This window comes from Carassius gibelio, chromosome B16 (assembly GCF_023724105.1).
Source record: "Carassius gibelio isolate Cgi1373 ecotype wild population from Czech Republic chromosome B16, carGib1.2-hapl.c, whole genome shotgun sequence".
NCBI lineage: Eukaryota > Metazoa > Chordata > Actinopteri > Cypriniformes > Cyprinidae > Carassius > Carassius gibelio.
The window spans coordinates 13,869,694-13,940,490 of record NC_068411.1 but is presented as its reverse complement, the minus strand read 5'-3'; the positions used below and the strand labels follow the sequence as shown (position 1 = coordinate 13,940,490).

Below are 70,797 nucleotides of genomic sequence, written 5' to 3'. Positions count from 1 at the left end.
CACTACAAACATGACCTTTAAGTATAACATTATTGCAAAACAAATGATTGAAATCGCAATGAAAACATGAAACAGTTTTGCACTGGCAGATACAAACTCTCACTGGATAATGCAACAAACTTGCAGGTAAAACAGCTATAATGAACATGAAAAAGCACCGCGTCTATAAACACAGTAATGCAACTACAAATTAAGCTACTAACTAATTGTTACTAATGTCTGCATTCTGAGCTCTACTCTAACTGTGGCGAATAGGATTGCCTCACCATACAGTACATACCGGAGTAGTGAAGTCTTTCATTGTGCAGCGTGTAATAGCAGAGGCATGACAACTGCAAAATATCAAGCTACTAAATTAGTATTTAAATCAAAGTTGTTGTCATTTTGTTATGAGACAAAACGACAAAAATTGTGCTCAGCATGTGCTCGCTGTTTATCAACGACAGGAAGTGTCCTGTTCTGCGTTTAGCGGGTACAGAGTGTGTTGTACCCTCTAGCGGAAGAGAGAGGAACAGCACCAGTCCTGTAACTGTCTCCTGTGGTGCAGCACGCTGTCATTTTCCTCATTAGAGTGTCTCTTATTTTCAGTTAACTTTTAAGGTGGTCAATCAAAATGTACAAATACAAACATATGTTTTATGTGGAAGACTCAGGACCATTAAAATGTTCATGCAATCAACTCAGAATTAGTCAAGACAATTACTTTACGTTTAATCTTCAAGAACGAATAAACTTTAGTTCTATATTCAAAACTTAAAATGACAAATGGGGTTAAATAGAAAAAGTACATTCATATGACTTAATTGGGCTGCTGTGTTTTACAGTGTGGTTAGATTCAGATGGTAGATTAAATATCATATATGTTGGGTGTCCATAATCACCATGTTTAGAATAACATAAGTCATATCATATGATAAAATATCAATTGTTTTTACTAGCCTCTTTACTCAATTATTAGGGTAAAGGATCTCTTTCAATCTTTTCAGAATCTTTACTTTTTAAAATGATTTTGTTTCCGTATTTTAAAATAGTTTTATATTCCAATTTGTATGAACATTTTAATCACAGCATATTTATTGAAGAAAAATTCTTTGATTTTATAAAAATATGCAGAACATAGTAAAAAAATAATTTTTTTTCACACAAAATCTGTTGCTCCATAAATGTTTAATGGAAATGTCTATTTTTTCTGCAATCATAAACTTTGTAGTTAAAAGCAAAAAAAATTCTTATGGTGTGCCTTAAGATAATAATAATATATAGGCTACATTGTACCCTATATATTATTTATCATGTGGGAAATACTGAGTGGATCTTTAAGAATCAAGAATACCAATAATGCAAATTTTTATTAATTTATTTGCATTTTTATGCCTTTATTTTGGAAGGGACAGTAAGTGGAAAGGAAGTGAACCGGGAGAGAGAGGAGGTACAGGACTCGAACTCGGGGTGACCAGAGTACAATGGCATTACATGTCGGTGTGCTGCCCACCAGGCTCTCGGCACTGATCAACATAAACATCCCAAGGTATCATCTTTATTATTCACTCCAAATTGTTTCTCATTTATTTTTCAAATTCTTGAAAGTATATGCATTTTATTAGTGTAATAACTATGTAGGCCTAACTCATCATCATGTTTATGGTCAACAACAATAATAATAATAATGATAATCTTAAAAAACAAGGAACTGGAGTGTAGTCAACAATAGGACTTCCAATGTTAAACAATATTGTAAAAAATTGTGATGTTTGACCTAAAATACATACGAAACATAAAAGGTTTTTATAACTTAAATTATAAAGCAATTTATAAAGAGTAATGGAGGGATGACTTTTTTTTTTTTTACAGATCAATAACCTGGAAAATAGCATAACCTTGGTTCCCGACGAAGCCAGCAGGAATTTTCCCTTTTCTTTTTTTTCTTTTTTCTTTTTTTATTATGCAAGTAAAGAATGTGACAATGATTACAAGTGCCAAGTACAAAAACACTTGGACAAACAAAAATATAAACTGATAGCTAACATTTAAAGATAATTCTGATAACTCTTCACACTAAAAAATCCTGGGTTATTTTTTCTACCCAAGTGCTGGGTTGAGCCATTTGGGTAAATTTTTTGGGTTAATTTCTCAGTCTTGGGTAGTTTTTGGGTAGTTCTATGTAACCCAACCGCTGGGTTATTTTCTGGGTCGTTTTCACTGAGAGCTGAATCAATGCACCCCCTCCCCCACTCGGACGCAATAACCCAGCTCATTGGGTCAAATCAACTCCGCGCAGGATCAGCGCAGCGCGGGCTGACTGAATTCGAGGTGGAGGTGGATGCCACACACACGCTGTAATATTTGGAGAAATAAGGTTCGTATCAATATATTTATACATTTGACATGTATTTTTAAACATATTTACACACATAACATAATAATGAGCGAACGAGCGATAAAAAGGCAAAGAAATGTGCGACAACAGTCATGTTTACATGATATTAAATGCACCGCCAGATCGCTCGTTTTGGTTTGCTGGTAATGCCTGCTGGATAGTAAATATGTTTTCTTCTGTTTTTATGTTTTAAACGACCCTTTTGTCAAAGTCTTACGTTTCTTCTTAACTGTTAAATGACATAATTTACTTCAAAGTCCATTAAGTCAATTAATTTCAATGCCACGAGATCAATGTGATGTAAACGTGCACTCCTTGCCTTGCCCATCCCCCATCTTACTGCATGCAGTGCTAAGTCAAAACAACCCAATTTTTGGGTCATCTGTCGCGGGCATATTTTGGATCGTTACAGGAGAAATTATTTTAAAAACAAACTGACTTCAGCCTTTTTTTCTGGTGAAATAAAGGTTTGTATCGGTCTTTTTATCATTGAATCGTTACCGATTGGCAAAAATGTCCCATTCTGATTTTAAAATATCACTTAACGTTACATGATAGATCATAAAGCATCCTACATTTGCGAGCACCAGAGATAAAAAAAAGTTTTTAACCTATTTTTTTTTCTGTCTGATGCGTCTCGTTTTTTTTTTTCACAATAAAAATAAATTTCTAATCATTTATTCATTTAATAAATGTATTATTATTTGAAATCCAGGTAAGTGTCAATTAATCTTGGACTAAAATATATAGTTTTTTTCCCACAGACCCGCTCTTGACTGTCCGTGGTGGCAAATCCACAGCCTTTCGCTGGAGGTGACACTTTTATCTCATCTAATTTGAGTGATTGCCATACATTGATCATAATAAAATTACCATAAACCATAAAAACATCTGTTACTATTATTAAAAAGATCCGGTAACGTTATTGTGGTTATACCCGTTTAGTTAAAGGGTTAACCTTACTTCACCCAATAATCAAAATTATGTCATTAATAAGTCACCCTCATGTTGTTCCAAACCCGTGAGACCATGAAACTGTCTTCCGAAGATGAACGGAGGTCTTACTGGTTTGGAACGACTTGTGAGCAAATTATGAGCAAAGTGAAATGTTAAGCAGTATAATTCAGGAATCAGTTTGCATGGAGTTTAGAAACATCCAGGATTTACTAGTTAAAGTGTTGAAAAGCTCTGAAGAGTATTTCTGTTTTTATGGAAACTAATCCTTTTACATGTAAAAATGTTCATAAGCCTCTATTTGATTAACAGCATTGTTATTTCTTTGTCCAGTAGAATCAACCGTATCTGAAGAGAGAGCTGAGGAAATTAAACAATGGCTGAGAAACAACACACAGCCCATCAGCCAGGTGGAACAGTACATCTGAAAAATATGTTTGAGGTCCTCCATGAGTTTCCTCGGCTAACTACCTCAAGCATGGTATGTTAACATAATGTCTTTGTCATATGGTAACATGAGTTATATTAAGTCTTTTTTGAGAAGTTTTTTTTTGTAATTTTTGCTTTTAGATTGCACAGGACTTTCACATTTTACATCAAGATGAAGCCCCAAAACTGTTTGAAAAATGGCTGGTATACTGACAGGATCTTGCTTTTTGCGAAGCGAGAAGCAAAGCTTTCATGTACAGCTGAAGAAATGACAGAAGGTTAAAATGTTTCTACAATATTTTGATATTATGGGCCAGATTTACTAATAGCTTGCACCATAGTACTGTCAGGATTACTAAAGAAATGCAGTGATGAAAAATTGGGCACATTTTTTTTGCAACTAACATTACTGCATATTTGTGGTAGTTTATATATTTTAACCCATTTTTGTGCTTGGCAATAATGCTGCTAGAAAATGCAGCATTTTCTCCTCTCATCTCATTTATTTAGAATGCCAGACAAAGATGTTATAACATTGCTTTTAATTTCTGCTGCTCTTGGTAGGATATGTTGGTCATTATGTGTCTGTGTTTTTTTTTTATTTGCATATTGTCAGTGGATCAACAGCACAACTTTACACTTCAGTCTACACTTTTATGGGATTTTGGACTCACGCTAATTTGACCTGTTTAGTAAATCTGGCCTTATATTCTCAATGACAACTCGCTACTGTTTTTACTAGTGTTGATGAATGTAATATTATTTTCCTACAGATGCAAAGGGAAATCTTGCACTAAAGCTGTTACCTGTTTTGCTTCTACCTCCACCCTACAAAATTGGCAGAAAAACAGTCCGACCCAGCATTGATGAAAGCAAAAAAGCTTTCATTGACATTCAGCCTGTTAGTACGACTTTACAGAAATTTACTTCAATCATTTAATGACTTCACCAGGTTGAATACACTACCATTCAAAAGTTTGGGATCGATATAATTTTTAAAATGTTTTTAAATTAAGTCTCTTCTGCTTACAAAGGCATTTATTTGATCCAAATACAGCAAAAATAGTAATGTTGTGAAATATTGTTACAATAAATTAATATTTGCTATTTGAATATATTAAAAACATTTTTTTTGGTGATCAAAGCTGAATGTCCAACATCGTTATTCCAGTCTTATATATAGTAACATGTTGACAAGATATGCTCCATAAGAACTTTGTAATTTAATTTATAATGTATCTTGGATAAATAAGTCTGAGCTCACAATTTTTTTTTCTGTAGATAATTTTTTTTTTTTTTTCAGTTTCACACTCTAGCAAGTTAAGGTCTTTTGCTTTTGTAGGGCAGAATATTAAATGTAGAAATTAAAAGTGTTAAATTAAAGTAAAATTTGCATCCCTGTCAGTGGCTCTGTCAAAGTGGGCCAGATCAAGCTGTAATAATTTTCAGGTATTTTGCCTCATCCAAAGCTCTGGCTATACAAGACCTATTGTTTCTAAAGACTGCTTGATTGAATAAACAGTTTCGAATGAATCCCCAACCCACCACCCATACCCACACCCCTGACACTCCCATTCTGTTTCACCTTTATTCATTTGCATTATCTGTCCTTTAGGTTGGAACAAATATGGTGGAGTACCTCCAGCAGGCTGAAGCATCAAGACCTTACCCTTATGTCCTGTAACTTGAAAATGGACACATTGCGTCGCGGGCATTTGTCATCCTCGCAGGAGAAGCTTTGGAACAAAGCACTATTGTTTAAGGGGAAGTCGTGGCCTAATGGTTAGAGAGTTGGACTCGCAATTTAAGGGTTGTGTGTTCGAGTCTCGGGCCGGCAGGTATTGTAGGTGGGGGCAGTGCATGTACTGTTCTCTCTCCACCTTCAATACCACGACTTAGGTGCCCTTGAGCAAGGCATCGAACCCCCAACTGCTCCCCGGGCGCCGCAGCATAAATGATGAACACTGCTCCGGGTGTGTGTTCACTGTGTTTGTGTGTGTGTGTGTGTGTGTGTGTTCACTGCTCTGTGTGTGTGCATTTCGGATGTGTTAAATGCAGAGCACAAATTCTGGGTATGGGTCACCATACTTGGCTGAATGTCACATCACTTTCACTTCACTTCATTGGGACAGTAAATGTATGTTTCAAATCGTTTTATGTTTTTGATGTAAACTAACCGAAACATTGTTTCTATATTAGGGAGTTTATTCATAATATTTTTGAGTTGGAGGGAAGTGAATCCCCAACAGTGAAATTTTTGCACTGGGCACTACATTCTTGCAAGTAGATTATAAGAGGTTCTTTGAACAAACAGTGGTTCAAGAACACGAGGTAGCATTTTAGTTTAAGTTTTATTTGCACATGAGATTTTTGTTCTGTTTTTTTTTTGTATAAACAACTGTTTTATTGCTTGAGGAAGAGTATTACTTTATGCGTACTGATGATTATCAATTACATTTTTATGTAGAAATCTTTTACTGCCAATACGTTGTATTTCATAGATTTATTTTTGTGTTCATTTTGTAGACTTAAAACAACAGGTCCATAATGTACACTTAAAACAAATGTGCTTTGTAACAAACAGTTCTTGAGGTAAAGTATTTTAGTTTTAATTTCATGTGCATATGGATTATTTAAAAATAAGTATTTATTTGTATATTTAAAAAAAAACTTGAGGTTTTTTGGAGTTCATGAATTTCATGAGCATATGGATTAAAAATATGAATTATTTTTTAAATGTATTACTAAACCTTGTGGTTCTTTGGAGTTTATGAATTCAAATGTTTTTTTTTTTTCTAAACATTTACAGTTTAGAAAAGTTACAGAGGCAAACCATAAAAAGAAATTGTTTTAAATACTGTTTATAACTGGAATTTTATTTTTTTAGTTTTGTATGATCTCTTGAATTTTTGGTTGAGGTAAAGTGTAATTACAAAGTGTAATATGCTGAAAGAAAAATAAAGATAATACAATGTTGTCCTGTTTGTTTATTATGTGGTATATTTAATGTTAAAAGGAATAAAAATTCCTTTGAAAATATAACCCATTTATGAAATCAAATTAACCCATTATTTTTGTAAAAATAACCAATTTTTGGGTAGAAAAAACAACCCATTTGCTGGGTTAAAATTAATAACCCAACTTCTTGGGTTAGTTTAACCCCATATGGGTTCTGTCCTATATTTACCCAGCAGTTGTGTTAAAAACAACCCAATTTGGGTTGTTTTTAACCCAGTGTTTTTTAGAGTGTTGTATATGTATTCTTGTTAGTATGTCTGTGTGTGTGTGTGTGCATGTCCGTCATTGTATAGGTGTGTGGGAGGAAGCACACAAATAATTGAGTATCTAATAGATTTATTAATGATATAACAAGTATACAAAAAAAAAAAAAATTAATTAGGGGTTTACTAGTGGAGACAACAAGTATTGTTAGCAAAAATGATGATAAAGATAACTATAACAACAACAACAACAACAACAATAATAATAATAATAATAATAAAAATAAGGATTTCTCTGTAAATGGGAAAGGGTGGAGGACGGTAAAGGACACAAGTAATAATATTGATATGAATAATTATGGTAATAAATTATAAATTAATAAATATTAAATAGATTATTAAGGTTGTCCCTGATTCCTTAGTGGCTACAACATACCATATCTTAATCCCATGCCCATCTCAAGCCATAGTGGGATTGCCTGGGAGAGTTGCTGTAGTACACTATTAATTAAATTAATAAAGTCATTATTTTTATTTTCTTTGTATTTTCTTATTTACTTTCTCGTCACTTCATAACATTACGGTTGAACCACTGATGGCAGATGGACTATTCTGAAGACATCTTTTATACTTTTCGGGACTTTGTCAGTGTATTTTACTTGGCAGTGAACAGGACAGTCTCAAGCCTCCCGTTTTTCATCCAAAATATATTCAGTTGTGTTCCGAAGATGAACAAAGCTTTTATGGATTTGGAACGACATGGGGGTAAGTGATTCATTACAAAATTTTCACTTTGGGGTGGAGTATCCCTTTAAGTTTCAGACAGCTCTTGCAGTCTTTATTTAATATCTTCAAGCTGAAAAGTTGGAGTCAGAATTGTCATGCAATAAATGCAACAAGGCTTTAAAAGGGGACTGGATATTTGATGAGATATCTAGTTCGGCGTGATGACATTTAATGTCCCTGACAACCTCTGTAGTCCCTTTTCGCCACTTGTTAGCAACTACTTTTGCAAGACACATAAAAGCTAAAAAAGAAAAAATCATGAGTAGGGTGTTACTAATGCACTTTGTGTTGTAGAATAAAATGTGAAAATATCTTGAGCTTGTGTTAACCACAGACCTTATTTCAGGAATTTAACCAAAAACCTATTAAAATAAAAAATTACCTTGGGGATAATTTAAAATTATGTCAGTTTGTAGCTGGGTTACACTATTAATGATCAATTACTTTTCTCTTGAGTGTGTTATAACAGTGTACGGTTTGACTTTAAGAACCACACTGGCAACACCTCGCAGGTCAGGCAGAGGCTCCTCTTTACTGGCAGGTAGGAACTTAAAGTCTCGCAGCAGATAGGCTGTGAAAAGAAACATCTCCATTCTGGCTATTGCCTCCCCCAGACACAGTCGGGCCCCTCCTCCAAAAGGAATCAGGGCACGAAGGGAACCGCCCCCACCTTCCAAAAAGCGTTCTGCAATAAATGGATAAATTTATTATATTAGATTCACTGTCACAGTTAAAGAGCACTACATTATGTACTATGCAAATATGCTAATTATAAAAAGATGGAAAATTTGTGGTTTTGTACCTGGTTTGAAGCTGTATGGATCATCCCAGACCTCTGGATCATGGTGGGCACCATACAGATTAGGAATGATTATTGTATTCTTGGGGATGAAATGGCCTGCAATGCTGAACAGAGGACGGTATGAATTTCTTACTGGAATCTAATTTACAAATTAATGCAGGACAGTTGTTTGAATCTTTGTTAAAAGTCTGCGTGGTCCAGAAGTTGCTGGCAACTTTATTTCAGTGTAGGGACATATTTCCAGCATTAGGATATGATGCCTTCAAAGAAGAGGCTCTTCCAAAAAGTAGGTGTCTTGATTATGCCCTCATAAATGACTTTTTTTGGCAAAATTTTAAGGTATCATTGCATGTTTGTACCAAAAGCAATCTCAGAATGCACAAAGTTCAGCTCAAATGTAAGAAAACTTAAACTTTCACACATTTGGGTCTCTTATGCCACAATACTCAATTTTAATAACAAAAAAATGTGACAATGCAAAATAAATGAAAGAATTTGTTTAATAGGATTTGATTTTGAGTGTGCAGTTTGATAGGTCTAAAATGCATGAATTTTTTACCAAACAAAGCCTCACAGTCAATTTCTTTAGTCAACTTCACCACACAGTGATCGGTCAAGAACAGTTCAGAGTCAGATCTCAGAAAAATCTTCTGTAATGCAAGCAGTTGAAATTAATCATGAATAATCACAGCACTGTGATTTCACTGACGCTCACCTGCTGTTTCGTATGGCTCTGTGAGGTACGGCGAGAGGAGCTACAGGTCGAAGTCTTAACATCTCGTTGATTAGAGCGCACAGATACGGCAGTCTGTCTCGGTCACTGTACTGAGGGTACCGCACATCCAGCACACCACACAGCTCCTCATACACTTTATTCTGAACCTGGATGACACGAGAATGGAAACATGGTTTGCCTTTACTGAATGTTTCTTTATACACTTGTTGATCTGTGGCCTACTTCATGAAGCCAGTTTCAGTGGCTACCCAAGTAAACATAAGTTTAGCTTGAGCAAACTGTTTTTTTTTGGGGGGTGTTGGGTTCAAAAAGATGGACTGTTTTTTTTTATTGTCACAAAAGGCTCATTTAGGATGCGAAAAATCTGCACAGAACCGATCACCGGTAATCACAGTCAGATGCATGCCGGTTAGAAAAGGATCCGAGTTACATCTGACTTGCTCTGATGTCATGCAGAAGTGTGGCAAAAAACTTGCAACGGCAAGAGTTTTTATTTTAATATTTATTTTCATATAAAGCAACGGAATATTACTTATATCATGTTAATTAGTAACACAACATATGAGTGAGACTAATGTGATATTTGCATTTAATCTCGTATAGGTTTCTGTTCCAATTTGAGAGGTCAGAACTGTTTGTCTTGACTGCACTTATTTTACTTCTCCCCTCACTGCAGCCACCTACTCTTGCCTACTTCTCAAACAAGCCTAGACTCTGGATCAAACCCCAAGTTGAGTTTATAGCAGGGTTCCTCAAATCGAACTTTTAGTAATTTAGCTGACGCTTTTATCCAAAGCGACTTACAAAGTCGAAGCAATCAGACCAACGAGAGAGCAATAATAAACACAAGTGCTGCGAAAAGGCTCAGTTAGTTAAGCACAGTGCACATTGCAGGTTTATTTTTTTTTTATAAATTATACCAAAACAAATATAATAATTTAGTGCTAGTATTAGTTGGTCATGTGATGCAGTTGTGCTGTATGCTCTGTTAGGAAGGTTCTAATCTTCCTAATGTTTTATAAGGCCGACCTGCAGGACTGGGCCGTTGTAGCAATATGGTCTGTGAAGCTAAACTGATCATCCATCACAACTCCATGGTTCAGAGCTGTATAGAGAGGTTGTGATGTAGTGCTGTTGTCTGAGACCACAAGCAGTTCGATCTAAGCAAGGTTGATTTGAAGGGGATGATCCTCCATCCAGCCAGAAATGTCTGTCAGACATGCGTTAATGCGAACAGCTACTGTTGGATTGTCTGGTTGAAACGAGAAGTAGAGCTAAGTGTCATCAGCATAGCAATAATAGAAAAAGCCATGCTTCTTAATGACAGATCCTAAAGATGACATTTAAATGGAGAAGAGAAGTGGTCCAAGCACTGTGCCTTGAGGAACCCCAGTAACAAGAAATTGTGATTTAGAAAACTCACCCTTCCAAGACACACTGAAGGACCTACCTGAGAGGTAAGACTTGAACTAGAGCCCTGCACGGACCTCAAATCTAGGCCCGAGCCCGGTCCTGGCCCGAGATGCTCAGGCCCGAGCCCGGCCTGAAGTCACCGATTAGTACCAGAGGAGTACCGTCCTCAGGGAAGTGTGAGAGTAACACTTCCAACTCATCTAAGAAGTTACCCAGTTGACCTGGGGGGGTGGGGAAGATAAATAACTACAAAATGGATTGTAACAGAGTGGGTAATAGTAATTGCGTGTGATTTCAAATTAAGTGTTGCCAGTAAGAGATGGTAGACAATTAAATTTCCCTCCACCCCTCCCAACCGAGTGGGAGGTGTGAGAAAAAGTGAAATAGTTGAAAGGGCTGCAGGAGTGGCAGTGTCCTAAGGTTTGATTCAAGTCATGAGGTTGAGACTTGAATGAGTAGCAATAGATGAAAGAAAGTCTGCTTTATTTACAGCAGCCAGGCCATTCCAGAGACCCAATTGGAATAAAAAGTTAAGTAGTAGAGGACACAGGGACAGTACAAAGATTATTAGGAATACGTTGCCTCCAATGTACAGTGTGTGATTTACGAGTGATGGTAGCAATAGTAGAGATTTAAAAGCATATTGAGTACCACTGACTAGAACAAGTAGATGAGAACAAGTTATACAGAAGGCAATACTCAAGTGCCTTGTTGGTGTCCTTGCTCAGTGGAGTCATGCAAGGTAGAGATGATGGTCTTTACACTCGTCGGTCTTCACATGAGAGCTGCCACGGTGTACTGAGCAAATAAATACTCCCCTGATTCCATGTAATTGGAATCAGGGGAAAACATCAGGCCCCACCTTACTATTTACTAAACGGAAACCGCAAAGACATGCGAAAGGCACGAGAACAAATGCGAATTGAGCACACATTTACCACAGTAAACACAGTAAGCAAAACAGTGTGTCCTAGCAATGACAACTGCACTAAATCTAATGATAAAGATACAAAATACTTACAAACTGCTGTCCACTTCTGCTGCTCGACTGCTTCTTCTAACAAGTACTTGGACACAAGGTAAATAAGTATTATACATGGCTTTGGCAACGCCTTACTACTTATTAAACCAAAACTGCAAAGTCACGCAATGCACACGAGAACAAACGCAACTAATCAAACATACCTGTGCAAGCTCATCAAGGGCTTCAAGATCCCTAGAAAACCACAAGTAAGGGAGTATGATCAGGGTTTAAGCTAAACTCCTGCTGTGCAGTGGTCTCAAGGACTGTAGTTGAGGAACACTGGTTTATAGTCAGTGTTTTGAAACCCTTGAACCTTGGGCCTGTACAATGAAGCTGGATTAGCTGGCTACCCCAAAATGGAGTACCTAGAACTAAAATGATTCCTAATTCCTCCGGTGTGAAGATGCTAAAAAGCAGGTACTTCTGCCAGTAGTTCTAGGAACTATGAAAAGGTACTTTCCTTTGCGGAAGCCTCTCATGACTAGGATTGAGCACCCCTACTTGAAGGAAGACACTTATTACAGAAAAATGTACCTCAGGTCTGTGTAAAAGGAAGGCCACAGTCCAGTTGAGCAAGGCAGCAGTAGTTTCTGTCCCTCCAATCAGCAGATCCACTGTGGTCATGTGCACATGAGTGTCTGTCAGAGTCTGTGTAGAGGAGACAACAATATTTGCATTTATTTATAGGTTAATGACATTGGATCATTTATAATGATACGTACTAAGTTTCTAGAAAAAACATTATGAAGAGAGAATTAATTTTATTATATAAATTTTTAGTTAGAGAAACCCTAGTCTGAGATGTCCATCAGAGCCACAGCTCTGAGTTTAGTTGCAAGGCTCTTTAGTGGCAGGATTGGCAACCCTTGCGTTGTTCAAATAGATACGTTTCATTGCTCCTCACCATCTGACTGGCTCCACCTTGTGGTGGCTCCAAGCTCTGCAGAAGTGAGGAAGTCACTGTGCCACCTTTTTTATGGTCACTTTTCTGCATCACATTACACAATGATACTTGATTAGATGTATTTCTGCAAATTTAGTTATCTATGTTTGTTCATTGCATAATTTGACCATTCATTCTTACCTTGAAATCCTCAATGTGTTTCCCGATCAGCTCATCCCGTCTGGCTACCTCCTTCATGAGGCGAGAGAATGGAGGGTTGGGTAATTTCTATGAGGAAAACAATCTTTAAAAAGGCTGCAAATGAAAGGGTTGCTGGGTCAAATGAATTTTAAAACCCAGCTACTTTGGGGCTTAAATCAAATGTGTTACCCTGAGTAGAGGGAAGGAGTCCAGCGCTGAGATCCAGGGTGAACCCCAGAGAGACACAATCTCATTCAGACAGTCCTGCAGCTTCTGCAGATCTTCTGAACTCTTATCATACTGTCACAAGGCACATTTTGCATAGTTTAACAAGTGAGACTGTAAGATTAAGAGAACATGCAAGTATATTGTGGAGAATAATGTTTAAACATAATTTACACTTTTGCCAAGGGTTAGTGTTGTGATGACATTACTCGCAGCCACAGTGAAATCTTCAGATAAATCCACTGCTTTTCCATTGTAGTCCCGCAACACCTGTTTCCAAAGCACAAGGGATCAAAGTTCATCCCAACGAAACCATACATTCTTCACCCACCCACACACACACACACACACACATGCACACACACACACAAAAAAGCCTTTGGCCCCCCACAACCCCTTCATTATTTTCTAAAACATAATCATTATTTTTACTGATTTAGATAGCTAAGTAAATATTGGTATGTGTGTGTGTGTGTGTGTGTGTGTGTGTGTGTCTCAGAGGGTGCTTGTCATTTCCTAAACTGTGCATTCACATTTTCTCGCTCCTCTGACCTTGAGCCTGTGACAATCAGTGTCCATCATGATGTCAGTGGATGTATCAGTGTATGTGTCTGTCCTATACCTGGCAGAGATGGTGTGCTTGCTTTTCTATGACAGAGTGCAGGGAATCCATTGTGCAGCGGTGCAGAGCACTATGGGCCACACGCCTGTGAGCCTTCCATTCCTCACTGAAATCACCCAGAGAAATGGATCGCCCTCCGCTTGATACTATATCACCTAAGATTGAGGTTCAAGTAGGAACACATATAAGATATCATATACAGACTGTGTTATGAAAAGATAAAGATGATGAGCTAGGTGATAGAACTAAATTACCGGTATAAGAATGAGGCCTCCCAGCAAAGTCTGACCATTTTTTAATCAGAGCCTCGCGGATGATCTCACTATTATTTAAAATCACCATGGCTGCAAAAAACAATAAAATACATGAACAGATTTTAATGATGTAATGGAGACTCACACTACACAAATATCTAAAATTAAAACTTTGTTATATTGGCATCATCTAAAAAAAAATATAAATGTATTTTTTTTGCTGCTTTATGCACTGTTATTTGTCTTTAATCGGCCTGATATATGCTACATTTTAAATTTAAAGAGCAAGACATTTATGAACCACAGAATTGTTCCTGGAAAAGCAAAAATGACAAGCAAATATTGTTGCCCTGAGACCACAGTTTTCAATTTTCAATTCCAATTATAGCTTCATTATAATAGACTGTTGTTTGAATGTATGTGTGGTTTTGTGTTGATTTTTTTAACCCAGCAGCTATAGAAAAAATATTGATTCAAAACCATATAGCTATCATATAAGCCTTGTGACAGCTTGTCCTGATCTCCTCTATTTAGTGAAGTTTATGTAATTCTGCATTTACATAATATGACCTCATATCACCAGTTGCAATGAGTTTTGCTATCATGGAAATGAAATCAAAAGAATAATTACTTGTGCTGCCACAGTTGAGCCGATAGATATTTCCATATCGAAGTGCCAGTGAAGTCAGGTGGATGGGTAGATGTTCTTGGGCAAGATCCAGCATGTTGCCCAGCAAAGGGAGAGAGGGAGGACCAGAAAGAGAGGGAGAAAGACTGCCAAAAAAGCGCTTAGAGAGGGAATGCAGGAGTTTGGGTACAGCCGCTAAGTTAGTGAAAAGAAACATGCATGTTAAACCGGACCAGAGCTCTCGAAGATCACAATCACTTTCTTCACTTTTCTAGTATTCAGGTTATCAATGGACATATTTTTCAATTGCTCAAACCTCCTACCTTCTGGTTGCTTGCTTTCTTTGGCATCTCCATCACTTTGGCTGTCAGCCTGTCTGCAGAGCTTGACCACAAGCATCCACAAAATGAAAAGTAACAGCACCACACTCACCGCTGAGATACACATGCTGTTGATTCTTTACTGAAATATTTCTGAATGCTTTTCCTTTACTCTGCCCCCCTTTTATTATCTTCCTTCTCCAACCCTGCTCCAGTCCACATGATTGAGTGCTGTTTCTTGATTTATCCTCTCTTCAAGGATAGGTAAATATTATCCTGACCTTGATCTCAATGTTACTCTCAAACAGGGACAGAATGGGAGTGAAAAATGGCCTTGGATTTTCTCCCAAATAGGCCCACCACAACTAAAACAGTCGCGTCTATCTCACAATTTTACAGCAATCTTGTTGCATTTATGGCAAATAACATCACAAAATGCGTGGTGACCCTGCTGACAAAAACAATAGAAACCAACACAGAAATTCTAAAGATTTCCACTACAAATACCATTAACTTTTATCCATTAAATAATGGTATCCTGTAGTGTATTTTGGGACACATTACATTATGATTTTTTGGTTTTAACAAAAGCCACCAACAGAAGGCGTCCAGTTTCCATTAAAACCAATACAGTTTTCATTAATACCAATAAAACCATAACAAATTATGTGATGGTTTTTTTTTTTTAAGTTGGGGATTGAAATACATGTATTACTGTATTAACTAAAATACTTTAAATCTATATAAAGAGAGCAGAATGCAAAATGTATAATTTGACAGTGATAAACATAAACCTAAAATCTAGAAACCTGAAACAACAGAATTTGAGTATTCAGAATTCAGAATTTGAGTATTCACATCTGTTTGTGTGTCATTTAATCAGACTTATCACCTTATAGGTGATTTCATTTACCCTGTTTTCTAACTCAATAGGCCTCTCTCTCAAATGTAACCCATTGTAGAATCACTGCTGTCTCTCTCTTTATAAATTAATGGAATATTTGTGTCAGACAATGTGGAGTAATAAATAGCAGTGAACGTTTGGACTAGGGGGGTGTCCAGGGATTTTGATATAGTATTTCAGAAGGGAAACTTTTTTTGTCAGTTCACAGCGATATCGCCCCAACAAATAAACATCTCAATTGCATTGTCTGTAAATCTGCAACAAACAAATGTACTGAGGTCCAATTTTGTTTTATTAGTGACCTACAGAACATTCTCAAAACATCCCCAAATTTAAGAACTCTTATAATTAAGACTTTCTGTATCATTTAAGAGTTTACATGGCCTTAAATTTAAAAGATTTAACTGAAGACATTTTAAAGACCCATGGAAACCCTAAGAACACAGCTCAGTGCAAACATTTCTTTCATGCATTTGGCAAAAAGCTTTTGTTGACAAATTTGTGCAACTCTGGTGTAAGTGTTGCCAACTTCTTTCAATGGAAAGTAGCTAAAACCAGTCTGAAAAGTCACTTAACGTCGGTAGATGAAGTCATGCACTAATTAGCATATACATGCCTTGTCGTCAAACATTTGTTTGCCTCTCTGTGCTCACATACTGTATTTTAATTTAGCCAAATATTCAATAAAACTGTTTCATTTATGTAATTTACTGTTTCTGTTGTCGGTCAATGAGATAAATATGAAATAGTGACCGAAATGTGTCCCTTTGAGACCTCAACCAGCTCTCCCAAGATGTTAATCTGCACAGAAATCCTGATTTTAAATCGAGCTGTCATCTGATGATATCAAATAACATATGACTTAAGCAAAAACAATTCATGTGGCATGTTTTTGGCTATATTTGCATGTAAAATTAGAGAAGCAACATCATATATCGCTCACTGAACAGAGCAGAGAGAGTTAAGCCATATACTGGAGTTTCGGTTTCTTATAAGGAAAAATAGATTGGATTAGCGCCCCCTTTTGTCAGCTGTCAACGTCACTTTATATGAGTCCGTAGGCCGGTTGCCGTTGGATGGACTTCTCCAGAACTTCCAGATGGCCAGTCCACCCCTGCTCTCACAGCAAGAAGAATGAACCACTAACATTATGATTTGATAAATGATATAACAGGATACCAAATCCCCATTGGCTTTATAACCAACAAGGTTTGTATTTAGTCGAAAAAAGGAAGTGGACTCTAACACTAAGTTACTGTGCATGCTATTGTACAACCTTTACTGCCGAGCTCCATGATGATATAATGCCACAAGTGTTGGATGGAAAGGCCCCATTCATTGCAAATAAAGCAGTGATTCAGCATAAGCTCAGGAATATAGTGAAATACAGTTGCCACCCTGAAAAACCAATCAAAGAAGTATAGTGTCAGGTATGGCGGAATCCTGTCTGTAGCCAAACCACAATCTAAGCCTTCAGCTCTGCACAGGAATGGAGCAACTGTTAATCCAGTCTGCTTCAACTGCTGTTTTAGCCGAACCTAGATATTTGTAAAAGGATTTGCCTGTAAAACAAAGTCACGCTGTAATAATTCACCAATAGAATCATTCGATTCAGTATGTTAACATAAATTTGTCTACTGTCACAAGCAAATACTTTCTTAAAGTTATTTGGTTTTAATTCTACGTTTAAAGATTTATAAATAATTTTATATTATTTACATGTAGCCTATTGACACATAACAGCAAACAAATTTAGAAAATATTATGACAATGGTATAAATATGTAAAGAAATATTAAAAATAATACATAAAATCTCACTTCTGAGCCCAGGACTGGTTAGTACTTTGTTTTATTGGTTTTGTCTACATGTTTACAACATCAAAATAAATCAATTTCATAGAGAGGAAACCAATTTAGATCAAGACAGTGCATATTATTCCAGTAGAGGAAATGTTAATATCAATGATGGACCTCCATTAACACAAGTACATCGAAACATGCATAAAGGCTACATAACATAACAAAAATATATATAAAAAAACTTGCGTACAAAAGTCTTTGTGATTGGTTGGAGGTTGTTTGCATATTTATTTTGCAAAGCTTGTTTTGTATTTTATGTTAACCTATATACAATATTGAAGTAGCAGTGTGTAAAAGTTTGTACAGTGTATTTGCACTATTGTGCACTATTCACTCTGTAGATTTAACCTTGGGTTGTTGGGGTTGTCGGGATCATTTGACTGCTATAGGAGGGTCGAAGCTTCATCTCAGTAAATGGGAGGGATGCGTCTTTGCCCTTCCAGTCTATCCACACCACACCCTAAGAGACAACAACAAAATACTCAGAAATCGGGTGATGGTTTAAGCCCTACTGGTGCTTCTATAATGGCTATAGTTTGATGCTCTTAACATTGTATTTTATTTGAGCTACAGAAACGCTGATGTTTACTGATGCAATACCTTATTGTCTGAGTAGGAGGCATAGAGGCCATTGAGGTTAGCCTTGTAGCAATTTTTATACCACCAGCCTCCCAAGTAGGCCTTAGCACAGTGGATGCTAAGAGTGTTTGGATCTCTGTCTTTGGTGGAAAATGGACGGCGGTTGTGATATTTCATGGAATCACCTGCAAACAAACAAAATATAGCTAGTGTCAGGTTGTCTTTCTTAATACAAAAACAGCTTTTTTTTCTTACAAAGTAATATATTTTCTCTTACCAGCGGTGCCAAAGTATCCAGACAGCTCAATTTCATAGTGGTTAGTCTCTGAGCTAATGCTGAAGTTGGCATAATGAGCAAAGGCTGTGTCATTTCCTGAACGCAGGTCAATCCTCAGGCTCATTGGTGTACGACTGGTGAGAGTGTGAAGGATGTCATTTCCTGTTGAGAGAGGGTGCAAAAATGTAATTAAAAGTCCCTGAAACTGTTAAACTGATACTCCCTAGGTGGGAACCTGGGAAATTGAAAATATATTCAATATATATATATTTTTGGGTTGCTCAAAAAAGAAAACAATGACTTTGAAAAATCTCACCCAGCCAGAATTCTCCACTTAGGGAACCAAAGCCTTTACTGTAGTCTCTCCAGGTCCTGAAGAAATCAGTAGATCCATCCATTCTCCTCTGGAATACCTGCAATTGTAAAATAGCAAAATCTTACTCAAATTCAAAAACCATATACTTTTTAAAATATATGATTTTTAATTACAGTGTTTTGTGACACACTATCGTGACACAAAATAAAAAATGATGATCCAAGCATTAAATATGTCATGCTTCAACAACAGTTTCATGGGGAAAGCTGTGGGTGTACTATAGGTATCAAACCAGGCTTTTGTTTCTTACTGTCCAGCCTCCTCCATCAGTCTCCATGTCACAGTAGACCCAGACTGGCTCTTCATCCTTCCCTTCAGGGTAAATCTCGGCCTCCCCTGACTCCTTCATCCCGTTGAGCTGTACCTCTGAGCAGTCTGCGGGGTATGGGTGTGGGAGCTGGGCTACAGAGCAAGAATAAAGAAAATCAAATCTATGAAAAATAGAACACAACCAGGGGTGAAACTGAGTTAGTTATGAAACCGAACATTACGCACCAGTGGTAAATTCAGCAAAGACAAAACTGATGTACTGTCCATCTCTTTCTCCATCTATTTTCACAGTATAGTTTGAAAAGGCTGCCAGTCCACTCAGCTCATAACGTGTCACAGATGGATTTAGAATCACCTCCTGTTAATTCAAAGCAGAGGGTCAGTGGAAATTGTGGGAAGGTTGTTAAATTTGTCTCGGGTGCTATTGAGTTATGGATATAATCACCTTGACTTCCTCGCTCAGTTGGTATGTGAGCCTATAACTTTTGAAAGCCACACGGGGTGCCCTCCATGAAATCACAGCTGAGTGAAATGTCACCTCATCGGGAGTCACAACCTGAAGTTTCACTCCTGGAAAACATACAGGCATGAAAAAGAGGATAAAAGCAAGATATGGCCGATTCTACATATTTTTGTATGTTATTAGGCCTATATTGGCTGATACCGACTTTTAATATTGACCTTTTAGTTATTATCAGTCTCAACATTATAATCTTTTAAAATGAGCGACATAAAATGACTATAGTGGTTTTGTGTCATTTAGTCAACTTGAGGTAAATAAACAGAATTGTGACCATTCACACACCACTTCCTGTTGTGAAGGTTGTGGAGACTGGGCTACTCTGGAGCCGGTTGACTTGACTTTTGATTTTCACCATGTATAAAGAAGATCTGTGGAGTCCTCTGAGTTGATGCTCCACAGTACTGCCAGATAATGTCACTGTGATAGTCACATTAGGAGCTAGAAAGCAGAAAAAAAAAAAATAATAATAAAAAACATGAATAAGCAATGATAGTTTAGTGTAAAACCAGCAATCTATAAGCCTGACTGCACTTACATTTTGTAGTTCCATAAGTGAGTATGTAGCTGTCCACTTTAGCTTGTGAAGGTTTCCATACCAGCAGAGCTTTAGTGTCTGTGATGTTCACCACCTTTAGTTCAGTAGGAGAATCTGGCACTAGGATTTATAGAAATGTGAAAGAGACATCAGTGACCCCAAAACATCTGCATCAACCATAACATCAAGTAAAAAGAAAGAAAAAACAATAAGCATTCTTCACACCTGTTGTGACAGAGGCTGTGACAGGCTCGCTTTCGACTGTCTCCAGAACTGAGCTCACAGTAATATCATAGGTGGAGCCAGCAGAGAGCTTAGACAGGAGAACATGGGACAGCTGGGAGTCAACAGACATGGAGCCACTTTCACCTGCAGTACAAAAAGGTAGTAAAATCATCAAAATCATCATGTGAGGGTGCACACAGTTGCATTTAATTGTCATAGCAGAAAAGTAGGATAACTCAAAATACATGTACAGTACCAGTTACAATGTTGGTGTAAGTGACTTTAAATTCTGCTACTATGCTTTTAGGTTTTGTCCATGATACTGAGAAGGAAGTCTCTGTTATATTGCTGAACATCAAGTCAGTGGGTGGTTCAGGGCCTGGGGAAAAAATGTCAAAAATTCATAAAGCACAGTCAAAAAGAAAATCTCAAATTTGGTGCAGTTTAAACTGAAGTCAGTGACATAAAAAAATATCACCACAAATGTAGGTTTTAGAGTTCCGAGACATTCATATTCCTGCGTAAATATGCCATATCATTCAAGTAATCAATTGGTGCATTCACTCTTAAAATGATTTAATGGTGAATTTTGAATATCCCCATTCACCACCAATACAGTACACATCATTAATTTTAACAGTGGAAATTCTATGTTAAGTTGACAGCCAAAGAAAATCTAAGGCTGGTTTGTGCTCCTGATGTCACTGAACTCATGGCTTGTATTTATGACTAAAATAGGGTAAGTGGGTCTTGCCAACATCAATATTTAAAATGCACAAGGTACTGTATTACATTCATTCATTAGAGATTTAAGCATACTTAAGTGCTGCCAGCACACCGCAGGAGGGTAAATGCTCTTCGTTGGTGTTTATTGCAGTGAACCAAAGCAGGAAATATGGGAAACCTACCTGTGGATAATGTAAGGCGGTGAATTTTGGATCGTACACCAGGACCAGAGCCAAACAAGGAAACCGAGTACCATGTTTGAGGTTGAAGGCCTTTGAAATGATACGACCGTGCTATACCAGCAAGAACTTGGGAGAACTTTTTCACAGTTTTATCTTCAGGTTTGCTACTTTGGACTTTAGTTGATGTTCTGTTTAAACTGGGCCTTTGGACATCTGTTACATTTACAGCCTCTGCTCCATCCAGAATTTTCTCAGAATCATCATTTCCTCCTCTGATTTGCCTTCTTGATATAGTGAAGTTCTTGAACATGTCTCGATGAGCTTCCCAAGACATGATGAAACCGGTAGAAGTGATATTATGAACCTCAACTGATCCAATGACTGATAATCTGCTGATAGTTTTGTTAAAATGCTTTTTATAAATTTTGGATTCAAAACTTGTCCCATTTTCATGCTTATCAGATGACTTCTCTGCTTGGAGAATCGTTACATTACTGTGCAATAGATTCTTTTCTTTTCCAATAGATGTAACATTAATAGTCTTGCTTTCTTTTGCTTGATCACCTACAGTTCTAATAGTGACCTTTGTCTTGGGCACAGTTGGATTAGATAATTCTTTGGTGCCTTTAAACACATTCTCTGAAACTTTAGAGGTTCCATTAACTTTCTTTCCAGATCTCGGAGTCTCGTTCTGATAGACAGGCTCATCTTTAAGATTATTTTTCTTGGATGTGTCAGTGAGATCAGTTTGTGATTGTTTTTCTAATTCTAGTTTTATGGTTGTTGTTTTGCCTTCTTTTGCTTCCTCTTGACGTCTTATACCTTGATGGTTTAGCAGATCTTGTCCAGAAGTCTTAACAACCTTGTCTCCCTTTGTGGTATTGGACTGGGCTTTACCTGGAGACACGGTTGGACTTGGCTTCACTATTGGCTTGGCTGTGGTTTCTGTCTTTTTCATGAATATGGTCTTGTCTGGCTTTGTCTTCGCATGTTTTGTATTGGGTTTGGCAGTGGGGATCTTCATAGCCACTGTTTCAACAGTAACTGTGATCTTCTTGTCAACAGCTGGGGAAATAATTGAGAGAGAGAGACTTAAATACATTCTTAATTGAATAGTTCAGCCCAAAATGAAATGCAGCACAAACTTTTTAGCAAAATGTTCCTGCTGCTCTTTTTTTCTCACAATGAAAATGGTTTGGGACCATGTTCTGATAAAGTGATTTCTGAGAAAAAAATGTTGATATTTGAAACTGACACATCCAATACACCCTTGCCTTTATTGCTCTGTCCCCAAATTCGCAAACATGCTGTCCAACACAGGCAACAACTAACAGCTGTTAACAGAAAGCTTGCACAAGTATGGATTAATCAGTCTTATTACTATAACTAAAATTACAAATGCTTTTCTTGGTTCTGTGAAACATCACAAAACCAAAGTTACTCAGGTGTATGACTAACTTCATGCTCAGGTTTCTTCAGCGCTGGAAATATTTCCCAATATTAATTATTATAACCCCCATTTTTTCAGGTCTATTTCTCTGAGCAGAGTTCTGTGGTGCTCAGTCTGATCAGTAAAATCAACTTAGTTCCTCTTCAGGAACTCGAGCTGCGTCAATGCGCTTTGGGGAATGCGCCCAGCGTGCGCGACTCTGAATATCGTGTGAAATCCGACCAATGGAAGAGCGTGACGTCACCGGCAGGGTGACGTAAGCGACCAGGAAGCTATAAAAGCACGTGCCACGCAGCTGGCGTCAGCTTCGCGTCTTTCAGCAAGCGCTCTGTGTGTGAATGTCAAACTGTTTGTCTGTGAGTCTTATTTACTGTTGTCTGTCCAGCTTAAGAGCTGCTAGACATGCCAAAGAGCAAGGCGAAAGTCAAACACACTGACACTGGCGATTCCAAATCGTGTTATAGGCTGTGTGTTCCTCCCTGCCCGAGATATATAACGGGTGGGGATACACACAGCCTTTGCGTGGTTTGCCTGGGTTCGAAGCACGCTGAGTCGGCTCTCGAGGGGCCGACTGCCCGCACTGTGAGCGTATGTCGGTGCGGCTGCTTCGTTCCCGGAGGGCCCTCTTCGAGGAGGGGGCCTTCGCCAGCGTTCCCCGCGGTGCTGGTCCCGCTTCTGCTGAGGCAGAATGGCGGCTGCACTCGTGGGGTTCGCAAGTGGATCTGGTGTAGGGAATGAAGACGGGCCAGTCCCTATCTCCTTCCACTTCTGCCAGATCCGGCACCCAATCCCTAGAGTCGGAAGCACGCACAGCGGTTCCTTCCACTCAGGGAGAGGGGTCGACGCTCCGCCTCTCTTCCTCCGAGGAGGTTGACGTGGAGTCGCTCGACAGGGATTTGCCACCCCACTCGCCGCAGTATGAGGAGCTCTTGGAGGTGGTTACTCGCGCAGTGGCCAAATTAAACATCGATTGGCCCGCCGAGAAAACAGCTGAACCGCAGAGAAGCAAGCTCGATGAACACTTCCTGCGCGCGAGTCAGCCACCTCCCAGCCGGGGCCTGCCATTCTTTGAAGTGCATGAAGTGATCGCCAGGTCGTGGAAACGTCCATTCTCGGCCCGTCTCTACATCCCCTCGTCAGACTACTATGGGGAACGTAGTGGGGATGGGAGAGCACGGTTATAGAGCGATGCCCCGGGTGGAACAGACGCTCACGAGCTATCTGTCCCCTGGCGCGGCATCGCTCTAAAGGCCCCGGCATTGCCCTCAAAGCCACTCAGAGCAACATCGGCTTTGGTGGGCAAAGGGTATGTGGCTGCAGGTCAGGCTGATGCGTGTCTGCACACCATGGCGGTGTTACAGGCGTACCAAGCAGACCTGCTGAAGGAGCTAGACGAGGGAGAGGAGATCAAGTCCCACGATATATCAGAGCTAAGAAGGACCGCTGATCTCTCCCTCCGCGCCACCAAGGAGACCGCTCGAGCGATTGGGCGGTCCATGGCAGCTATGGTGGCCGCGGAGAGGCACTTATGGTTGACCCTGTCCGATATGAAAGAGCGGGACAGGGTCTGCCTCATGGACGCCCCGATCCAGCCAACTGGCCTGTTCGGCGACGCAGTCAATTCTGTCGTCGACAGGTTTCAGGAGGCCCGCAAACAAGCGGCGGCGTTCCATAAGTTCCTCCCTCGTCGCTCTCTTGGGGCATCTGGGCGGGAGATGCCGCAGCCGCACCCTAGCTCCCCGTACCGCGAGGCCCAAAAGCCTCGCCTCGCCTCTCGTGCTCCTCCGCGTCGGGAACGAGAGTCTCGACGACGCTCTCGGCCGAGGAGTTCCCAGCCCAAACAAGATCAGTTATCGAAGCTAAGAAGTCCTCGGCCAAGAAACCCTGACGCCAAGAGCCCAGGGTTTCAGAGGGCAGCCTCCGCTGGGGTAGAGCGGTACACACCACAGTACACGGTGCCCGTCTCACCTCAGTGCCCTCTGGGGGCCGGTCTGCCAACCCTGCCAGAGTTCCAGGGCGTAGCAGGTTCAGCATCGCTCTCAGTATCTTCTGCCCATGCACGTAGCGGGGCTGAGACACTCGCCGCCCCTGCTGGGGCCTCTTACACCAGAGATCAGTCTCGAGAGACTGATTCCCTTAGTAGATTATTTAGCAGCGTGGAAACTACTGCCAAATGTATCTCGATGGGTCCTGCACACAGTAGAAAAAGGCTACCGCATTCAATTCGGCTCCGTGCCGCCAGTATTCAACGGGGTTGTTCAGACGATAGTCGGCCTCAGGCAGGGTCTGGTTATGAAACAGGAAGTGAAAACCCTATTAGAGAAGGAGGCCATCGAGGTGGTCCCTCCTCAAGACAGGGAGTCCAGATTTTACAGCCAGTATTTCATAGTTCCAAAGAAGGATGGGGGGATGCGTCCGATTATAGACTTGAGGGTCTTAAATCGTTCAGTTATGAGACTAAAATTCAGAATGCTCACAATCAAGCATGTTGTAGCGCAGATCAAGTCCGAGGACTGGTTTGTCACAATAGATCTCAAAGACGCATATTTTCACATATCCATCCTTCCACAACAGAGGAAGTTTCTGAGGTTCGCTTTCGGGGGCGAAGCTTACCAATATCGAGTACTTCCCTTCGGCCTTGCACTCTCACCCCGCACGTTCACAAAATGTGTAGACGCGGCTCTGGTCCCCCTGCGCATGCAGGGCATCCGCATTTTCAACTATATCGACGATTGGTTGCGGTTCGGCATCGAGATGTCGTCCTCACACATATGGGGGAGCTGGTTTTGAGACTGAATGCCAAGAAGAGTGTGCTTTCTCCGGTTCAGAGAACCACCTATCTAGACGTAGTATGGGATTTGACTGCGATGCAGGCACGATTGTCCCCTGCTCGTATCGAGTCAACCCGCATCTCAGTCGAGAGAGTCAAAGAAGGCCAGTCACTCACTGTCAAACAATTTCAGAGATTGTTGGGTCTGATGGCAGCTGCGTCCAATGTGATACCTCTTGGCCTGCTGTACATGAGGCCCCTACAGTGGTGGCTCAAGACCAAGGGATTTTCCCCGAGGGGCAATCTACTTCGCACTATCAAGGTCACGCGGCGCTGCCTACGTGCCTTAGACATGTGGAAGAAACCTTGGTTCTTGAAACAGGGCCCGGTGCTGGGAGCTCTTTGTCGCCGTGTAACGCTAGAGACAGATGCATCCCTCACTGGCTGGGGTGCAGTCATGAGTGGCCACCCTGCCCGTGGTCTGTGGAGCGATCGCCATCAAACATGGCATATCAATTGTCTAAAAATGCTAGCAGTTTTTCGTGCACTGAAACACTTCCTCCCAGACCTAAGGGGTCACCATGTGTTGGTGCGCACCGACAACACATCGGTGGTCTCTTATATCAACCACCAGGGAGGTCTGCGTTCGCGCCCTTTGTACAAGCAGGCACAACAGATCCTGGTGTGGTCCCAGAGCAAACTCCTCTCATTAAGAGCAGTATATATTCCTGGGAAACAAAATATGGGAGCAGACATATTGTCGAGGCAGGGGCCGAGGCCCGGGGAATGGAGACTTCACCCAGAAGTAGTGAAGCAGATATGGAGAGTATTTGGCAGGGCTCAAGTAGACCTATTTGCATCTCAAGAGACGTCACAATGCCCCCTTTGGTTCTCTCTAGTTCATCCAGCTCCTCTGGGACTGGACGCTATGGTACAGACCTGGCAGAGGCTTCGTCTGTAAACATTTCCCCCTATTGCTCTGCTCCCGGGAGTTCTGGCGAGAGTGCGCCACGGGGTCCGTCCGGGGTCCGTCTGTTGTTAGTAGCCCCGTTCTGGCCGGGCCGAGTATGGTTCTCAGATCTAGTCTCGCTCCTCGACGGCTCTCCGTGGGAGATACCGATCAGGACAGACCTACTCTCGCAGGCACAGGGTATGATAATTCACCCTCGCCCGGAGTTGTGGAAGCTGTGGTTGTGGCCCCTGAGGGGGCACAACTGTTAGCAGCCGGTCTCTCAAACGAGGTTGTTGAGACCCTTCTCCAATCCAGAGCTCCCTCAACGAGGTAACTGTACGCCCTCAGGTGGAAACTCTTCACCTCATGGTGCAGAGACCGGCAGTTAGACCCAGCAAACTGCCCGATTGGTACAGTTCTGGAGTTTCTACAGGCTAGGCTCTCTGCAGGGTTGACCCACTCCACGTTGAAGGTCTACGTGGCGGCTATTGCGGCCTACCATGCCCTTCTCGATGGCCAGTCTTTGGTAAGACACCCCCTAGTTACACGTTTCCTCCGCGGTGCGCTGAGGCTGATGCCTCCAGTACGGTCCCGTATTCCCCCGTGGGACTTGGTTGTGGTGTTAGAGGCAATGTGCAAACCCCCATTTGAACCTATTCAAGATATCTCAGACAGACATCTCACACTTAAAACCTCCTTTCTGTTGGCTATCACCTCTCTGCGGAGAGTAGGAGACCTTCAGGCCCTCTCTGTGGCCCCTACTTATCTTGAGTTTGCACCAGGCATGACTAAAGCGTTCATATACCCTCGAGCGGGATATGTTCCTAAGTTTCCCTCTGTTACGCCACAACCTGTAGTGCTGGAGGCCTTCTGTCCTCTTCCCTTTTGGGAGCCCGACCAGGCGAAGCTAAATTGTATGTGTCCAGTTCGAGCGCTGGATGCATACGTTCACAGAGCTGTCCTGTGGAGAAAGACCGATCAATTGCTTGTATGCTACGGTCCCCCCAAGAGGGGTTTTCCTGCTTCTAAGCAGACTATTAGTCGTTGGATAGTCGAGGCTATCAACGCTTCCTATGAGTCCTCTGGTCGTCCACCGCTGTCAGAAGCCAAGACTCACTCTAGGTGTATCCATGCTGGACATCTGCAATGCTGCGGGATGGTCCACGCCCTCCACGTTTGTCAAATTCTATGGCCTAGACATGCCAGTCACTCCAGGCGCTTCAGTCCTCCTGACCTAAGCTGTGCTCTTCGGATACACACTAGGCAGGGGTTTGGTAGTCTGGCGGCGTTGGTACTCATTCCCCAAAGCGCATTGACGCAGCTCGAGTTCCTGAAGAGGAACGTCTCTAGGTTACGTATGTAACCCTAGTTCCTCGAGGGAACGAGACGCTGCGTCTCGGAGCCATACCCCCGGCACCCCTGCCGGCGCTTGCTGGTACTCGAAGCTGACGCCAGCTGCGTGGCACGTGCTGTTATAGCTTCCTGGTCGCTTACGTCACTCCGCCGGTGACGTCACGCTCTTCCATTGGTCTGATTTCACACGATATTCAGAGTCGCGCACGCTGGGCGCGTTCCCCAAAGCGCATTGACGCAGCGTCTCGTTCCCTCGAGGAACTAGGGTTACATACGTAACCTAGAGACGTTTTCCCCCTATTTACAGCCAGGACACAATTTATTTTTCAGCACATACACAGAACAGACTGCAAGCAAATATTCACAAAATTGTTTATTTGAATTTTAGTGGGAGCGGAGCGAGAAGTGGAGAGGCATGATTTTTGTCTCGAGCGAGGAGCGTTGAGGTTTTCAGTTGCTCCGAGAATGCTCCACAACAACTCCGTCACCAGAACAAATTATGCCAACTCGTGCATTTAACATAATTAGCTATGTTAAAATAGCGATGGACGAGTGCGGCAGGTTAAAGCATGTTGTAAATTGTACAGTTTGTTAATCTCTTCTCCAAACTAATGTGCTGCTACGTTGCTGCAAACGGACAGAGCACACAAGCTCGCACATAATGTGCAGATCACGTGCATATACTCAGGAATTAAGAAAAACAGTAATGCTACAGCATATTTTTCCTTTGTCTGAAGTAACTACCCTCAGCTTCAGCATAGTAGAGAGAGACATTGCACAGTCAAGTAAGCCAAAGCATAGTGAAATAATTAAGCTACAGAGCTAAGGCGGAGTGGTGTTTCTGATAAGTGGAGTGAGGAGCCTGAAATTGTGAACCTGGAGCGGAGTGATTATTGAATGCTTGGAGCATGGAGGGGAAATTGCCACCCCGCTCACACAGTCTGCTGCTCACCATTTACTTTTTAGCTCTAAAATCATAAAAAGCACCATTCAAGTAGATCATCTTACATTGAAATTCCATCTGTTTCTCAAAATAAGGCTTAAAAAGATTATTAATAGTGTACAGGTCTTTATGAACTACTTTTATGATACTTTCATCATGCTTTTTTAATCTTTGGAATTTGACAGCCCCTCTTCACAATTCACTTTGATTGTATGGAAAACAGCAGCATGGACATTCTGATAAAATTATCTTATGCTCTATGAAAGACAATCCTATTGGAATAACATTTCCATGAGTAAATTTTTATTATCAGATTTTCATTTTGTAGTGAACCATTCCAATTGACATTAAAGTTTAACAATGTTGTACTCTCAAATGATTTACTTACCGTTACTACAGTCTAGGCCCGTATAACCAGTCTGACACACACAATTTCCCTTCACACACTTCCCTTTTTTGTTGCAGTTAGAGGGGCAAGTTTTGCCACTGCAGTCTGGGCCACTAAAGCCCTGGAAACATACACACTTCCCATCTTCACACTTGCCCTGGCTACTACAGTTTTTAGGGCATTGCTCTCCTGAACACTGAACACCTGAAGATAGATGATATAGTGTGTGAATTATATTCTGTTAAACAATTTTACACACATTTCAGATTGCTAATGTTTGTTTTACCATTTATCAATGCCATTATTATGGTTAACTAAAAATGAATAAGATCTTTATTAGTGTACAGTTTAACTTTACTTACACATTTTTTTAATCGCTGCCATCTCCTTCTCAAGAAACTCAACTCTGTCTCTCAGTTTGGCCATCTCAGTGTCACAGCTTCCTGTGCAGGCTCCTTGAACCAGGTTGATGTGATGAGTCATTACCAGAGGAGATCCGGGATTCAAACTGAGCTCTGTTTCTCGGATTTTGGTTCCGTTACCTAAGTCTGTCTGAGATTCCTGAGGAACACAACCCTCAGTGATGACTACCTTAACTGGTAAACTCTCTGCAGGTTTGTCTTTAGATGGATTCTGGACTCTGTTGACCAAAGGTTTTGTGGTAGATGCAACAGTCTGATTGACATTGCTAATTTCTGAGGAAGTAGATTGAGTTTTAGTTTTAGCTTTGGTGTTTAATGATGCATTTACTGGTTTTGATCCATTAACATTAATAGTTTGGGGTGTTGACTTGACAGTAGAATTTTTCATCCCGCTAAGTTTGATTTCAACATCTGGCTTTGTGGTGGATGTTAGAGTGTGATTGACACTGATAATTTTTGAAAAAGTAGACTGAGTTTGATTTATTGTTTTGGTGTTTAATGATGTAGTTAATGTCTTCAGCGGATTGACATTAATATTTTTGGATATTGATTTTACAGTAGAATTTTTCTTCTTGCTTAGTGTGCTTTCATCCACATCAAGCTTTAGGGTAGATGGGAGAGTCTGATTGATACTACTAGCTTCTGAGGAAGTCAGATGAGTCTGGTTTTTCATTTTGGTATTCACTAATGTAGTTAGCTTGGGAATATTATGACTAATAGTTTGAGTCGTTAACTTGGAAGTAGAGTTTTTCTTCTTGCTAATTGTGCCTTGAAGAGCAGGGCCAGGTTTCTGGACATCTACAACAGGCTTTGGTGTAGATAAGAGAGTCTTACCAACATTACTAGGTTTTGACGAAACAGTTTGGTTTATCATTTTGGTGTTTACTGACTTTGAAACATTAACATGAATAAACTGACCTACTGACTCTGTACTAGTTTTTTTCTTTTTGCCAGTTGTTGCTGGAAGAGAAGACACAGGTTTCTGGACAACATCTACAGTAGGCTTCAAGGAGGATAGAAGAGTCTGATTCACTCTACTAGTTGTTGAGGAAGTAAGTTGAGTTTGTTCTTTCATTTTGGTTTTTAATAATGTAGTTACTGGTTTCTCAGCGTTAACATTAACACTATTGTCTTTTGACTTGGTGGTAGAATTTTTCTTCTCACTAACTGTGTTTTGTACACTTTGCACAGGCTTCTGGATGGTGTCCATGTCAGGCTTTGTGGATGACAAGAGAGTATTATTCACTCTACTGGTTTTTGAGGAAATTTGGTCTTTCATTTTGGTCTTTAATAATGTAGTTAATGGTTTCTCAGTATTAACATTAACACTATTGATTGTTGACTTAGTAGTAGAATTTTTCTTCTCACTAACTGTGTTTTGTACACTTTGCACAGGTTTCTGGATGGTGTCCACATCAGGCTTTGTAGATGATGAAAGAGTCTGATTCACACTACTAGTTTTTGAGGAAATCTGGTCTTTCATTTTGGTCTTTAATAATGTAGTTACTGGTTTCTCAGTATTAACATTAACACTATTGACTGTTGACTTAGTAGTAGAATTTTTCTTCTCACTAACTGTGTTTTGTACACTTTGCATGGGCTTTTGGATGGTGTCCAAGTCAGGCTTTGTAGATGACGAGAGAGTCTGATTCACTCTACTGGTTTTTGAGGAAATTTGGTCTTTCATTTTGGTCTTTAATAATGTAGTTACTGGTTTCTCAGTATTAACATTAACACTATTGACTGTTGACTTAGTAGTAGAATTTTTCTTCTCACTAACTGTGATTTGTTCACTTTGCACAGGCTTCTGGATGGTGTCCACGTCAGGCCTTGTAGATGATGAGAGAGTCTGATTCACTCTACTAGTTTTTGAGGAAATTTGGTCTTTTATTTTGGTCTTTAATAAAGTAGTTACTGGTTTCTCAGTATTAACATTAACACTATTGACTGTTGACTTAGTAGTAGAATTTTTCTTCTCACTATCTGTGTTTTGTTCACTTTGCACAGGTTTCTGGATGGTGTCCACATTAGGCTTTGTAGATGATTGAAGAGTCTGATTCACTCTACTAGTTGTTGAGGAAGTAGATTGAATTTGGTCTTTCATTTTGGTCTTTAATAATGTATTTACTGGTTTCTCAGCGTTAACATTAACACTATTGACTGTTGACTTAGTAGTAGAATTTTTCTTCTCACTAACTGTGTTTTGTACACTTTGCATGGGTTTCTGGATGGTGTCCACATCAGGCTTTGTAGATGATGAGAGAGTCTGATTCACTCTACTGGTTTTTGAGGAAATTTGGTCTTTCATTTTGGTCTTTAATAATGTAGTCACAACTTTAGTAGTTTGGGATGTTGACTTAACAGTGGAATTTTTCTTCTCACTAAGTGGGTCCTGAAGAGAAGGCACATGTTTCTGGATGATGTCTTGACGCTGATTGACATTGCTAATTTTTGAGGAAGTAGATTGAGTCTGGTTTTTCGTTTTGGTGTTTAATAATGTAGAAACTTTCTTTGACACATTAACATTAATAGATTGAAACATTAACTTCACAGTAGAATTTTTTTTCTCGCTAAGTATGATTTCATCAGCAACCAGCTTTGTAGTGGATGGAAGAGTCTGATTGACGCTGCTCATTTTTGAGGAAGTGGGATGAGTCTGGTCTTTTAGCTTGGTATTTAATGCTGTAGTTCCTAACTTTGGAAGATTAAGACTACCGGTATTGGCAGTTGTTTTGGCAGTAGAATTTTTCTTTTCATTAAGATTGCCTGAAAGAGCAGGCCCAGGATTCTGGACAGCATCTACAGTAGGCTTTGCAGTGGATGAAAGAGTCTGACTAGTGCTGGTAATTTTTGAGGAAGTAGATTGACTTGAGTTTTTCATTTTGCCGTTTGATAATGTGGTTACTGGTTTCTGAACATTTAGATTAATAGCATCTCCTTTTAATTTAGTAGTAGAATTTTTCTTCTTACTAAGTGTGTCTTGAAGAGTAGGCACAGGTTTCTGGACACCATCCACAACGGGCTTCGGTATGGAAGGAAGAGTCTGATTGGTGCTTTTTGAAGAAGCAGCATGGGTCTGGATTTTCACTTTGGTGGTAATTGTTGTGGTTACTAGTTTGGGAATATTTTGGCTAATAGTGTGTTCCTTAGATTTGGTAGTGCCATTTTTATTCTCGCTAAGTGTGCCTTGAAGAGAAAGCACAGGATTTAGAATGAGGAGAAAAACTATTGAGATTAACATTTTATGCTGGATTAAGGTGTCAAATTTTTCATACAAATAAATGGTTTGAATTTATAATATAAATCCTAAAATGCAATTTTTTTTCCCTCAACTATCTTACAGGTATTTGTGATATAATGGATGTGTTTCCTGAAAAAGAGAATAGCGGAGTTAGTTTGCCTTTGCATGCAGTTTTATTCACACCTTCATTCATTCATTGCTCAAATTTGTGTAAATAAAATACAAGCCTCTCAAATGTATGTCAGGCTAAGATGAGCTGGGCTGGCTGAGCTCAAGACTGCATTTTTGGAAAAAGCTCTCAAACTTCTATCAGCGGAGGGACTGTCCCGCAGCAACAGAGTCGTACTGTCCTCCTCTCACTGGGACTGTATGTCTTTGACTCAGCTCTTATATAATCTTTACTTAGGCCAACTGAAAACTGCCAGGGCCCGGGCCAGTTTCCAGTTTAAAAAGTACCCCAGTACATTCAAGCGCTCACCACAGAAGCATCCAAAAAATTCTTCATTAATTAGAGCTGAAGTAAAACTTACACAAGGCTTCTGTTTAGACTGGCCTAAAAATCATAGTTTATTTCTTTCTTTATTTTTTGATTGAAAACTGATAAACTATACACACACACACACACACACACACACACACATATAAATTATTAATAGCATGTATAAATATGAATAAATATACACATTGATCCTTAAAATATATATTTTTTATTATTTTATTCTTATCTGACATCTACAGTTCTTAATATCCACAAATCTTAAAAATTACCATTATTATTCAATACAAATCACAGGCCACTTAAAATAAATGCAGTTCTTGCTTCCAATTATTGATTATGCCAATGAACACAATGATTCTAATGATATGTAATAGAATGTGTCTTACCTGTGTTCGGAGCTGCTTCTGTCCTGCTCAGTGTTGTATGAAGTTCCTTCCATCAGCTTTGAGAACCTCCTGTGACTGATTGAGGTTAATGGAGAAAGAGAGACGGTGAACAGGAGCTCCTCTAGCCAAAGGACCTGGGGCAATCAAATCTCCTACTTAAAGTTTTTCCATACTCCGCCTCCTTGCCAATTTACATTGAGCATATTTCCTGCTCCTCAATGGCTTTATGGATGTTTTCTCCTGGTAAGAAATTCCTTAATTATTTAACAGACTTACAGAGTTTATTAATCTATCTGCGATTAGCAGTCTCCCAACTTTCTGTTTAGCTGAATTATACCTGCTTTTACCAATATAATGGCAAATGTCAAACATTAAAAAATGTAGCTATAATATGGCATCTGTTTTTTATGTTACAACCACCATGCTGATTAAAGGCACAGTTTAACCAAACATCCTGCTGTAATCAGGTTTCAGGTTTGTAATAACTGTAGCATCAAACTATAATGTTTTAAATAACAGGATTTTCACTTTTAACACAAATGTACCATTTAATCAGAATTTTTCTTTATTTGATCAAAATTATGACATTAGATTATACTTCACCTGCCCTCAGACCGTAATTTACTACTTCATATACAGTAGATTAAAAATAAATGCAATGTAAGAAAATCAGAAATATAAATATATCTTTAAGAACCATTAACATTTTATAATAATTTTGTGTCACTTGTTTTTGTAAATTTCTTATATTTATAAAACATATATAATGTGACCCTGGACATTTTTACTCTTAGTTTTGTGGTCCAGGGCACCAGGTCACCTTTTGATAATAACTGTGACAATAAAGTCAGCTTTTTTCATATTACCACTGCTAATGGTTTATAACATCATACAGGTTTTATATAATTTCCTTCAATTTAAGCAGATCCTGTTACAAATAGTAAGGATTTATTTACCTAATATTTTTTTACTCATATCACATATTACACATTGTGTGAGAATTAACGCAAAGGCTACACCCCAAAATACTTAAAAAACTTCTGTCACATGTTGGACAGATTTATCTAAATAACTCCATACACAATTCCTTTGACCTTTTCCACTAAAATCTGGCTTGTACTTTTCCTTTCTAGCACCTGATGAGAGTTTGAGTGTTTGAATCCTCTAGTGGAGCACAGAGATTGTTTGTCTTGTCAGCTGATGGGAAATGATGGGTGGCCACTGCTCACTAGTGCCCCCGCTTGTTTGATATTTAAATCACGCTAAAGCAGGCCCACATCAAAGACCACCGTTCTGTTACTGACCTGACCTTACCCTCTTAGTCAAAGCAGTGCCAAGCCTTGAGCTGTGTACATGCCTAACGAAAACAACCATCTACTGACAAGCATTTCTGGGAATTCATGAGCCAAAAATCACATTATACAGTATAGAGTATTGTTCATCTTTTTTTCTGTGGAAAACTTTCTATCACTACCACTACCAGTATCTAAACAAAACACTTTAATAGAGTTATATTTGCATTTGCTTGTAATTTATAGACTATGTTTGCTGTTTATGAGAAAAGGCTTCTTAACATACCTCAATACCTGTGTTGATTAATCCATTTAAACGCACACACATTATTTACGAAAATGTCAGTATTGTACACAAATAACACAGATGGTTTGATGCCATTAACAGTGTAAATATTTACTCTTAAGTGAGTAATTAGTCATTTCAAGCAGTTCCATGGCTGTTTGTCCATCTACATTGTTCCCAAAACAGTTTGAGCATCTTGATCTGGTTTACCAGGTTGTTGTTGATTTGTTACTTGTCCAAGTGGTCTACCAGCTGATGACCAGCTTTCACCAAATAGAAACCAGCTACCATGTCCCAAAAACCAGCTTGACCACCTACTTTTTTTGTTTGTTTTTTGACCCAATGATGGTCCACCTGCTAATGATCGGCTAGAAACCAGGTATTATGTTCCAAATACCAGCACCTTTACCTTTATTTTTAATTATTTTGAACCAATGTTGGTGTCCCTGCTAATGAACAGCTAGAAACCAGCTGCAAAGTCCCAACAATCAGGTTGATCACCTTTTTTGTTGTTGTTTATTTGGTCTATGATGATCTACCAGCTTAAACCAGCTAGAAACTAGCAGTCTGTTCCAAAAAAAAAACAAAAACAGCTTGATCACCTAAAAATGTCATGACCAGGTGGTAGCTGGTTTGCCTCCGTTCTACATGTGTTGGCCTCTTAGACCAACTAGAATCTAGCTAGTTAACATGTTCTAAAAACCAGCTTTACCTACTTTTCCTGTGAGTAGTTATGTCATGGAATGTTTGAAAAGTGCCATTCTATGTACATAAATGTGGATAGCACTGGTCGGCATTTGTCACTGCAGTGTGAATTCGCCTTTAATATGGCATAATCAGGTTGTTGCTGGTTTGTTACTAGTCAAAAATGGTCGTGCAAAAGCTAAATTACAGCTTGAAACCCACCATCTTAAATTGGATTTCCAGCATGGACTTGAAAATCAAGACCTCGTTGACTGACTTGATTTGAGTTCTTTAATATATTTTGGGCTGCATCAATATGAAAGCTGGCAAGGTCATGCTGGAAACATTAAAAAATGTAAGATATGCATATAAAAGTGATGTTAAGTGATGCAGAAGCATTTACTTAAATACAGCATTTGACCTTTTTCCAAATGAAAATATGTGCATTTCTGAGTCTGCATATTTGTTCAGGCTTTACTGATTCAGACGTAACGAGAAGTTTAATGGTGACAGCACAAACAAGGTGAGCATTGACCTGAGCCCGATTGAAGTGATGGCCAATCCCACCATGTTGCTTATGTTGGACCAACTCGCCAAGATTAGAATAATATGAGAGCATAAAGCCTGGGTCTGTTCCTCTCCACCTCTACTTTCAACCCTCGCACCACTTTATGTCCTCCCTCTTCCAAAAGATTCGAAGAAGCATAATAAACTAAGTTTTAGCATGCCAAGCACTAATAAACATACAGTGGTGTGAAAATGGTTTTGCCCCCTTCCTGTTTTTTTCTCTCTTTGCATATTTGTCACACTTAAAAGAATCAGATCAAAACAATTTTTATATTACACAAAGATAACCTGATTAAATACAAAATGCAGTTTTGATGTTATGTAATTTATTATGGGAAAAAAGCTGTCCAAACCTGTCTGGCAGTACGTGAAAAAGTACTGGTTGCGCTACCCTTTTGGGTTAAATTTTCATCTTATCTCAATCAGTCTATCACATTCCTCATTTCTTCATCCCTAGCTAACTTGGCACAGTGTTATCTGCTTATTTTGGTGCCTTCTGAGTGAAGTGTCTGATTTTTTTTGCACTGAGTGGGCGATACTACCCACGCTTAGCTCTATATGGATTCTGTGACGCGCTGCCCTTTCAGCCTCGTCTTCAGAGGAGTGTGGCTGTTGTACACGTATTCACCCCCGCCTGCCGCTCGCCTGCAGATGTTGCCGAGTTTACTGTGAGCACAGAAGCCCCTCTCACACTCTCAACTGCCAAGTAAAATAAAAAATAAATACACCTATGCTGGGAAGCTGAATCACTCCACTATAAGGAACCAAGTCTTAAAGACTGGAGTCACATGAAACTCAGCGAGAGGATTTGAAAGAGGCCTCAAAAGTATTTTTGTAATCGATGTGTTTTGATTTATCTGTGTGGTCACTGTTGATCTGCTGAGCGGTCTCTTGAACACACAGAGTATCAATACAAAAAAGTCGAAAAAGATTTAGCTTGGAAAATGATGGTTGTTATTGTCTTATAATGTTTTATGAGCACATATATTTTAAGACGGACTCAAGCATATAATCATAAGCATAAAAAGAAAAGCAAGTTTACAATTCAGGATAAATGTAGATTCATTTTCTGCTGCAGTGAGACGTTGCGTAATTAAATTCCCCCAAATTTCAGTTCAGACTACATGGTGCATCCATTAACTTGGTACTCTTTCACAAAATCTTTCAGTTCCTTGCAGAAACCCTTGTTGACTGATGCTCTGCATGTTGAGGTCGACAGCTTCTCCTCAACCCATGTTTTTGAATCCAACAGGTACTGCATGCTGAGAGAGAAACAGTTCATGTCCATTAGCTACAGGTCAGATGTATTGTCAAATGTCATCATCATACTATTTTAATCAATTTTATGATGTGATTTGTTTCTGTCATGGGAATTATGAATTTTCAGCAGTTATTACTTTTGTCTACAGATTGCAGTCACATGATAACCTTCTGAAATCATTCTAACATGCAGACTTGGTGCTCAAGAAGCATTTTTTGTTTTAAACATATCAATGTTGAAAACAACTGTGCTACTTAAAGGGTTAGTTCACCCAAAAAGGAAAATTATGTCATTAATGATTCACCCTCATGTCGTTCCAAACCCTTAAGACCTCCGTTCATCTTCGGAAAACAGTTTAAGATATTTTAGATTTAGTCTGAGAGCTTTCTGTCCCTCCATTGAAACTGTGTGTACAGTCTACTGTTGATGTCCAGAAAGGTAATAAAAACATCTTCAAAGTAGTCCATGTGACATCAGAGGGCCAGTTAGAATTTTTTTAAGCATCGAAAATACATTTTGGTATTTACATTCGACTCAGTGTTCATCTTCAGTTCCTCTTCAGGAACTCGAGCTGCGTCGAGAACGTTTGGGGAACGCGTCCAGCGTGACGTCTCTGAATAACATGTATAATCAGTCCAAAGGAAGGGCGAGACGTCATAGGCGGGTGACGTCAGAGACCAGGAAGCATAAAAGCATGAGCGGCGAAGCCGGATATCAGCCTTGTGTCTTCAGCAAGCGCTCTGTGTGTGTGTGTCAGTCGCTATCTGTTTGTGAGTCTTATTTAGTGTCGTTTGTCCACTGATAAACTCCATTGTCAAAGCTTCAATCAGAGAAGTTTGGGCGAGAGCAGGCAGCGCTCAGGCTGTGTGTTTTTCCCTGCCAAAAAAAAAAAAAAAAAGGGTAGGGACACACGCAGCTCGTGTGTTGTCTGCTTGAGAGTGAAGCGCGCAGTGTCAGCTCTCGAGGGAGTTGACGGCTGCGATGCGAGCCTTTTGCTTCACTCTCTGAGGGCTCTCTTTGAGGAGAGAGCTTTCACTGGCGTTTCTCGCGGTGCCAGACCCGCTTTCGCCGAGGCGAAACGGTGGTTGTGCTCGCGGGACTCGCTTTCGGATCTGCTGGAAGGAATGTAAGACGGGCAAGTCCCTATCTTCTTTCTTAGCCACCAGATCCGGCGCCCGCTCTCGGTGGTCGGAAGCCCGCGTTTGCGGTACTTTCTCCCCGATGAGAGGGCGCGACGGCGCTGCCTGTCTTTCTCTGAGGAGATTGATGTGGAAGGCGTCGATGAGCTCGCAGTCACACAAGCACCAGTCACACAAGCACCATTTACACAAGCATATTATGCCTAATATTAACATAAGCAGAATTAATGAAGAGTGGAGCTCGCGCAGTCAGCTCTCGGGGGGCTGACTGTGCTTTTCTCGCTGTTAAGCGCTCCGCTCTCGCCGGACACGCTCTGAGGAGTGTGTCCGTGCATGCGATCTTGCAGTTGCGGTCGCGCTGTTGCTGAGGCACGGCAGCGACCGTGATAGCGGGAATTGCACATGATCTGGCGAACGGGTTGGAGACGGCTCGTCCTATCTCCGCCCGTGTTCACTAGATCTAGAGCTCGTGTTCGAGGCTTAGAAACCAGCTCTGCGGTTTGTTCGCCCTCTGACACAGATCGCTGCTGCTACGTGCTCTCTCGCCGGGCACGCTCCGAGGAGTGTGTCCGTGCATGCGATCTTGCAGTTGCGGTCGCGCTGTTGCTGAGGCACGGCAGCGACCGTGATAGCGGGAATCGCACATGATCTGGCGAACGGGTTGGAGACGGCTCGTCCTATCTCCGCCCGTGTTCACTAGACCTAGAGCTCGTGCTCGAGGCTTAGAAACCAGCGCTGCGGTTTGTTCGCCCTCTGAGACAGCTCGCTGCTGCTGCGTGCTCTCTCGCCGGGCACGCTCCGAGGAGTGTGTCCGTGCATGCGATCTTGCAGTTGCGGTCGCGCTGTTGCTGAGGCACAGCGGCGACCGCGATAGCGGGAATCGCACATGATCTGGCGAACGGGTTGGAGACGGCTCGTCCTATCTCCACCCGTGTTCACAAGATCTAGAGCTCATTCTCGAGGCAGTTTCTTCGCCCTCTGAGACAGCTCGCTGCAGCATCCGTCTTTCTCTGAGGAGATTGATGTTGTTTGTGTGACTGAGTAGCATAAAATAATATATATATTTATATATAAAAGACATGAGCGCTGCCGAGGCAACGCGTGTATTACATGGTTTCATTTTTATGTGAGTTTTTCTACACCAGATCGTGTTGACTAGTCTGGTTGCTGACTACATTTAATTCTAAGGAATAAAATGACATCTTTATCTGACTATGTGAAGTTAGATTACAGGGGCTCTAGGGATGTGATTTCTTTTGTGAGAACACATGTGTACTGCTCTTCCTCTGAGGAGGTTGAGGCGGTCAGGGGCTGCTGGGCGGAGCAGTCCCATCCGTGTTCCAGCCCCACGTGCCGGGGGTGTCACTTTTGTACTCCGCAGACGCTAGAGTCAAAGTGGCGCTCCCAGGCCGAAGGCTTCTAGTGGAAAGCAGTTCTACGGACTGTTGTTTTCGCTGGATAGCCTTCATCATAACGTCCTGACGCCTAGGAAATTTTGAGGGCCTGCTCCCTCTGGGGAAGAGTGGTGTACACCGCATTACACGGTGCCCGTCTCTCCTCAGTGCCCTCAGGAGATCGTTCTGCCAACCCTGCCGGTGTTCCAGGGCGCAGCGATCTCCGGCGAGCGCTTCTCTCAGTTACCGCCCGGAAACGTAGCGGTGCTGAGAGGCTCGCTACCTCTACGGAGGTCTCTAGAGCAGCTAGTACGGTCATCCCCTGCCGGTCCACCACTTCAGGGCACCGAGCTAGTGGCTCTAGGCGCACCAGAGGCCAGTCTCGCGAGACTGGTTCCCTTAGGAGGTCACATGGCGGTGTGGGAGCCCCTGCCAAGTGTACTTCACGGGGTCCTGCCCCGAGCAGGCTCTGGTCTAGTCTTCCTAGCAGACGATGTGGTCTGAGGACCGTCGTTGTTAGGAGACTTCAGCTACGAGAGTCCTGATGCTGCGGCTCAGGACCTCGGAGGGCAGGCCCCTCTGGGGAAGAGCGGTGTACACCGCATTACACGGTGCCCGTCTCTCCTCAGTGCCCTCAGGAGATCGATCTGCCAACCCTGCCGGTGTTCCAGGGCGCAGCGGTCTCCAGCGAGCGCTTCTCTCAGTTACCGCCCGGAAACGTAGCGGTGCTAAGAGGCTCGCGACCTCCTGGGAGGTTTCCAGAGCATCTAGTTCGGCCGTCTCCTGCCGGTACGCCGCTTCAGGGCACCGAGCTAATTGCGCTGATGCAACCAGAGATCAGTCTTGAGAGGCTGATTCCCTTAGTAGACTATATTGCAGCGTGAAAACTACTGCCAAATGTGTCTCAATGGGTCCTGCACACTGTAGTGAGAGGCCACAGAATCCAGTTCTGGTGGGCCCCAAGCAGGCTCTGGTAATGGAACAGAAGTAGAGTCTCTCTGAGGATGGAGACCATCGAGGTGGTCCCTCCTTGGGTTGCAGAGTCCGGGTCCTACAGCCGGTACCTCACTGTTCCAAGGAAGAATGAGGTGTTGTGTCCCTTTCTAGATCTGTGCTTTTTGAACCTATCAGTCAGGGGACTGAAGTTTAGCACGCCTGCACAGGCCAAGTCCGAGGACTGGTGTGTCATGATCTATCAAAAGATGCACTCATCTCCATCCTTCTTCATCGGAAGTTCCTGAGGTTTGCTTTTGGGGGCAACAGCCTACCAATAAGGATCTTCCACTGGCCTTGCACTCTCACCCCACACTTTCCCGACTCAACCACATTGATGTTTGGTTTATATCAGCTGAGCAGATGGCGGTTCGGCACCGAGGTGTCGTTCTCGCTCACATGAAAGAGCTGGGGTTAAGACTTAACGCCAAGAAAAGTGTGCCTTCTCCAGTTCAGAGAACCACTTATCTGGGCATGGTGTGGGATTCGACCACGATGCAGGCACGTATGTCACCTGCTCGGATCAAGTCGATCCTCACTGCAGTCGCGAGAGTGAGAGAAGGCTGGTCACTCACTGTCAAGCAGTCACGGAGATTGCTGGGTCTGATGGCAGCTGCGTCCAACGTGAATACTATTGGCCTGCTGTACATGAGACCCCTACAGTGGTGGCTCAAGACCAAGGGGTTCTCCCTGAGGGGAAACCCACTTCGCATGCTAAAGGTCACGGGGCGCTGCCTACGTGCCTTGGATATGTGGAGGAAGCCTTGGTTCTTGTCCCAGGGCCCGGTGCTGGGAGCTCCTTGTCGCCGCGGTATGCTAGCGACGGACGCGTCCCTCACCGGCTAGGGTGCGGTCATGAGTGGCCACCCTGCCCGTGGTCTGTGGAGTGGTCGCCATCTGACATGGCACATCAACTGCCTGGAGATGCTGGCCGTGCTGTGTGCACTTCGTTATTTTCTCCCAGACCTAAGAGGTCACCATGTGTTGGTGCGCACCGACAACACAGCGGTGGTCTCTTACATCAACCGTCAAGTAGGTCTGCACTCACGCCGTTTATACAACTAGCGTACCAGATCCTTGTGTGGGCCCAGGATGGATTCCTCTCGCTAAGGAAAGCAGAGCAGTTCACATTCCTGGGCATCTTAATATGGGAGCAGACATCCTGTTGAGGCAGGGGCCGAGGCCCGGGGAATGGCGGCTTCACACTGAGGTGATGAAGCAGAGTTGGAGATGTTGGCCAGACTCGGGTGGATCTGTTTGCGACTCGAGAGACATCGCACTGTCCCCTCTGGCTTCCTCTGACTCATCCAGCTCCACTGGGGCTGGACGCCATGGTACAGACATGGCCGAGGCTTCTTCTGTACATTTTTCCCCCGATTGCTCTGCTCTCAGGAGTTCTGGAGAGAGTGCGCCGGGACGGAGTCCAGCTGCTGTTAGTAGCCCCGTTCTGGACGGGCCGGGTATGGTTCCTGGGCCTGATTTCTCTTTTTGACGGCACTCCATGGGAGGTTCCCGTCAGGAGAGATCTCCTCTCGCAGGCGGAGGGTGTGCCCCCGCATGGAGCTTAGAGGCTGTAGGGTGTTGTCTCTGAGGAGGCACAACTCTTAGCTTCCGGTCTTTCAACCGAGGTTGTAAGACCGTTCTCCAATCCAGAGCTCCCTCAATGAGGAAACTGTATGCCTTGAAGTGGAAGCTTTTCACTTCTTGGTGCGGAGACTGCCAGCTCGACCCAGTTAACTGCCCGGATGGTACAGTGCTGGAGTTCCTGCAGGCTCTCCGCAGGGTTGACCCACTCCACCCTGAAGGTCTACGTGGCGGCCATGGTGGCCTACCACGCCCCTCTCGGTGGCCAGTCAGTGAGCAGAAACCCTCTGGTTACATGTTTCCTCCATGGTGCGCTGAGGCTGAGGCCTCCGGCCAGAAGAAGCTTATGCTAAGCGGTGATCAGGATGCTGTCCTAAGCCTCGAGTCCTCTGATCTCCCCTGTCCTGGGGGTCAAGACTCACTTCCTTCTAAAGTTTGGCATTGGACGGTTTGTCCCCGATTTCTTTCAGGCTCCTCTCCTTCTCTTGCTTTAGCTGTGCTCTTCCACACTAAGCAGAGATTGGAAAGTCTGGCGGCGTGGGCATTCTCGTTCCCCAAACGTTCTCGACGCAGCTCGAGTTCCTGAAGAGGAACGTCTAAGGTTACGTATGTAACCCTGGTTCCTCGAAGGAACGAGACGCTGCGTCGCAGTGCCACACTTCCGGCATCTCTGGCTGGCGCTTGCTTCATCCTTTGAGGCTGATATCCGGCTTCGCCGCTCATGCTTTTATGCTTCCTGGTCTCTGACGTCACCCGCCTATGACGTCTCGCCCTTCCTTTGGACTGATTATACATGTTATTCAGAGACGTCACGCTGGACGCGTTCCCCAAACGTTCTCGACGCAGCGTCTCGTTCCTTCGAGGAACCAGGGTTACATACGTAACCTTAGACGTTCTCCCTTCACAGCAGTTCAGGCAGTGTACGGTTTGAGTAAATGAATTACTCCGGGATATTGGTTTGTTTGAACTCAGAGGGAGTGTCAGCCACATTAAAAAAGTTAACAGTTTAAGTCATTTGTGGATTAATGCGTATTGGAGATGTGAACCATTTCAAATGATTCAGTTCGATTTGGTGAACTGGTTCAAGAAGATCCGGCTACATCGAGTGATTCATTCGCGAACCGGATATCACTACACTGCAGTGAACGCGCTCACAACAGACCCGGAAGAGAAGACAATGCTGAATAAAGTCGAAGTTTTTGCTTTTTTTGGACCAAAATGTATTTTCGATGCTTCAAAAAATTCTAACTGACATCCTCTGATGTCACATGGACTACTTTGATGATTTTTCTTACCTTTCTGGACATGGACAGTATACCGTACACATAATTTCAATGGAGGGACAGAAAGCTCTCGGGCCAAATCTAAAATATCTTAAACTGTGTTCTGAAGATGAACGGAGGTCTTACGGGTTTGGAACAACATGAGGGTGAGTCATAAATGACATAATTTTCCTTTTCGGGTGAACTAACCCTTTAATATATTTGTGCAAACGTTGATACATTTCCACCGCCAAAAGAACAGCATTTGTGACCTGTGCTGGCAAAATAAGTTGATTATTAAAACGGTAAAACCAGAAAAGAAACCAGTTCAATATAGAGCAGCGATCTCTTTCTTTTTATAGATTAAAATTGATGAGACAGATGGCCCATATAGTAAGTCCTACAGTATGTACTGCACTAATCTAATATAATGCCATACATGAGATGTTTTTTTCCCCCAACAGTTCCCCAGACATTCACTTTAGACATAATAGCAATTCAGTGTATACAGTATGTATTGGGATCGTGAGCGCCTTTATGTGTGCGATTCATGTCAGTTAGCGGCAGCACAAGAAGGAAGCAGAGAAAAAGGTACTCCTCTTAGAATACATGCAAATAAAGATAATTTTAGATGTTTCATAAATGGTGGTGCTAGACGAAGGCTCAAGAAACTAATTTTTCTCAAGACCTGATATTTTTGTTTGTCTGTAGCTCAAAATTAGGCCGTGCACAGTAACTAATTTTCCCAGCGAAGGTCACATTTATTTATCTTATATTTATCTTTTTTAACACCATAAATGTCTTTACTGCAATTTTTGACCAATTGGATGCATCTTTGCTGAACTTTTACACAGAAAATAGAGCCCACAAATCCCCAATAGCGTAAAAGAAATACATTGGCAAGGATAATTTTATTTTTTTTTCTACAAAAAACGTGACATTATTATTATTATTATTATTATTATCGTAGTAATTGTTATTCTTTGTATGTTGACTTTTTGTAAAATGTAGGACTGTCAATGCAATAAAATAACTGATTAATCATGATTTTCTTCTTTATAGAAGGCTCAGTAAAACAATGATGCTATCAAATATTATTCTATAAATCATAATTTCTGACAGGAATTCAGCCTATATATATAAAAAAAAAAAAAAATCATTCAAACGTCCCATTTCATTTGGACATTAATTGACTGTTAAACGAATACATGTAAATGTACTTACTTTCCATTTAAGTCTTTGGTGGGGCCATCATTGCCCATGATGAGGTACGTCTTGCCCTCTTTTAGCTCACCCTTGCAGTGCTTTCTCTTGGCAAACACTCGTGTACTGCCTGCGCTTACGCTCAAATCTCCCGCTGAGGGTCAGAGGTTAAACTCTTAATTTATATGAGAATATCTTTTAGATTAATAAACTCAGCAGTGTCCTCTTTATCTAAAATGCTCATGTTCACTGATCGTTACTACAGTGCATGTGACACTATTGATAAAGCTCCAAAAAAAAAGTATCACTTACAGAATCGGAGGACCACGGTCACAGTTGCTGAATATAACATAAAATTGCTTTCTTCAGTAACTGAATCCACAATGACTTCAAATGCTGTCAGAAAAAAGAAAAGAAAAGATTAATAAAAGGTAAGATCTGCCTCTTAGGTTTTGTTAGTGTTTGTATAAATATGGAATCACAAACCATATTCAATGTTGGTGTGATAACAAGCATATTCAAATCTCTTCTTTTTGGTGATTTCCATCTCAATTGTTTTCTTCTCTGTGAAACAACCTCCTGATGAAACAGACATTATTATATTTCATGATGTGTAAAACTCATTCTACAATTCTACAATAAATTAGCATTGGTTAGTGTAGATATGGTCACTGGTTTTTATATGGGTTTGTTTGAATGAGAAATGATTTACTGAGAACCTACTTTCTGCACATTGACACACATCATCTGAGCACAGGACAGAAACCGCCTTGCTCCTTTTGGGAGCGCTGTACAGCACTGAACATCTCCTGTCTGTGGAAATGATGGGTATTGGGTATCAATGACAACTCATTGATGTCATTGTCGTTCATGATAAAGAAATAACTTTTTAAACACACGTGCACACACACACCATCATATGTGAAAGAAAAATACATGTTTTTCTTCACTATTATATCAGGACAGTTTTATCATCTTGGCTTTTTTATATTAAGTCCCTTTATTTACTGTATATATATATATACTGTACATATATATCAAACGTGACATGTAATTAACAAGTTCAGTTGTTATGGTCCTGTGAAATACATTTTCTCATACAAAAAGAAATTAAAGAATAACTTGCCTGGCTCATAGTAATCATAAAAGGTAGCAGGAGCTGGTTGAACTAAACCAATAGCCACACTTTGCTTGGCTCCGAATGCTATACATGCCTCACCTTCTTCTATCTGAGGGGTGACAGAGAGACAACTTCAACTACTTTGTATGTAAGGGAGTTATGATTAATTATGACTGTGTGTTTGTACTCATTTCACCTCATTGAAGTACAATAGCACTCTTCCTCGTGTGAGCTCATAGTGAGAAATATACCTGTCCATCAGATCTTTTAGCTGTTGGAGAGAATGTTAGTGAAACAACAGAAACAATGGAGATAAGCAAAATGATGAAAGACCCATAATAAGATACAGATAGATAACTATTAAATGGAGAGTTCATCCTCATGTCATTTCACACTCATAAGACCTTCGTTCATCTTCGGAACACGAATTAAGATATTTTTGATGAAATTTGAGAGCTTTCTGACCCTCAAAAGACAGCAAGGGTACTACCACGGTCAAGGCACGGAAATATAGTAAGGACAAATTGTGACATCAGTGGTTCAATCCTAATGTTATTAAGCTATGAGAATACTTTTTGTGTGCCAACCATGAAAATAAAAATAACAAGGGACCCACTTTATATTAAGTGGCCTTAACTACAATGTACTTACATTTTAATTAATAATTTAGTACAATGTACTTATTGTGTACATACATGTTTTTACATTGTACGTATATTTGAAAAAACTACATGTAATTACATCTGTATTTAATTTCTGTAATTACAATGTTGACCCATACTTTACACCTTAACCCACCCTTAAACTTACCCATACCTCCAACCCTCTCCCTAACCTTACCCCATCCCACCTCAACAGCAACAAGTGTTTTACAATACAATATGAACACAATAATTACATTGTACTTATTTTTTTATGTAAGTACATAGTAGTTAAGGCCACCTAATATAAAGTGGGACCATAACAAGTTTATGCAACAATTTCTTCTCTTCCTTGTCATTCTTCACTACCATTCACTAAAGTATCATGACACGTGCATGTGCATTACTTGAAAACAAGGCACAGCACATCCAGGTTCTATGTCAGAATGCCAGTTTCTGCAGGGAATGACATGGAAAAGAAGAATAGTTTGTTGTTGTTTTTACTTTTTTTTATTATTTGTGAACAAAAAGTATTCTCGTAGCTTTGTAAAATTACATTTGAACAACATGGACTCTTTTAATGATGTCCCTACTGCTTTTCTGGATAGTTGTGTTGCCGTCTGTGTTTGGTCAGAAAGCTCTTGGATTTCATCAAAAATAACTGAATTTGTGTTCAGAAGATGAATAAAGGTTTTTACGTGTTTGGAACGACATGACGGTGAATAATTATTGACTGAATTTTCATTTTTGGGTGAACTATCCCTTTAAAACAGAGGATAAAGACAGGGATTACACATTCTATATAATAATAATAATAATAAATATTGTAAACATAATTCCTAATTCATATATATAACCATTGGATACGTTTATGGCAGACCTTTTCTAGATCAGTACTGATTGCATCAAAGCCGCTAAGTAGAGTGATGTCAGCAATGGCCATTCCAGAGAGGTTCCTCCCCTGTGTGTGACTGTGAGAGAAGAGATGATCCTGATAACCTCCAAAACAGCAGATTATGATTAAGATGACAAATGTTTGTTAGAAGTACATTCTCTCACCTGACACACACTGTATAGACCACTTCATCTTGCGTGTTTTGCGTAGTGTCTCTTTTTTGTCTGCTGCGAGCATCAAACCACTCGATGGCTGACCGGGGGAGATCTTCCTCCTCATTCCTCTCTTCATCTTGTTCATAGTCCTCATAGTAATTGTAAGTTTGTTGTACATAACCTCAAAAATATATTTGTAAGAAGAATTGCATGTAATTCTGCATATTTACAGAAATAAGGTATGAATTATATGGATACGATTAAATGTGTTAAATTAGGCCTGGCATGGATAGAACTCAACTCACTTGTGTATTCCACTTTTCCCTCTACAGTCACATTTATGGACAAGTCAGCGCAGTTGGAGTCTTCCTTATGAGCATAATAAGCCTTTGCAACCTACAGTAACAAAACAGAATAAGAATAGAATAATAATAATATTAATGTTGTGGAAATTTTTGACCTCATGTATGCACTCTGTGGAAATATTTGTTAAACTGCTTACTTTCATTTTAATTTTTCCTTTACCGGAAAGGTTTACATCTATTCCCATTCCCACTAGTCTCTGAAAAGACAAAAGTCATACCATGATAAACAGATAAACTAAATATCTAAGTCATAATGGAACACTGTTGATAAGATCTGTGAACTTACAGTGTCACCTGGAGGACAACATGCCATATTACAGTAGCTGCTCAGTGTCCTCATCTCAATGTACATGGACCACTCTATTTGTGTGTGTGTGTGTGTGTGTGTGTGTGTGTGTCACAGTAGTTTATATTTAGGACAGGACTTCCACATCAATCCTCGTTCTCTTAAGCAATTTTGTTAGATTTCTGTCAGTGTTTTGTGTCACTGCCCCAGTCATTTAACCACCTTTTTGAACTTACATTTATTTGAATTTAAAAAGAATAATAATTAAAAACCTTGTCGTTTTTCCACACACTATTTCCCAAAAATATAAAGGAGTTATATAGCTAATAAAATATAGTCTATAATTGCAGTACATTCTGTTTACCTTTAATTCCGTTTCCACTTTTTCATTTTTGTCCAAAGTCAGCTTTTCCATCTCAGACCTCCCTTGAATGGTGAACAGTGCATTGATTGTACCGAAGGGGGCTTCAGGGATACTCAGTGCGTACTCTGATAGAGCTTCCAGAGCCATGATAGTGTCCTAAAGTATGTTTGAATAGTGTAGTGTTAGCATTTGTTTAATATCGTTTGGAATTAGAGTAAACGACTTATAGTAGGTACCATTCAGTACCCACCTGTGTTGATTTAAAACCTCCTTCATAGTTTTCTTGTGAAGACAAGAAGCATGCGGCAGCATTTGCTGTTAATAAGTCATTCTGTGCAAGTGCAGTCAGGAGAGCGTATGCGGTGGTCTCTACTGTTAATGCCACTGCAGGAGGCACACGGTTATTTTTTGCCTCATTTACCAGCCGCATGCTTTCATCATCTTCCCAAACAAGACACTCTTCCACTATTCAGTTCAATTGAGCAGGAGAGAGTAAAGAATTTACAGAAAAAAAACAATATATTTATTATATGACTAATATATTTAAAGTTTCCAACACTTCCATAAAGTTGTCAATATGTGGTAAGATACCTGGTTTTGCAAGACTTCTGAGTTTCCTCCAGGCTGACAGTGACTGAGTTCGATCAGTGAGGCAGACAGACAAACAGTACGCCGTAATGGCCAATGCATAAGGTCTTTTAAGATCACCCACCCGTTTAAGGAGGAAGTTGGTGGCAAGAGAGATGCTTTTATTCTAGTGAGCATAAAAAAACATGTTAGTTTTTTAATTTTTTTTTATTAACCCTCATAATGCATTAAAAAAATCTGAATTGTTGGACACTAATATAACGTCACAGATACATTTAGAATAAAGTATTTTTGGCACCTTATGGTACTTTATACATAACACAAAACATTTCGAAACACACATATTTCTTCTGTGTCAAAAAAGGCTGAATGCATTAAGGAGGTCAAAAAACATTCTTTGAGTAGTGCCTATAACAGGCTTTCTATGAATATTAGACATACAGTACAGTGGACCCGCAAAGTGGACACTTTGGACACTTAAGTCACATTTTAAGTGCACTACATACAAAATAGCAAACCATGTGGCATCTGCAAATAAATTATGCTAAAGCTTGTCTCAAAATAAACATTTATTTATTTATTTAACTGCTCTCAAGGTGATTTTTTAACCGTGATGTAATTTCAAGTTCACACAGGTGCCCTACCAGCAGTGTAGCTCATTACATCTACAGTTTGACAACTATAAAGTGTCCATGACTTTGTCTACACTTTGACAATCTTTTTTCATATTTTGAAATCTAACAGAATCTTCACAGAAGTTTACAGAGCCCCTAATTGGACATGTTTCTTTTATTCCTTTTCTTTTTTTAGTCATTTTTTGATGTAGATACTTGTGTTCCCTGGTTCTTGTTTTCTGTTTGTTTCATTTACGAATACTCCTGCATTCAAATGTTCCTTTTCTGCCAGCGTTCCTTTGCTCCCCACTTTACAGTGTTAGTTTGCAGAAGCTTAGCATTTCATGAGAGAATGATGGAAATAATGCATTTTTAATGCTTTTGTGAGTGAATGCAGATATAAGTTTTACAAGTGAAGACATTTTTCCTATCACCATGTCCCTTTAGTTGCTCAGTAAATTGTGGCTTAAGTGGCCAAATATTTTTGATGCCAGTGTAAATGATACTTTTCGTTCTTACCACATCAGTTACTTCTTCTTCCAAGTAAGGGAGGGAACGATAAAGAGCTATCGTGATAAAAGCTGTTAAAGAGGCATCTTGATCAACTCCTCCAATACCTCCCTACAACAGAAACATTTAATATCAGCGCATTTATTTTAGGAATGCAATTCCTGTTTATACTATTTTGCAATGTTTGATATCAAGTGTTTGACAAGATAAAGCTTTTTGCAAATAATGGAAAGCATTTAGACCTGCATTTCCCTGTGATAGACTGGATTTGTATCAGTGAAGGACCCATTGGAGCTCTGTGTTTTAATCAGATATGTGACTGCGTCACGGATGTCCATCTGTGAAATCATCCTCTCTGTTGTCCCTTGCTGTTCAAGAGTTTCTATCTGTCGCTCAGCCACAAGGGACAACACTTTCACCACCAGTGCAGTCAACCTAAGGGAAATGAGAAGCCATCTAATACTTTAAAAAAATTGGGATTCTAAATCTAAACATTGTATTGGATAAAATAGTTATTGGATGAGGCAAGTGCAGCACAAAACAAGTCCCATTGTATGACTGCATTTTGTTTGCATTTTTACCAGGTACTTGTTGGATAGTTTAGCCAAGCTCCATAGGATCCGTCAGGCTTTTTGAATGTTAAAATCCGTTCATATGCTGCCAGAATAAAATGTGAGTCAGAGCAGGGTATCACCTGACACATTAAAATTGTGTTAAATCATAGGCCTTGGTCAGGAAAGACAAAATATGAATTAATATTAATGCCAACTCACAGGCTCGCTTTGATTTGAATTCAAATGACATCTACTCGGATCATGGTCTATTGTATTACAATTTTATACTTTTTTTAAATTTTAATTTCTTATGTGGCATGCAGATTTAATAAACCTTGCTCAATGAAATCCAGTGCTTTGTCTCTGGATCCTGCTTCCATTTCCATCCAACGTTGGCTTTTGTCCAGGTAGCGGATTGATAAGGCAGTAGGAGACATAAAGATCATCGTCTGCTCTCCACAGCCTTTAGGAGCCCGGATCAGTTTTTCCACTTTGGATGATGAGAGTAATGGGACAGCAGTGGACTTGGCAAATGCTTCATCTGCATTAAAAAAAAAAAAAAAACACAAAAAAAAATATTCTAAGAGAACATCATAATAAATAATAAAGGATTGTCAGTAATGGAGAATTTGAAAGCATTCACAAAACCTTTTTTAAACATGTTGCTTTCTGACCTTCTAGTTTGACAAACAGGTTGACATCTGTTTCAGGGACTGTGTTATTCGGGAAAAATCCATTGATAAAGAAGCGCCGGTCACTTCTACCTGATGAGCAGAATTCAGGTTTTTATACATTGTGAGGTTACTATGTCGCAGACTTTGTCAGATATGAATATGTAGTAAATTAAATGGGCAATTGAATGACAGCAAACAATCTCACCATCCAGATTAATAAAATACGTCAGCTCTTCTCTCATTTCCACTCCTTCATTCTGAGACATGAGAAAAAAAAAGACAAAAGATAGATATAATAATCACTTAAAATATATGAGATACATTTCCGATTCCCCTTACCATGACCAGGAGCGTCTTTTGAATAGCATCCACTCTAAATTTTTCTTCTTCTTCATCTTCATAAAGTTCAATAATGATAGGGATTTCACCTATTTTCATGGGAACAGCAGGGAAAGTCACAGTTTGAGAGGACTGTGGCTGCAGACTGATTCTCACAGCAGAAGATGAGGATGCTGATCCCGGTGAACAAAGACCTTCCACTTGTTGCATTTGCACAACGAGCTGACCAGGAAAGTGATGAAGAACATATATTATTCTCATTAATCATGAATCTACTGTATAACAGTGTATAATATAACAAATAATGTTATCATTACTTTAAATGAACTGCTTATTTAATTAACAATACAACATAATATGACTGAACCAACCTGGCTACACCAATGAAGTAATTTTTAATGGACAGGCAGAAATATGTTACTTCAGGTAACAATTTTTTACAGGTTGAAAGCTACATTTTAATTGTTATAAATATTAATTTATAATACGTACATTTTTAATGCATTACTGTAAATGCATACAGCAGTAATTATTACTAAAGTGGTATTTAAAAAAAAAAGAAAAAAAAAAGAAATAATTTAATTTTAACAAACCTCCCTTTCCATCATGCCATAATTAAAGATCACTGCAACTATAGACAGTTGCTCAAAGCGTTTAACCGAATAGGGAAGCCTCAGGGAAATAAACAATGACTTAAATACAGTAAGATCAATTGGCTCCGCAACACAAAAACCTGCAAACAATAAAAGTAAAAGTTTAGTACTTTGGTGGATTTCAATTAAATGTGATAGCAGCGAGAAGGAAAATTACCATGGGATGGAGAAAAACTGAGAGACTGGATCTCCCATGTTGTAATAGAGTGTGGTAAATGGATTTTGTGCCTGGAAGAAAGACTTTGTGCAATTAAAACCCTCATTCAAGAACTTTGAAAATCTGTACACTGTTTTAATGGAAATCCAATGGATAATTTAACATTTTTATAATTGTATGTGTATTTCACTGTAAAAAAAGAGTATATATATATACTTTTTTTTTCAATTGTATTTACACAATTATTTTACTTTAGACTTTAATATTTTATGCAAATAAACAATTATATATGCCTACTTTATAATTACAGGCAGAGAACCTACTCACCTAACTTTTTCTTTCACATCAATCTGCTTAAACTCAAAGCTTGGAGGGAAATATCGGCGAATTGTTTCTATCCCAAAGTCAGTGAAATCCTCGACTTCATTAGAATTAACAGCTGTGGGGATGTAATAATGGAGAATCATTAGTGGGAAGAAAAATCAGATGGATTCAATGCACTGATAACTGACTCGTGCATGATAGCTTTTTATTAAGATGTTATACTTACTTCTGCCATGCCCTGTTCTTTGGTCCTCTCTCCTCTTTTTGTCTCTTAACTTGGTTGCAAACTCACAGCACTCTTGGAAGACTTTCACACATTCTTTGCTTTCCGTCTTGCCCACTCTTTTCGCTCGTTCCTCACAAGTAAACTTCATAGGAATCAGGGTGAAGCCATGGCGACAGCATTTCTGCAATTCTGCTTTCTTAAATGCAGCTTCTACACAACAAAAGTGATGAGCGGGAGAAACTGACAGTAATTGGACATCTTCGAGAGCAAAACCAGGTCAAAGCTGGTGTAAGTTCTCAATCTGATTATAATACATGGCTAAAAAAGATCCAAAATGCCTCCATATTGACAAATGAAATATATAAATACTGAGTGCACCTTTAAATTACCAAAACACAAGCTACGAGAATTAATGCAAAAGGTAAACAAATATTAATACTGACAATACTATACCTTTTTTAGCCATTTCTGCTTGAACATCTATAGAACGTTTGTTGCGTCTAAAACCAGCCTTGCAGCTGAACCCTAGATGCACAATGAATTTGAAAATTATAAATGATTATTTTAACAGCTCTCTCATGTACAGATGATGAGCCCAGTAAAACAAGTCTGGTTGTTTCTTAAACATTATTTGGTACCTTTTCTCATCATTGAACGAAATGAGGTTGAGTGGGAGATGAAGGCCAGACCAGCATCATTAAAAACAGCAGCTGCATTCTCTCCACCACCATATGAGCACCCCAGATCATAAGACTGCATGGAGGTGAACACCTTCACACAGGAAAATGGGATACAGTAAAATAACTCAAGAGCAGATCAACAGTATATGTCTATTTGGTCTAAGCTTTTGACTGAAAAACACACCTGTTTTGGAGTGAGTTTGTTTTGAGCACCCAGGGCATAAATGGCTTTGTCCACAACTAGTAAGGCCACTTTTGCATTCTTCTGCGTTCCTACGTCAATGTCAAGCTCAGCGATATCATCTGGTTGATAATTATGATTGTCATGCAGTTTTACCTCAAGCTAAATAGGAGAGGGGACAGCAGAACTGTAAACATTCTTTTTTTCATCAGTCTTTTTTTACTATACTGAATATTATAAACTTACAAAAACTGTTAAAAATGTGAAATATGTACCTTTCCCTCACACTTGTCTTCTACATCTACCCATACTGAGTTTGCAATGGCGTCACCATTTGTGTCATAGTAATAGGCGATCACTCTGAAGGATGGGATCATCTCTGGACTGATACGGATGGATATTTTTACTACAGAACCTGATGCAACAGAGCTTGCTGATCTCAGCATGCCTCTACTGAGAATCTGAAGAGACACATACATTTCAAAATAGTTGTCATGTTTATAAAACATTACTACAAAAACGTAATCAGTTACTTAATGATATTTTTGTCCGGTAAAAATACACTGAACAAAATTATAAACGCAACACTTTTGTTTTTGCTCCTATTTTTCATGAGCTGAACTCAAAGATCTAAGACTTTTTCTATGTACACAAAAGGCCTATTTCTCTCATATATTGTTCACAAATCTGTCTAAATCTGTGTTAGTAAGCACTTCTTCTTTGCTGAGATAATCCATCCACCTCACAGGTGTGGCATATCAAGATGATGATTATACAGCATTATTATTGCACAGGTGTGCCTTAGGCTGGCCACAATAAAAGTTCACTTTAAAATGTGCAGTTTTATCACACAGCACAATATCACAGATGTCACAAATTTTAAGGGAGCATGTAATTGGCATGCTGACTGCAGGAATGTCTGCTGACTGCTGTTGCCCGTGAATTTGATGTTCATTTCTCTACCATAAGCCATCTCCAAAGGTGTTTCCGAGAATTTGGCAGAACATCCAACAGGCCTCACAACCCCAGACTACGTGTAACCACACCAGCCAAGGACCTCCACATCCAGGATCTTCACCTCCAAGATCTTCTGAGACCAGCCACCCGGACAGCTGCTGCTACAGTCGGTTTGCATAACCAAAGAATTTCTGCAAAAACTGTCAGAAACCATCTAAGGGAAGCTCATGTGCATGCTTGTCGTCCTCATCAGGGTCTCATCGTTATCGTAACCAACTTGAGTGGGCAAATGCTCACATTCGATGGTGTCTGGCACTTTGGACAGGTGTTCTCTTCCCGGGTGAATCCCAGTTTTCACTGTACATGGCAGATGGCAGACAGTGTTTATGGGGGTGTGGTTTGCTGATGTCAACGTTGTGGATTGAGTGGTCCATGGTGGCAGTGGGGTTATGGTATGGCAGGTGTATGTTATGGACAACGAACAAAGATGCATTTTATTGATAGCATTTTGAATGCTTTAAGCGCGGCTCCAGAGGTTGCTGCAGAGGAGGCTGTTTAGAAGACTGCATTGGAGAAGACTGTTCCTGAGATTACCTCAGCAAAAGAGGTTTCTGTACCAGCAACAGAGAGAATGGTGTCTGAGTCAGCAGTCGTGAGCGCTGAGGAGAGAGCCGCGGACGACTCTGCTGCTGAAGCGGTATTGCAGTCTGTTTCGGCTCGTCAAGAGATGCCAGTTGTCATTGCTGCCAAGACCCTGTCAGAATATTTGTCACGTCTAGTCCAGATCCTAGAAGTCCCTGCCAGTCCTGTCTTGTCCCCAAACCCCGTTCCTAGAGATCCCGAGCCAGCCGCAGTGAGCGCTGATCCCGAGCCAGCCACAGTGAGCGCTGATCCCGAGCCAGGCGCAGTGAGCGCTGATCCCGAGCCAGGCGCAGTGAGCGCTGATCCCGAGCCAGGCGCAGTGAGCGCTGATCCCGAGCCAGCCGCAGTGAGCGCTGATCCCGAGCCAGCCGCAGTGAGCGCTGATCCCGAGCCAGCCGCAGTGAGCGCTGATCCCGAGCCAGCCGCAGTGAGCGCTGAAACCGAGCCAGCCGCAGTGAGCACTGATCCCGAACCAGCCGCAGTGAGCGCGGTTCTAGAGCCAGTTTCTGTCCACGCCGATGCAGTGTCCACAGTTGTTGTCATGTGTCCTGAAGATGTTGTTGTTTGTCCAGAGGTCACGCCTGTCATGTCTACAGATGTCGTCAAGTGTCCAGAGACCCCTCCTATCATGTCCACAGATGTTGTCAAGTGTCCAGAGACCACACCCCACCCTACACCACCCAGACCTGCACGCACCCCTCGTCGTCAGCCTTCGTCCCGTCCACCTAAGACTCCTGCCCCACCCAACCACCCTGGACTTCCCCCCATGAACTTTGTTGTCCCGCCTCCTCCCCTTCCTTGTTTGTTTTTTCTGATTTGCCACCCTAACCCTGTCATAGTGTTTTCATGTTTGCCTTTATTGTTATTTGTAATGTTTTGTTGGTTTGTGTCTGTGTCTCAGTCAGTTATGTCAGTCATGTCCCGTGTTTGATGTCCCCTTGAGGAGCGTCTGGAAGCCGCTCCTTAAGGGAGTGGTTCTGTCATTATTCTGCCTTCGTGTCCTGATTTTCCTCTAGTCTTGAGGCAGGATCATGACAGGCCCGTGTTTTGTGTACAAGCACATGGCCTTGTCTTTGGGCCATGTGCTTGTGTTGTCTCGTTTCCCTTGCCCCGCCCCCTTGTTATCCTAGTTTTGTCATTATTGCCTTACCTGTGCCACCTGTTGTGTCTTCATTAGTCTTCCTATTTATATCCCCTTGTGTTCACTGTCTTGTGCGGTTCATTGTTACATTGCTACTTATTGTTACACATTGAAGATACGTTGTGAGTCTTGTTATAGTCTCTCTATAGTTAGTGTTCTTGTGTGAAGAGTCTTTTGTTAACTGTTAGTTCCTAGTCCTGTTAAATCATTTTGTCTTTGCCCAAGTCGCTGTTTTCCCCCTTGTGGGATTTGTTTTCCCCTTTTTGTCTTCAATAAACCCTGTGTGTTGTGTATCCTGCCTGCGCTTGAGTTCATCCCAACCCCCCACGTGACACCTTTGAGTTCAGCTCATGAAAAATGGGTGCAAAAACAGAAGTGTTGCATTTATAATTTTGTTCATTGTGTATTTTAACATGCTTAAATCATATAAACGTGCTAGTGAAGCAGGTGTGTGTGACATTACTGTTTTCAGAGAATATACTTTGTTATTTTTAAGCATAACTTTAACAAATTGTGAAGTCTATGCAAAATAAATAAATACATTAAATAGAAATACTGGAATACAAAGCAAAAATGTTTTATCAGATGTAATGGAAATTCACTTCATAATTGCAATACATTACTTACCATATAATATATTTGCCCATCTTCTGGTTTACCATTGACATAAAATGTAACATCCAAATACTCTTCTGCTGACAGTACTTTATCAGTCACACTAATATGCAAGAAGCTGTTTGTTGAGGATTTCATTGGGCGCACTTCTTTTGTTGACTTGAAACCATCCACTGTTGCCTGTTGAAATTAATATGTCAGAAATATACAGCTTACACAATATGGGACTTATTGGGACTTAAAAATATGGTATTAGGTATGCCTGTAGGCCTGGTAGGTATTGAAAAAAGTTTATTTTTGGGATGTATTAACCTGTACTAAAACTGAGGGCGGTGTTCCTTCCAAGTTGAAATTCTGAAATGCAACTCCCTCTTTATTAGTTTTAACAATAAACTTTTCTTTGGTGCTTGAGACATGCAAGTTCACTTGAACATCTTCAGCTGGGGAACCATTTGGCTGACGGACTGTAACCTAGCCAAAAACAGAAACCACTGTTATCATAGCAAAAAAAAAAATGAATCAAAAATATGTTAATTAAAGCTATCATTATGAATTACTGCAACCATAATTCTTCATGACTGAATGGTATCATTATGATGCATTGTCCTAAGAATTAAGATTTTATCAAATGGTGTTTTCTTTACCACTGCTTGAAGGGGGAATGTAGGTGTGTAGAACGATGTTGTCCGAGACAGATCCACATTGTACGGGCTCAAAACAATGGGAAGGAAAGCTTCTGATTCCTGTACCTCACCACCTTATGAGAGGTGCACAGTCATTTTAGTTTAAGAACTATCTTGTCAACTAAGAAATGTTTGCATTTTAACTAGGTAATCTTGGTTGCATTTTTGACCTCAATAAAACGTAATCTTAAAATATGATTACTTAAAATATCTGTGACTGTGACAGCAATGTAGAATTGGGCCTGAGTTGCTGCTAATTCTTCTAATGCTGAATTCAGTTTTTGACTGAGGTCTGAGATTTTAACTGTCATATTGGCATGGCCTTCTTTCACCTAAAGAAGGGAAAGACACAACATAAAGTGTGATCAGTACTTAGGAGATTTCTTGGAGACTCAATAAATTATGATTTCTACTCACAGATCCAGTTTTTTCCAGTCCCCTGATGAATTCGATTTCTCCAGCATTACTCTCTGACGCATCCTTTTTTATCCCAAACCGACAATGGAAACCACCATCAATGGTCTTGCCATATGTGTATCTTTCAAAATAAAATAAAATAAAATAAAAGCCATCAAAAACCATTCATATTTACAAAATAAATTTAAATCAGTGAAACTTTCAGGTCAGTGAAACCTTTGGAAATTTTCTTTGTAATAATGGTAAATAATGGTCTTAAAGGGATAGTTCACCCCAAAAGATGAATTGTGACATTATTTATTCCAGAGAAGTTGGGACATTTTGTTAAATGCAATATAATCAAGAATCTGTGATTATTTAATTAAATAATAAAAATTAAATATTAATTAAAGTTAAAGAGAATTAATAAATCACAGATTCTTGATGATATTGCATTTAACAAAATGTCCCAACTTCTCTGGAATTGGGGTTGTAATACAGGTTTGGAATAGCATAAGGATGGGTAAATAATGTCAAAATTCATCTTTTGGGGTGAACTATCCCTTTAAGACTATTATTTGATCTGAATATGAACTTACGAGGCTCTAATGGTGAATGTATATGTCTCAGCATTCACAAGCAGAAAGGTTTTCTCTGAATGAATAGAAACCTCAAAGCTAGGAAGAACTGACCAAAAAGTATTTTAGTTAGATGCAGTACAAAATCTGTAGAGAATAATTATTTTTATAGATATTTATAGTATTATCTGAGAGTTCATATTTAATTGTTTCATTTGACTTACCAAACTTCTGGACCTTGAATTCACGTACTGCGGCATTTATCTCATCACCTTTGTAGTGTGCTGTAATCTTCCATACACCAGGTCTAGAAAGATTGATTTAAAAGTCTGATATGGACTGAAATAAATACTGCAGATTCACAATGGTGTCATTATAGAGTGAAGAGCATGTTAATATTTATTTCCATGAACATCACTGGGTTATGCTACAGGGTTTTGATATTAACTTGATATTGAGATTGAGATTGACTGTACTTAGAGATATCAGGGATGTGGTAGTCCTTGGACAGAACGCCACTGAAAACTTTGTATGCTGATTTCTTGATCTTGTTCCCCTCAGCATTCTGGGGATACAGATAAAGGTCAGGCTGGTTAGAGAGGACACTCCAGTTTCTTGATTTGCTTAATAAATGATGGCAAGGATTTAAGCTGAAAACACTTTACACTGTTCTTGTTACACATGCATTTAATAGCAGTAAATGATGCATAATTACGGGCAACTATTCCTAAACCAAAGCATAACCCTAATCTTAGTAACTACATTTTGTTAATTAATATTATTTAGACCTTAAATATAAAATTAGACTGTAATAATCACAGTGTAACATAAAGTGTATTCATTCTTTCTTACTTACGTATATATATACATAAATAATCTCCGATTTTGGTCGCATGGAGTGGTCGAAAGTGAAGATCCTAAATGAAACTGGGAAACACACACACAGAAACTATATTAAATATACCACAGTAAAATGCAAACAATGGAACAATGACACGTTAAACTAATTTTATTTGAGAGGCTGAATAGAAATGTTCACACCATAGGGCTATTTGAATTAGAAAAGGAGATAAGATAAGATTTTTGGATCAGTTGTTTAGAGACAGTCTTAGAGACCAGTTAAATGACTTAAGGTACTCACTTAAACATTAATGCAAAAAAACAAAAAATAAACTGATCTTGTGCTATTATAAGGTGGATACTAATTGCCACTGATATATTTTTTTCACATGTTTAATACCTTTCTGTTTGGGGTTGTATATAGGTTGGTTTGTCTGAATAAAGATGTAGCCACTGTGTTTGGAGACCAGGACACGGGTCTGCCGTTTCTGACCATCAACTTCACATGCCAGGTTGAGATAGGGAGGCTCTCCATTGATTGATTTCAGTTCTGAACTTTTACTTTCAGATATCTTGAAGAAGAAATACACAGAAAATAAACCTCATAAAAATGTTTTTATTAATGTAGACATTTATTTTCTTTACCTCAAGATTCACTGCTTCAAACTGCCCCTTTTTGGTGATTGTTTTGGTCTCCCGTGTAGACATGGGAATACGCATCTCCGTTTCTAACTGACAGGACACGGGTTTGCCAAGCAGTGCCTCGCCTACCTGAATCCATACAGGTTCTTTCACACCAACATGAAAAACACTCGGAGCAGTGATTAAGAATCTGAAACACACACATACAGAGAGAGAGAGAGAGAGAGAGAGAGAGAGAGAGAGAGAGAGAGAGAAACCAAGACCATTTCATTAAACTCAGTTCAGTTTCTTAAAACAAATGATTTATAAACATGGGAACGACAGAGAAAATATGAAATATGAATGAAAATATGAATGAAAGAGAAAATATGTAAATCATGAACAGTTTTCATTTCATGGTGTAAATGAAGCCTGAATGCAGGTTTGGTTTTTCTTTAAGGTGACATTGTTACAGTGTAATTACACAGGAACACTTAAAGGGTTAGTTTACCCAAAAATGAAAATAAGGCTGTGATTTACTCACCCCCATGTCAGCCAAGGTGTATATGACTTTCTTTTTTCAGATGAATCCAGTCGGAGTTATATAAAAAAATGGTCTTTGGTCTTTCATGCTGTTTAATGCCACTCAGCAGGCGTTGCATCCATCAGTCAAAAAGAAGTTAAATAAAAAGTGCCCATCCATAAAAAAGTGTCCCACACAGCTCTGAGAGGTGAACAAAGGCCTCCTGTGGTCAATCAATGCATTTTTGTAAGAAAAATATCCATGTTCAAAACATAATAATCACTTTAATCTAGTATGCACTCACTGTTGTAAATGGAAAAGCAGTTCCGGGCGGACGACATATGAGATTGGCTTTGCGCATGCGCCGCTCAGAAGTGACGAATGTGGAAATGCAGTGGAAAGATCAAAGCAAAACAACGGTCACTAATTACAAGTAAAAAACGAGGATTTGTAAAGAAGAATGTATAAGCCAAGAAGAGACTCTAAAGTAAGAGTTTTCTAAATTAAGGAAACTTTGCTTCCTTTGATTCTGTAAAAAAACAAAAAACAAACCTTGGTTTTCACGAGACTCATCAGCGCATGCGCAATGCTGACCCATATGTCATCAGCCTGGAGCTGCGTTCTGTGCTCAAATTATATTAAAGTGATTATTAAGTTTTGAATAAGGATATTTCTCGCATCGATTCGCCACAGGAGGCCTTTGTTTAACCCCCGGAGCTGTGAAATAAGCTTTATTTTTATTGATGGGCGCTTTTATTTAACTTGATTTGGAATGATGCATGCAACACCCGCTGAGCATGAAACATCAAAGCATGAAAGATCAAAGCATGAAAGATCAAAGACCAACTCCGACTGGATTCATCTGAAAGAAGGAAGTCATATACGCCTAGGATGCCTCGGAGGCAAGTAAACACAGCTTAATTTTCATTTTCTGGTGAACTAACCCTTTAAAATATGGTTTATTAATATAAGGTAACTACATTAACATGAACTAACAATGAAAAATGCAATTATTAAATCTTAAGCCCTATTCACACTGGGTTAGTATTACCTGGTGATCTCCGGTCATTTGTAATAATTGTGGAGGTTGTCTGTGATCTAAATCCCATGTGAATCATCCATGTCTGTAATTTGTGAAGTAAAAATCCCCCCGCAAATGATCTAATATATTTCACTGAACATCGAGGTCCTATGATAATATTAGTCCTGTGCGAATCAACATCTCGGTTATTTGGCCAGCATTTAGCAGATTGTTTTGAGGTTTGTGTTTCCTGAGTGCCTTTTGATCCATTTTTCATGAAGAATAGAGCTGCATTGAAGTGTTTGATAGTATTTTGGGTGCTGTTAAATTGCTACACCATAAAATTTGCAGAAAGAGAAAGCTAAAAAGGTTTTGAGGTTAATGAGTTACAAATAAATCAAGCATAAAACTTTGATATTATTTTAAACTGGTGAAATGTAAATGACACAAGACACAAGACTATATTAGTTTCCACAGAACGGGACACTCGAAAGCCTTGACATGTGGGTATCTGGGAGATAAATGTATGTTTATTGCAACAAATACCTTACTAATATAGTACATTATTGAACTCAAAGGTTGTATCTGTTAATATTATTTAATGGACCTAAACTACAATTTATTTCTTTAATTAACATTAACAAATACATTTAGTGTAACAAATGTATTGCTCTTTGTTAGATAATGAATTTACTAATATTAACTAATTAGACCTAATTGTAAAGTGTTAACAATTACACAATATTTGTATAAAAATAATGAATTAAGTGCATACTATAGAGCTAAGGTTAGGGCTAACTACAAGTTGTTTAAGCTTAGTGGCTTGTAATCGTGCATAATTTACTGTTATACTATAGTATGTAAATACATGTAACTTGATGTACAGTGTGGTAAAGCCTCTTCAAAAACTGTTATTATGGCTGCAACATATATTACATTAAAGTTAACCACCATTAAATTGCATTAATTATCAGCAATGTATTATAAAGCAAAAATTATGTACATCAGTAGCCTAAAACAATATCTAAATACCTGCATTGGTATTGGTTAACATTATTGTTATTATTATTATTAAGGTGCACACCCTACTGTAGGTGTCATAACTACTGTAACCACTACAATTTAATATGGTAACACTTTGTTTTTTTTAAATTGTCCTTTTTACATGTTACATGTACTTACTATTGTAATAACAATGAATTTTGCATAATTACATGCAAGTAACCCTGACCAAAACCCTAATCCTAACCATATAGTGAGTGCATGTAGTTGATAAATATTTCTCAGTACTTAAATGTATAATTAGACAGTAACAAGGACAACCTAAAATAAAGTATAACAATCAATGCTAGTAAATAATAATAATATATAATACTTGCCTCTTTCTGTTCTCTCCCTGAACAGCAGAACACATACACAGCAGCAGATAGAGAAGAGGACGCATGTGCACCTCCATTGTGAGTGTGTTATTCCTGTGTGAGCAGTGTGAGGATTCCAAGAAGATTTTGGTCTCTTAACTCTGCTAATGTTGCACAAGATCAACTGAGTGAATGTTATTATTAAGATTAATGGGGGTTATCAGAGGTCTGTCATTGCACAACCAGGGTCTATGCTCTCTCATTGGATACAGACGTAAAATGCCTTCTCCAAAGTCATGTGATTTAAAAGAAATGTAAACAAATATGACAAAAATCAATGCTTTGGTGTGCTTTGGCTCAATTCTGTTTGGATTAGTGGTACATTTTGAAAATTTAGTACAAAGTCAGCCAGTATTATCTACGACCATGGTCTTTCCTTGGATGTAGTTGAAACATTCTTTAATAGAACATGTGATTTACAAGAAATTAAATTTGGGTTGTTTTCAAAATAAAAAGGTTTTTGTTTTTATTTTTAGGAAACGAAATAAAAACTTAAAACTGAGAAATGTTGACCTAAGCATCACCGTCATTTCACAACTTCTTTGAACAAAAGGTCAGATGTTCTTGCTCTTTTGAAACACAGGATGCTCTTTTGCATTATTTCAATTCATGCTGGATAACATCATCATCAGGTCTTGCACAAATATCTGGCACAAAAAAGTTGACATGAAGTCACAAAGTGTACAAACAAAAAACATAAATATTGTTTCTTAAATATCTTAGGCTATATCTTTTGTCTTATCATATCATCTAACATTTTTCAGTATTATTACAAAAGACATTTTTTTCAGTTTTATTATAAGAACTTGGCATAAATTAGTCTGTCCTTTATTTTCTTAATATCTGAGTCCTGATTTCCTGTAAAGAGGACATAAAACGTGGAAAAAAGTATGTTCTACACTTTTGTTACAAAATTTCAGTTTACTAGAAACATACAGAAACATTACAAAGCACACTGTAAAAATAATGTATTATTATTTACTATAATTGAATTATGTTTTATAAGGAAACACTATTTTAGTCTTCGGTTTCTATGCAAAATTTTGATCCTAGTCCCCCCTCCCTTGTGTGCTTGTGTGTGTGTGCCTAACAGAGATTAGCCTGGTCATTGGGTCTGTTGTGCTTTGACCTGGCCATTTGCATTTTTTCAATAATACTATTCTCTTGATCCTCTATTTTAAATCTTCTAGACAAGCTGTCCTTACCCCTTTCTAGAGAAACTCACCCCACGTAATTAACCGAACTGTTTCTCATTGTTAAATAACAGATCTTTCATACAATTTCTGTTTGCAGTAAAAATGAAAAACAAATCCAAAAAGGAATGTGATTCTTATTGAAATTTCTCTCATAATCTATCATTGGGATTCCTTATGGAGAAACACGACTCTAATAGAAGGAGGGTTCTATTAAAATTGACACAATATCCAATCGAATGCTAAAAGTCAAGAACACTTCTGTGTTTCCAGAAGGATATAATTTGATCCCAATAGGATATTTTAGGATTGGTTCCCAAATATGCTCTTTTGCATATTCCTATGGGATGTTACAACAATACCCTACATCATATCTTGTATTTTTTTCCTTTTAAAGGGATAGTAAAAAATAAATAAAATCCAAACTCTGTCATCATTTAGTCACCCTCAAGTCATTCCAAACCTGTATGAGTTTCTTTCTTTTTCTTTGAAGAATGTGGATAGCCATTGACTAACATAGTGTTTTTCCCAATACTATGGAAGTCAATGGTAACTGTCAACTGTTTGATTACCCATAACCTTCAAAATAACTTTTGTGCTCAACAGAAGAAAGAAGCTCATACAAGTTTGAAATGACATTAAGTGGACAATGATTTTTGGGTGAACTATCCCTTAAGAGCCGTATTCCAGACCGATGAGAGCGGCTAGCCAGAGGCATGATGTCCATCCACAACTCCTGCACAATGATCAAGAAGACACAAGAATTGCGTTTGGACAATCAGTCTCTGACTGCCAGGTTGTAGAGGACAGGAAAAACCTGGAGAAGGCCTCAGAAATCCAACACAGTCCAGCTGCTACAAAGATAACAGGATGACACCAAAAGCTTTCTGAAACACAAAGTAAATCATACATATGATATTATAAAAATAATATCGTATTAGAATACATTAATTCTTAAAAAAAGAATGAAGAGTTTCTAAGCAAAATTCCCAGTCATTGTAATCATGACTCGGTTTTAACCAGTGATGCAGTGATGCTAAACCAATCAAATGAAGTAAATCCAGTTAAATTACTATATTGTTAATTTACTGGAAATCCCATGATACTGTGATTCTTTCCCACCTTACCTTTAGTTCTATTGTCCATTTTCATCACTCATGAACTTCAAATGTTGTTGATTAATCCATAAAGGAGTTCTGTGGTCAGTGACTGTCTTGGTCAGCGTCCTGTTCTGTCTCTGTTGGTATCTGTGTGTGTCCACATCTTTCTCTCCCTATCCTTCTATGCATCTCATTACATGCAGCAGTGGGGTTGCCTAAGAGACCAGGCCTGAAAAGAGAACATCTCTTGTACTACAATACATGGAGTAAGTGACACAGGATTGGGGGGTGGGGGGTCGAGAGAGAGGGAGAAGTAGTGACAGGTGGATGGATGCAAGAATAACTACATTGGTTTGTGTGGCTATGCTGCAAATAGTCAATCGGTTGGAGAGAGTGTCTCAAGCCCTTGAGCCGGACTTATAAAATATGGCTTAATGATATTCTCGGCACCTTTTTCCAATACATTATATTGAAGTTGTTAATAAAATTTGCTTTTACAATCAAATCGGAGTTGATCTCTGACATATTAAAGATTCTCAAAAGAACACCTCTGATTTCAAGAATCAAGCAACTGAAACTCGAGCAGAAATGAGAGAAAAACAAGCAAAACCTAAATATGTGATGCAGCATAAATGTTCAACTGATGTGATCATAATTTTTTTTACTATATTGTTATAATACATGAATAGTCTATCTATCTATCTATCTATCTATCTATCTATCTATCTATCTATCTATCTATCTATCTATCTATCTATCTATCTATCTATCTATCTATCCATCCATCCATCCATCCATCCATCCATCCATCCATCCATCCATCTATCTATAGGCCTATGTAATGAAGTAAATTTCATGCCAACAGGACCTTTAAAAACATATTTACTGAGAAAAATAGTGACGTGTTTTATATATATATATATATATATATATATATATATATATATATATATATATATATATATATATATATATATAAATAACATGTCACTATTTTTCTATATATATAATTGGTTGTAGTATATGTATGTAGGTGCATTTAAGACAATCTGTGTGAATTTCACTTTTAATGTACATCTACTTAAATATAAAACATGTTATAGTATATATAAAATATGTATAAAAATAACATCACATTACTGATCCAACTGCCTTGGCCACTAAAGTAGCGCCTTACCAAATACAGTAAAAATGTCTTTTTAATGTTATTTCCTTGTCATGGAAAATTTTATTAATTCATGCTTGATGGCAGCACATGACATTTTTACACATAAACACATAAACATTAATACAAATATTCGGTATCAGTTTAGATTGATTAATTCGATTTTAAAAATATTTTTGGACACTCTTATATGTCATTGTCACAAGTAGTCATTTGAACAGACCTTTCATTTTAAGTATTAAACTTTGGTGCACAGTGACTTTTAAATGATGCCTCATATCATGTAGCTTTTTGAGAAACATCATTTCAGTTCTCTAAACTTTTAGGAATAAAATTTGAGTCTGGCATATAATAGAACGAGCAGAATGTCCAAATGTCCAAAATATCAGAGATATGGAGACATTTGGGCTGCTAAACAACCACCTAGTGATGCCACAGATATGCCTTATCAAACACTGGAAGGATGTTATGTGAAAATCTACTTTAAATGTTATTTTCTTCACTTGAATTGTTGATTTCTTAACTATATTCCCAAGCACCTCTAGTGTGTTGACTCTTTGGGGTAAGTGACTCTAAGTCAAATCACTTTCTTTATGAAATCCTTTAGCAGGATAGCACATATATTACCACTGACCACTGTGTTGCCATGGCAAGCTTCACACAAAAGGGTGTGGCGTGGGAAAGACTCTCTGAGGTCAGGAGTGAGGGTCAGGAGGTCAGGGATCACCAGCAGCTGGACAACACACAAGAGGAGAGGAGGGTGAGAAAGGAGCAGGGGGCGTTGGGTCTGCAGCTGCTAACACAGGGGCTTCAACAAGACATTAACATTGAACTGCGCAATAATAAAGGATATTGATGAGGGTTTGTGCGAAATCCATGGAGCGGTCTTTAGCTGACATGCCCAGATCTGCAGAAAACCCGCTAATGTGTAACGGTCCATGCCTATTAACATGAGTGATTTTGTGACATCTGTTTCCAACTCTTATTGATATTATGTACCAAGATTATGTGAGATCCAGGGCATGCAGAATGTCCCAGGATTGCTTCTTGAAAGCAGTGACAAAAATCTAATATCTATCTATATAGGTGTATTTAAGACAATCTGTGTGAATTTCACTTTTATTGTACTTCTACTTAAATATAAAACATGGTATATTGTATATAAAAATAGCATCACATCACTGATCCAACTGCCTTGGCCACTATAATAGCGCCTTACCAAATACAGTAAAAATTTTGTTTTAAGTTTATATCTTTGTCAACGAAAATTTTATTAATTCATGCTTGATGGCAGCTCATGAAATTATAAATGAACATGAATACAAATACATTTATGAGGAATTGATATCTGTTTAGATTGATTAGACATAATTCGATTTTTTTTAATATTTTTCTTTATAGTGGACTCTTATATGTCGTTGTCACAAGTAGTCATGTGAACAGACTATCTATCTATCTATCTATCTATCTATCTATCTATCTATCTATCTATCTATCTATCTATCTATCTATCTATCTACATAAAAATTCAATATATAATATTTAACAAAACAGGCTTGTTACAGAAAAAACTTAAATTAAAAAAGGAATCAATTACATTACCTGAAAACTGATTTGGATTTTAGGGTTTAAAATGTGTAAAAACAAAACTTATAAAAAATATTTAAAACAGAAATGGTAGCCTATTTTTACTGTGCAAAATGCACAGCTATTATAATTTAATTCAAATCAAAATGTAATAAGGGAATTAATGTCATGGCAGGATTGATTGTGCAGTTCCAGGCTGATATAACTGTGGTCTGAAGTACAAATGCAGGCCCAGGTTGCGTTCTTTTAGGGAGGAGTGAAGGTGAGGTCAGCCGTGCTAAGGTCAGGTCTGACATATTTGTGGGGTTTGTCCTTGGGGGTCAAGGGGAATCAGCCAAAAGAACAACTAAGGGGGCAATGGCAATATGCAAATGAATAGCGAGGTGGTCCATTTGGCTGCTGATTTACATTCCCATATGTCCTCCATGAGAACCTGCATTGTCTAAGAGTAATAATCAGATTTCTATGAAAGTGTCAATACACAATCCTAACTCAGTTTTTACTGAGGGTTTTAAAAGCAACTGGTGCAGTGGATTGTAGAGATGCTAGAAATGCCAAGTAAAAAAATACATACATAAATAATAATAATAATAATAATAATAATTATAAACATCATTAATAATATTGCATTTTTGATTATTGTGGAATGTCATACTCTAGTCAAGATGTTTCAAAGTTTTTTATGCAAAGAACCCAATGTGATGATCCTCATATGATTATAATCTTATACAAATATTATAAAATATAAAAATATAAAAATAAAATATGACCTTAAATAAAATTTCTTAAGTGAAAATATGTAAGATTTTGACATCTTTTTTGATCAAGTTTATCACAATCCCCAATTTGAAAGCTCTAGCTACTACACTGATAAATATTTTCTGCTTGATTTAATTAAAACATATGATAATTTTTTTTTGCATACATTTATTATGTAGATTCAATAAGACTAGTCTTTTTAAAAACTACTTAATTTTTTCTGTCTGTTGAAAGAATGTTTACACATACAGTAAACTTCATTTTAGTATTTCTTTAGTCATTTGTGTGTGTGTGTGTGTGTATGTGATTTACATAACTTTAAGAGTTCTAAATGTGTATTTTTAATTGAATTTTTTATTTCCATGTTCCAAATTTCAAGTGAGATCTACTTCGTTTTCCCAAATTAGCTTAGAACAACGAAACATGAAGGAAAGTAGGGTAATTATTTTATATTGAATAAATGAAACAAGGTTATTGTTTTTTGTGTGTGTGTGTACCTAAGAAGATTGATTGGGGTTACTTAGATACATTTTGTAAAGAAAAAAGCACATTGTCTTAGTTTAATGCAGATTAATTCTAAACTAGATGTAAGGACAGAAAATGTTATTGTTAATATCACAGATTTAATTATGTAATATTTACATCCTATTATGTATTATTATTATTATTATGTATCCTTTACATCATAATTTTTTTTTCAGTTCATAGGTATCTTGTAATGAGCATGTTTATCCATTCTGTAATTGCATAGATGACATTTTATGTGAACCATCATGCACTGTAGCTCTCCAAAGATGCCAGAAACTTAAGGTTAAAGGATATTTATGAAA

The 70,797-nt window shown here is 39.3% G+C and overlaps 4 protein-coding genes and 1 long non-coding RNA gene across 11 annotated transcripts in view; 1 reads left to right on the top strand and 4 right to left on the bottom strand.

Moving 5' to 3' along the window:
• si:ch211-257p13.3 (kinesin-like protein KIFC3) overlaps nt 1–673 on the bottom strand; it is a 20,032-nt gene extending 19,359 nt beyond the window's left edge. For both annotated transcript variants that reach the window (XM_052578360.1, XM_052578361.1), the window contains exon 1: nt 281–673. The gene's annotated coding sequence lies outside the window, so the exon portion shown is untranslated. The remainder of the gene's footprint in view (nt 1–280) is intronic.
• Nucleotides 674–2,108: 1,435 nt separating this feature from the next.
• On the top strand, nt 2,109–6,822 carry LOC127974822 (uncharacterized). 2 transcript variants are annotated; one of them, XR_008157365.1, is made up of 6 exons: nt 2,109–2,356; nt 3,142–3,190; nt 3,668–3,812; nt 3,902–4,038; nt 4,534–4,661; nt 5,376–6,822. It is a non-coding gene; the product is annotated as an uncharacterized LOC127974822 (long non-coding RNA). The 2 variants fall into 2 exon arrangements; XR_008157364.1 differs by having other exon boundaries at nt 3,665–3,812.
• Nucleotides 6,823–7,097: 275 nt separating this feature from the next.
• LOC127974821 (steroid 21-hydroxylase) lies at nt 7,098–15,048 on the bottom strand. Its single transcript, XM_052578359.1, has 12 exons — nt 14,879–15,048; nt 14,559–14,750; nt 13,928–14,017; nt 13,674–13,828; nt 13,226–13,321; nt 13,016–13,126; nt 12,827–12,913; nt 12,647–12,730; nt 12,277–12,390; nt 9,285–9,451; nt 8,570–8,673; nt 7,098–8,452 (listed from the first exon to the last, which is right to left on the bottom strand). Exons 1-12 carry the CDS (start codon nt 15,000–15,002, stop codon nt 8,208–8,210), a joined length of 1,569 nt encoding a protein of 522 aa, XP_052434319.1. The 5' UTR covers nt 15,003–15,048; the 3' UTR covers nt 7,098–8,207.
• A 2,565-nt stretch (nt 15,049–17,613) lies between these two features.
• tnxba (tenascin XBa) lies at nt 17,614–34,251 on the bottom strand. Of its 3 annotated transcripts, XM_052579278.1 has the most exons (15): nt 33,738–34,251; nt 29,552–32,981; nt 29,190–29,393; nt 21,334–22,398; nt 20,682–20,804; nt 20,426–20,569; nt 20,201–20,320; nt 19,948–20,103; nt 19,588–19,712; nt 19,368–19,500; nt 19,123–19,274; nt 18,813–18,909; nt 18,497–18,658; nt 18,241–18,404; nt 17,614–18,100 (listed from the first exon to the last, which is right to left on the bottom strand). In XM_052579278.1, exons 2-15 carry the CDS (start codon nt 32,850–32,852, stop codon nt 17,984–17,986), a joined length of 6,063 nt encoding a protein of 2,020 aa, XP_052435238.1. In that variant the 5' UTR covers nt 32,853–32,981; nt 33,738–34,251; the 3' UTR covers nt 17,614–17,983. The 3 variants fall into 3 exon arrangements, with proteins under 3 accessions (XP_052435238.1, XP_052435239.1, XP_052435240.1); XM_052579279.1 differs by lacking the exon at nt 33,738–34,251 and having other exon boundaries at nt 29,552–33,380; XM_052579280.1 differs by lacking the exons at nt 21,334–22,398; nt 29,190–29,393; nt 29,552–32,981; nt 33,738–34,251 and having other exon boundaries at nt 20,682–21,210.
• A 3,252-nt stretch (nt 34,252–37,503) lies between these two features.
• Nucleotides 37,504–64,291, bottom strand: c4b (complement 4B (Chido blood group)). Of its 3 annotated transcripts, XM_052579283.1 has the most exons (42): nt 62,029–62,285; nt 61,746–61,947; nt 61,226–61,412; nt 60,981–61,152; nt 60,597–60,667; nt 60,217–60,305; nt 59,965–60,047; nt 59,762–59,849; nt 59,184–59,304; nt 58,969–59,098; nt 58,728–58,840; nt 58,396–58,554; nt 58,096–58,263; nt 55,004–55,189; nt 54,732–54,890; nt 54,506–54,638; nt 54,321–54,392; nt 53,868–54,077; nt 53,645–53,756; nt 53,318–53,388; nt 53,101–53,240; nt 52,508–52,729; nt 52,374–52,425; nt 52,169–52,258; nt 51,829–52,035; nt 51,522–51,597; nt 51,183–51,375; nt 50,950–51,051; nt 49,820–49,982; nt 49,479–49,693; nt 49,229–49,384; nt 48,716–48,775; nt 48,519–48,609; nt 48,223–48,394; nt 48,044–48,134; nt 46,719–46,793; nt 46,525–46,631; nt 46,126–46,211; nt 45,889–45,981; nt 45,715–45,798; nt 45,424–45,556; nt 37,504–37,828 (listed from the first exon to the last, which is right to left on the bottom strand). In XM_052579283.1, the coding sequence occupies exons 3-42, from the start codon at nt 61,298–61,300 to the stop codon at nt 37,687–37,689; spliced, it is 4,962 nt and encodes a 1,653-aa protein (XP_052435243.1). In that variant the 5' UTR covers nt 61,301–61,412; nt 61,746–61,947; nt 62,029–62,285; the 3' UTR covers nt 37,504–37,686. The 3 variants fall into 3 exon arrangements, with proteins under 3 accessions (XP_052435243.1, XP_052435242.1, XP_052435241.1); XM_052579282.1 differs by lacking the exons at nt 61,746–61,947; nt 62,029–62,285 and adding an exon at nt 64,125–64,291; XM_052579281.1 differs by lacking the exons at nt 61,746–61,947; nt 62,029–62,285 and adding an exon at nt 64,125–64,291 and having other exon boundaries at nt 46,126–46,215; nt 46,529–46,631.
• Nucleotides 64,292–70,797: the final 6,506 nt, after the last annotated feature.

Excerpts from the sequence above, each read along its gene's own strand:
- LOC127974821 (XM_052578359.1), bottom strand. The coding sequence starts at position 15,002 with ATGTGTATCTCAGCGGTGAGTGTGGTGCTGTTACTTTTCATTTTGTGG. Across the intron at positions 13,829-13,927 it reads GAGGCCTCATTCTTATACCG|GTGATATAGTATCAAGCGGA; the intron begins GTAATTTAGTTC and ends CCTCAATCTTAG. Across the intron at positions 8,674-9,284 it reads AGAGCCATACGAAACAGCAG|CATTGCAGGCCATTTCATCC; the intron begins GTGAGCGTCAGT and ends TCCTCTGTTCAG.
- tnxba (XM_052579278.1), bottom strand. The coding sequence starts at position 32,852 with ATGTTAATCTCAATAGTTTTTCTCCTCATTCTAAATCCTGTGCTTTCT. Across the intron at positions 18,910-19,122 it reads CTGATGGAGGAGGCTGGACA|GTATTCCAGAGGAGAATGGA; the intron begins GTAAGAAACAAA and ends TTACAATTGCAG. Across the intron at positions 18,101-18,240 it reads CCTCCTACTCAGACAATAAG|GGTGTGGTGTGGATAGACTG; the intron begins GTATTGCATCAG and ends GTTGTCTCTTAG.
- c4b (XM_052579282.1), bottom strand. The coding sequence starts at position 64,201 with ATGGAGGTGCACATGCGTCCTCTTCTCTATCTGCTGCTGTGTATGTGT. Across the intron at positions 48,135-48,222 it reads GTCTATACAGTGTGTGTCAG|TCACACACAGGGGAGGAACC; the intron begins GTGAGAGAATGT and ends CTTCTCTCACAG. Across the intron at positions 45,799-45,888 it reads TCACACCAACATTGAATATG|CATTTGAAGTCATTGTGGAT; the intron begins GTTTGTGATTCC and ends TTTTTCTGACAG.